The 72089-nt window shown below is 33.8% G+C and overlaps 1 protein-coding gene and 1 long non-coding RNA gene across 2 annotated transcripts; one reads left to right on the forward strand and one right to left on the reverse strand.

The window, feature by feature from the left end:
* The first annotated feature begins 27886 nt into the window (after positions 1 to 27886).
* LOC115879103 (piggyBac transposable element-derived protein 2-like) lies at positions 27887 to 28402 on the forward strand. Its single transcript, XM_030895749.1, has one exon. The coding sequence runs from the start codon at positions 27887 to 27889 to the stop codon at positions 28400 to 28402; it is 516 nt and encodes a 171-aa protein (XP_030751609.1).
* Positions 28403 to 35413: 7011 nt separating this feature from the next.
* On the reverse strand, positions 35414 to 37480 carry LOC115879389. The gene is made up of 2 exons (XR_004049706.1): positions 37386 to 37480; positions 35414 to 35772 (listed from the first exon to the last, which is right to left on the reverse strand). It is a non-coding gene; the product is annotated as an uncharacterized LOC115879389 (long non-coding RNA).
* Between the last annotated feature and the right edge of the window lie 34609 nt (positions 37481 to 72089).

Consider the following 72089-nt stretch of genomic DNA (forward strand, 5'->3'; position numbering starts at 1 on the left):
TGGCCAAAAATATTTTGTGACTATTTTTCGCATTGATATTTTCTAAAAAAATACTTGGAAGCACACATCAATTAAATTTTTAATAGTTGATAACAAAAAGTAACTTCAATTACCATGATATAGTCTCTCATCTATACAGGGTGAGTCTTAAATAAGTGCAATATTATTGGGGTTGGTAGATCTCGATAAAAGAGACATATTTTCTCTTTACCGTTTCTCAAATAAGTCCAAGTTCAAAATAACCCAGTTATTTTACTTTGAAAATTTCCAAAAGAAAATATTTTTTGTTTAAATTTTGGGAATCACTGTTGCCATATTATCCAAAAATTATGTTTTTAACTAAAATCTAAAAAAATACAATTTTTTTTATATTTTAAACACCCGTTTTTTTTCTCAAATTTGAACTTTCTACTTATGGCCAGTTTTAACCTAGTTACTCCCCTTTGCGGCGTGTAAATCGCAAGCGGAATGACGTTTCGCGTATGAATATTAAGTGTAGCGAATAAATATGGCGTTCTGAATACAGTCAAGTGCCCGTTTTGTTCGAGCCGCCATTGTTTAACCGTGTTTAAATCGTTTTTATATTGTTTTGACGCCATGTGGCTCGTCAGAATAGGCATTTCCGTTTAATATTTGAAATACATATTTGATTATTTATATTTCTTTGCAATTTTAATACGTTCGTTCTTTATCATGACACAAAGAAAACAAGGTATGATATTGCGCAGGTCGGTCACTACGTCACAAGTGATAAACGGCACTATTGGTCGGCAAGCTCCGCACGCCAATTTCAAATTGTCAAACAGATGACATATAATAAATGTTTCATAACTTTTCAAATGCCAAGCTCGATGATTTGAGATAATTTTTGGGGTTATGTCCTAATTCTTCCCTATTTTAGGTTTTTTTTATTAGTGGCAATTGAACAATTGAATATTTTTTCCTATGGTATATGACGTAACAGGTGATATGCGCAAACTGAACGAAATTGGAGCCGCTATCGATCCATACCTTGTTTTCTTTGTACCATGGATCATAATAAACATAAACAGGCAAAACTGGACTGAACACGCTTATACAGGGTGGTCCGAACTGTATTCCGGAAATCTCGGCAGCATATTCTACAGATCAAAATAAGTAAAAAAGTTCGTATAAATGTATGTCTTAAAATCCTTAGTTTCGGAGATACAGGGTGTAGAAGTTTCATTTTTATTTCGATTTTTTCCAAATAATTTCTGAAGTAACGTCAATATTTGGATGAAAATTAGTATCTGGGAGTTTTGTGACACGAAAAATTTGATTTTGATGTAAAAAAAAATATTAAGATTTTGACACCCTGTAGCTACGAAACAAAGCAGAATCGGACCTTTGTTGATATGAAAATTAAATCTTATTTTTACGTGAGGAATCATCCCACGAGATATATGACACATGTTTTTTGATACACCCTATATGTATAAGTGTATGGAGGGCCTTATAATGATGCATCAAAAATCAACATTTAAAGACCGACTTTTCGTCCCATTTAGCCCTTCAGGCCGGTGTCGTTCGTATACAGCGAAGAAGTATCGTAGTCGGCGGCGGCGTCGTCATTTGTCCTGCTAAATTCCTGCCGCAGTTGCCGTAATTATTTATCCCGGTCGCGACGTAACGACGTTTTTGTCGTCGTTTTAATTAAAATTAAACGGCGCGAGGCGATACGGCAACATTGCCCCGTTTGATTTATTCATACTCTTGCCGATTTAATAGCCGTACATAAGAAATTTGTGAAATATGAAATGTTTATTTCATTGTAATTGTTTATTTATGAAAGAATGAAGAATCCCAAGAACTAAACTATCTTCTGAATATACCGGGTGCGTCTCAAATCTGGGTCACCTCTATAACTTTTTTATTTTTTCAGTTAAAAAAACAAAATTTGGTATTTTAGTATACCGTTACTTTTGGGTCGGCATTTACATGTGTGGAAGTAAATCGCATAGGGATCTTATTAAGTCGGAGTGAGAGAAATGCGACAGACCGACGCGACGCGCGACGGTTTGCTGTTGCGGCGTTGCCGATACGCCTTTCCCTATCAAGTAAAGTAAAATGACGATCGCAAATCGCTTATTTTTAAAAGCCTATTTTTTCATGAGATAACTAGATAAAATCATTTTAACACATAACAAGCCATAACTCAAGAACCACTTTAGATATTGAAACTTTTTTTTCCAAGATCGGATATTTTGCAATATGTTTACATAAGAAAAATTCGATAAGGTTGTTTTTTTCCATTTAAAAATTGTAAACAATCCATCCATTTACTTTTAGAGCATAGCAATTTTCAGCAATCGCGTAATTTTTTTATTGATAAAGATTTTCACATACTGTCTACAAAGAAAATACAGCAGAAATATTAACAAAGTTCTTGAGAAAACTACAATCTATTATTTCTAATAGATTTCGAGATATCGATTTTGGAATTCAGAGTTCTAATAGCGCGACCACTATCGAACACCCACTCAATTCAAATTAGTTTTACCAAAAATGCAAGTGTTTCTAGCTTGCACATAAAAAAATTCAAGCTATAGGGAAAATTACAACGACTCGTTAATAAATAAACAAATTAAGTATCACGAGACGTAATTAAATCGTGAAGCTGAACGCATGACCTTTCCCTAGAACTTTAAGTACTGACAGAGGTATTGATTGGGTCGACCGGTCAACTGCGACAAATCTGCTATCCCTTCCACGTCTCTTAGCGATGTGCACAGTTTCTCGGTTTATTTCATACGTTTGGCAACGTTTTTACTGTTCTCTCTTTGTTCAGTACATTATAAACGCATTGTACTCTTCTTACATACGGAAATCTCGACCCAAGACTAACCTTTGCCAGCCCTTAGTATGACCGGAAATGACTATAACTTTTGATTTTTAAATGGCACCTCCGGTATTTTTTACTTTATTCGATAGAAAATAACAATCTGAATAGAATGACATATCGTATGTCAACTTTTGACACTTTCGCATATGGTTTATTTGAAATTATAACGTGCGGTTTGTAACGAAAATTTGACTCGAACTACACGGAAAAAAATCATTTCTATATTGAAGAACAATCATACACTTAAAATTTGACACTTTCTTTAAGGATAGTATTCTTTCCATGAGTACAACAAATATTTGGAACTATTTTACTTTTACACTTGCTTTTTAAATATAGTTATAGTCACTTTAAGTAATTTTGAATCTAAAAAAAAAGAATAAAATGACTTATATTTAAGAAAAACTTATATTACTATCAAGTGAATAAATCCTTTAGCAACGAAGAAACTATTATTAAATGAAGTATAAATGCTTTTATATAATAATAAGTAGTATTCTTAACTTTTTTAAAACTTTTACTTGAAATCGGTGTATTAAGACTTTAAATAAGTATATTATTCTCCGCGCGAGAATAACACCCCATTTCCAAGAGTTACTATTCTTATATTAAGTGACCATCCCAAACAGCAACAACGCAACAGTGCATTCCTGATTCCTATCTTCATTTCATTGGGTTTCTGTTTCTCTTCTGCGACACGAGACGCGCCGGGTACTTTATATAAAGTTTTTTTGTTATCGTTTGTGCTTGTGATATGTTAAAATGGAGGACCTTCTTCAGGCATGGGAGATGACGGATTTGATCCCAAAATTTCAAGGTAATTTTAGCAATAATCCTACATTATTTGATGACATTGGTTAGGGGGACTCCATTTTAATATGCATTATTTCTTATACCACTGGTGGTAAACTAAGTATGTACGCGTTTGGAATGATTCAATTATGTTTTAGCAATTTGTATTACTGTCTCTCGTTTTTAATTAGCGATGCCGCTGTCCAATATCTACCGATATTGGGAAATTACACAGTTTTATTGTATTTTCTTATTACGAAAAGCATATAATTTGGTAGGTGATGTTTAGCTAATCTAATTTAAAAAGTATTAACCATATTCGGGGTTATTCTGGTGATATTTCAAAATTCCATACCTATTGTAAATGAAAATTAAGAAAAGATTTTACCAAAACAAGAGTTTCTAACAAGATCGAACCCGAACCTCCGAAAGCATAGGGTACACGTTACCGAATTTTGTGAGAACTATATAGTTTTTCGATCCCGGTTAATATTCGTCCTAAGAAAAACTAGTTTATCCTAAAATCGGGTTTGCCCGGTAACATACATAAATATAATAGAGTTGGGACATGCTAAAAATTTCCCCCTAACCTCCAACCAATGTCATCAAATAATGTAGGATTATTGCTAAACTTTCCTTGAAATTTTGGGATTAAATCGTCATCTCCCATGCCTGAAGAAGGTCCTCCATTTTCACATATCACAAGCACGAACGATAACAAAAAAACTTTATAATTTTATAAACTACCTAGTCGGCGCGTCTAGTAACTAACCTAAAAGTAAGAAGAGGCTTTATTTTATAGTAGGTGATATTACACTTGAATAAAGTAATTATTACATGTACACAAAGAATTTCTATACTTAATGCAATGCTTTGTTAATTTACAAATAAGTATAAGTAGTACTCGAAACAAGATTTTATCTAGAATTGTCTGGAGTGTAGTTATAATCTTAATTTCAAGACTAGGTAAATCTTAAATAAAAGATACATTTTCTTAACTTCTAAGGATAAGGTTTTCTTGAAAAGAAGTATAACTAGATTTGCGGAATGGGGAAACTAGCATATCGTTGCTTCAAGATTAATAATCTTTTTTTAGCCAGTTTAGCTTTTTTTCCGTGTACCAAGTGTATAGTATCAAATTATTCGTAAAAAAATGCCTTTTCCAAATATGCTAATGAGCCGCCCTCGTTCCATTTGAACAAATTGAGATAAATTAAATATATAATTTATAGGTAATATCCAGCAATTTTACTTTTCCATTATTCCTTTTGCTCTTTTAGATCCGTATGTCAGATAATAAGTGGTTGGATATCTTCTCAAATGCCATTAACTAAATTAATACAACTAATATTTTTAAAGTAGAATATTACTGTCCTTTTTTCGTCTATTCCATCTTTCTAATGTTCCTTTTTGTTCTCTGTCTGGTCCGTTTGCTCCCCCTAGGCCTCGCCAGTCAAACTAATATGTATGCAAATGCGTTTTTTCTCCCTTTCTGTCCCAAAGCGCGCGTTGCACTTTGAGATGAGATCTGAAAAATTTAATATGACCGGGTCGCGAGCCCTTTCACTTCACTCATAGCACCAACACAAATGTAGAGACGGAAGCGGTAAATGAATGTCGTCTGTGTGTGTTTTTTCTTTTGGTGTTGCTGAAAAGTTATCAAAAAATCCGATATACTCCAAAATTTAGATATTTCTTTTAGTATTTTCTGTGGAATTCGAGTGATTTTTATATACCGGGTGTTTGGTTCGAAAAACGGGTGCTTTAACTTTTGATGTATTTTAAGGTTTAATAATATATTTTGTCGTAGTGGGCCGATTTTGATGGTTTTTAAAGGAATTTGTATCTAAATTATTTGACTTTTTAGTATCTCTTCCTAAATTAAAAATGAAAGTTTCTATCTATCAATTATACGAGGGAAAACAAAATGATGATATTTTAGTGAAAGTTTGAAACACCCTGTGGATTATGCTAACAAAGCAAGGAATTTAAAAATCATTATGTCATCTAGGTATGTCTTTTCTAGATAGTTTGTTTTTGATTCATCTCAATATAGCTTTATTTTTATTGGATATATTCGCGTTTAAATAAGGCAGTAAAGATTTACAGAAACGTTAGCATTGCTTTTGGGAAATCATAAACACTATGTTATAGGTCTGTTTACTAGGACCAAAACCAAAGGCATGGTTTTAAAGTAAAAAATACGAAAAAACGTTAGTGTCTTCTTCAAAAGCGAATATCTCAAAAAAGCTATTGATATGACTCGCGCAAGAAGGGTTCCGTACCATTCATTATCTATACAACATTAGACACTATATTATTAGAAACTTTTTTTCCGATTTAGCTGAAATTTTGAATGCGCGTATAAGTATAATTAAAAAAAAATGAAGAAACACATTACTAAAAGTTGTGGTAATCAATAATAAATATGTAAAAAGTAAAAATAAATATGTAAAAATTTGTAAAAATTAAAAAAAAAACGATTAAATAAAAGTCGCCTTGACTAGGATTCGAACCTGCCTTACTACGGCTCTAACGTCATATCAGCGTAAAGTCCTAACGCTTTAACCACGCGGCCACCAAGGACTTGAAAGATCCTATGTAAAATTCTTACTTAAAAGATAATGTTTAGTGAAAGTACTTTTTTATTTATAAACATTTATTCAATTCTGTTTTTAGTATTTGTTCTTATAGCGGCAATATACAGGGTGGCCCATCGAAAACGTTCCGCAAGGTATAACGGCCAGGATATTTTTTTTTTCAAAAAATCCAAAAACACGTCAATTTTGTTTCTGAGGGGGACAACTTTTGCCCCAAAAATGATTGCAAAATCTTCAACCCTCTATGCGGGGGTGTCATCCCCCAACTTTTTTCAAATGGGAAGGGAGGTCAAGTGGTACCGCAATGAAAAGGGCTTTTTATTCTCTATACTTTGACGCTTCGTTTTTGAAAATCGGTCGAGTCATTGAGAAAATATGAAGGATTGAAATTTGAAAAGTTTATTTAAACATTTATCAGAGTAAATAGGTACCCATACACCAGCGTTCTTTCCTGCAGGAATGTCTAATCCCGCTGGAAAGAACGCCAGTTAGTGGGTATATGCACGACACATGCACCTTCCGTCTTTCTTGTCAGGATCTACTGGCGTTCCAGCCCGACAAGATAAAACGTGTAAAAAATTTGTATTAGTGGTTTGGGGTCATTTCATTTGAGAGATGATATCCGTGTGTTCTCTCCTGTTAGGAAAGTCTGTTGTTAAAACGCCAGGTAGTTTTTTTAAGTCTTAAATCTTTATTAGCTAGTTAGTGTTTTACGAATTAATTACGATGAATTTTTGTATGTATGGACTAACTAATTTTAACAGTTCATCAAATGTTATTAGAATCCATTCTTAAATAATTTTGGAAATCGGTAGGCTCACTTGTCCGTAATTCTCGTAACAGATACATATTGCTGGACATTTTCCGTTTCTGAAGCCACTTCTTTGATCACATGCGGCGTTTCTGCTTTTTCTTAAACAAAACTTCAATTGCAATATTAAATACAGCAATTGCAATTATTCTTTAGGTTTCATCTTAATATTAATAGTTTAATAATAATAAAAAATAAATATTAATATTATTATTCAAAGCACACCACTTGTTTACTTGTATTGCACAACACAAATTTTATAAAAGTCAAATCTCACGATCCTTAGTAAAATGATCATCTAGCGGGAAAATTTTAATAATCGTGTCACATTTACAGTACAACAAACTAAATCCTTTAAAACTGCAACGAAAGGTATTTTGTGTTAGTGGGCTTTGCAAGGAATATAACTCCTTCAAAAAAGAACAGGCCAGTCTTACAGTAAAAACTGACAGGAAATTCAACAAGATTGCGTTTGTGTTAGTGGGATTCGACCTTCGTTCTTTCCTTTCAATTTTTTGACAAGAAAGAACGCATAAGGAAAGAATTACAGGAAAGAACGCTGGTGTATGAGTACCTAATGATAAGGATACATTCCTTCGACCAATTTGCTATTTTTTCTTATTATTTCTAGATGTTTACGCATTTTTTCACTTGCCACAAGGTTGAACGATCAGGTGCGGCAGTTGCTAGATAGCTGATCTGTGACTTGTGCGTTGAAGTTCTTCTCAATATCGTTAAACTGACCCAAAATAGAATTTCCAAAAATACCAGCCCACACGTTCAATTTCTGAGGGTTTTGTGTGGGCACCTCGTGAAAAACCCCTCAGCCCAGTACCGACAGTTATGCCGATTAACTACACCGTTCAAAAAGAAAGTACACTCATCCGAAAAACACACATTAAATAGGAAATTATTATCATTCGCCACTCGTTCACTCACAGTTTCACAAAATTGCAAGCGACGATCAAAATCGTCTTCGTTGAGTTCTTGTACCAACTGAATTTTGTACGGGTGGAACTTGTGTTTTTTTAATATCCTTTGGACACTGGTACGATTCAAGCCGGCTAATTTTCTTGTACTCAGCGTACTATCCATGGCAACTTGGCCCAATACGAATACCTCCATAGCTTCATTTACTACAGGGTTTTCACTCTGCCTCTTTTTATTCATAACGGAACCAGTTTCGCGAAATTTTGCTACTAACTCGCGAACAATTTTGCCATAAAGGTGTTTTTCAGGATGGCATTCATTGAATATCTGCGGAACCCGATTGCTACATTCATTATTTTTAAAATAAAGTTCGATTATTTCCACTTTTTCTGCAAGTGAGTACACCATAATTGTTAAAAAGTTTAACGATATTGAGAAGAACTTCAAAGCACAAGTCACAGAACAGCTATCTAGCAACTGCCGCACCTGATCGTTCAACCTTGTGGCAAGTGAAAAAATGCATAAACATCTAGAAATAATAAGAAAAAACAGCAAATTGGTCGAAGGAATGTATCCTTATCATTTAGTCTGATAAATGTTTAAATAAACTTTTCAAATTTCAATCCTTCATATTTTCTCAATGACTCGACCGATTTTCAAAAACGAAGCGGGAAAGTATAGAGAATAAAAAGCCCTTTTCAATGCGGTACCACTTGACCCCCCTTCCCATTTGAAAAAAGTTGGGGGATGACACCCCCGCTTAGAGGGTTGAAGATTTTGCAATCATTTTTGGGGCAAAAGTTGTCCCCCTCACAAACAAAATTGACGTGTTTTTGAATTTTCTGAAAAAAAATTACCTTGGCCGTTATGCCTTGCGGAACTTTTTCGATGGGCCACCCTGTAGATACATTATCTGTAAAAATTTCAACTATCTAGCTACAACGGTTCATAAGATTGACCTTTGTGACAGACGGACGGACGGACGGACAGCGAAGTCTTAGTAATAGGGTTCCCGTTTTTACCCTTTAGGTACGGAACCCTAAAAACAAGCTATCGCGGAACAAGACACCTAGATGATAGAATTATTTTTAAGTTACTTGCTTTGTAACGTACTCCACAGGGTGTTTCAAACTTTCACCAAAATATCAACGTTTTGTTTTCTTGCCTTTTGAAAATTAACTTTAAAATAATCTAAAAATAATCTATAAATCTTGAATAATTGTCTTATCATTGGATTTGAATAAATATGATGACAACTGTTATTTATTGAAATTTTCCTTTTTTTTGTATTCTACAATAAACAAAAAAACGTTGTCTTTTTGAGATGAGAGTTAATGTCCAGCCTATAATATGACATGACATGGCGAATCGATGCCAGAGAGAAAAACGGAAATTGTGAGAGAGGCAGAGACGCGCCGCGCATAAAATTAACCGGGAGCCGGTGTCTTATTGTCATTGCGACTAAATTGACTCATGAATCTCCGCCGAAGAACTTTTCACACGGTGGCACTATGCGTCGCGCAAAATTATGGCGTCAGCTTTGCACTCGCGTTCCGGCATTATTGCATTCCCTGTTACGTTAGTGCGACTATCCGCACATATATACGATTAGGGATGTTCCGATACTTACAATATATCGATACCTTTACCTGCAGTTATACCATGCTAACGAAATCAGAAGAAGGATTGAAATGGGCTGGTTTCCTCAACATGCGAAAGTTCTTGTGCCATCCGAAAATAGCTATACCAACGAGGCTAAGAACATTAAATTGTTATATGAATATGACCCCTGCTTCAATATGAATGGGAAACATGGACGCTAAAACAAGAAGATATCAAACGACTTAATGATTTTTAAATGTGGATTTATCGACGGATGCTGAGGATAAGTAAGTTGGACCTCCCGCACAACAAACTGTAAAGTTTTAAACAAAATGAAAACTCGTATACACCTAACAGGCACAATTAAAATAAAAAAACTTCCTACCTTGGACACATAATGCGGCACAATTAAAATAAAAAAACTTCCTACCTTGGACACATAATGCGGCACTCAGAATATGAAGAAATACTGCTCATAAGGAAAAATCGATGGAAAACGTAGCATAGAGAGGGAAAAAAAGTCATGGCTACGTAACATAAGAGATTGGACCCACACCGACGGAAACACCCTTATTCATCAAGTTCTGGATAGGGATTCATATCACATATTAATCGAAAACCTCAACAGAGAAGGCATCTAGAAGGAGGACCTGCAGTTGCTGTAAAGCAAATATAAGACAGCGCACATCACTAGCAAATAAATGCTACTGGCTCAACACAAGGATCTTGACAAGCCAAACAAAAATCTACCTGTCTCTCTCTCTTGTGGGGGTGTCTTCATTCCTACAAGAGGAATGTAGTGGTCAACTGATGTGTGTAGGTCGTCTCCATAATTCTCTGTCTTGTGCTTCATGTACCAGCGTGTACAGTATTTTATTGACTAAGAGTGGGTCCCGTGGGACCCTCCACTGCGGCCGCGAGGGCCTATTGTGGCTCAGTTTCTACAAGCTCTAATATACAAAGGGCGTTAAAGTTCACCCTCAAGACCCAGCCTTTTAACACAGCCGTTATGTTCGAGGGTGATATGTCTCCTAGGTCTGAAAGGTCTAGCATGGGTTTGCCAAACATCTCAAACCTGGACCTGCCCCCGGCGGGGCAGGTACAGATAACGTGCTTCATTGTTTTGTCATCTTCCATACAGAGTCGGCATTCGGCGTCTTCTAACCAGTCCCATCCTTTGTAGGTGAGATCTCAGCCGGTAGTGGCCCGTGTACACTGCAGTGAGCGTACGCGCTCCATTCCTACCGGCCTTTAGGAGTTCTCCTGTTCTATGTTTGGATGGCCCTGCTAGGATTTTCTTGGCATGTTCCATTCCGGAACTGTCATTCCAGTCCCGGAACGTCACACCCCCAACCCATTCACAGAGCCTGTCTCTTGCGAGATTTTTTGGAACGCTAAGTGTCGGTTCTGGGCCCACGAATGGCGAGCCTGCACCAATTTTGGCGAGGGAATCAGCACGTTCATTTCCCTCTAGGCCGACATGTCCCGGTATCCATATTAGCGACACTTTGTTCCTATCCTAATATATTGAGTAGTTTCTTACAATGAAGAATCGTCATAGACGTGCTTTCAGCGAGGCTTGATATCCGAAAATATGCATATAGTTGGCCCACGAATGGCGAGCCTGCACCAATTTTGGCGAGGTTCAATCAGCACGTTCATTTCCCTCTAGGCCGACATGTCCCGGTATCCATATTAGCGACACTTTGTTCCTGTCTCCTAATATATTGAGTAGTTTCTTACAATGAAGAATCGTTATAGACGTGCTTTCAGCGCGGCTTGACAATCCGAAAATATGCATATAGTTTTCCCGGTGTATTGCTGTTCTACCAGCAGTTGCACACAGGTTTCAATAGCATATAGCTCAGCTTGGAAAATTGTGGTGTGTTTTCCAAGACTGTGGTAGATCTCAGTCTTTGGACTGCTGCAGTAAATTCCTACGCCAGACCCTTTTTCGTTTTTGGATCCGTCCGTGTACCAACACATTTCCGCATGTAATAAACCGTTTCCCAGCTTATCCCATTCGTTTCTATTAGAACAGGACGTTGTAGGTGCGCGTCAAGAGTTGGACTGGTGGTGTGAGATCCGAAACCATTCCCAGAATCTCATCCGACTGTAGTTCGTCTACTAGCCGGTTTTGTAGGAACATGATTGTTCCTTGGCTTCCTCGTGCTATATTTAGAAACCTATATGTAGCCCATCTCGCCTCTCTTTCCAAAATAATTTGAAGAGGAGGTAGGTCGAGTAGGGTTTCCATAGCTTTTGACGGTGTGGAATGGAAGGCACCAGTCACCGCTAAGCATGCTTGTCGTTGTAGTTTCGACAATTTATTCATTGCCGTTGTTTGGTTGGCTTTCTGCCACCAGGCAACTGCACCATACGTGATAATAGGTCTGATGGCCGTCACGTATAGCCAGTACATATTTTTGAGGCTTAATCCCCAGTTTCTACCACAAATTCGGCGGCATGCCCATAGAGCATAGCAAGTCTTTTTTGATGTTTTTTCCAGATGAGAGGTCCAGCTAAGTTTTTTGTCCAGGTTTAATCCTAGATACTTAACCTCCTCCGCAAACGGAATTGTCTCACCAAGAAGAATGGGCGGTTTCAGTTTGTCTATTTTCCTTCTTCTGGTGAATGGTATGATCACGGTTTTCTGTAGGTTTACACTTAATTGTTCCAATGTGCACCAGCCGTGAATTGCATCTAGGACTTCCTGTATTTTTGAGGAGATGTCCTCCTCTTTGTGTCGTACAGTGGTGTGTACAGTGGTTTGCGGGTGAGTTTTGAACTAATGATTTATCCATAGGGAGGACGAGTGGTCTCTTGGTCTTTTTCCGTGACCTTGCCCTGTATAATGAGTCTTTCTATACAATCAGTATCCCTCCTCATAAAGTGACCGAAATATTTAAGATTTACGTGATTGTATAGAAGTTGAGAGACGTTCTGTAATATTCAGTTCTTGGATTATGAATTCATTGGTTCGTCGAGAAGTTCAGGGAAATCTGAAACAAAAATACACATACATTATTACGTTTTTGCTAAGTTCTGTGTGATAATTTAAGGTCTGATTTATTTTCACTAACAAACAAAACATCTTTCAAAGAAAACTTAGTTTTTATAAAGCAAGCGCCGCAAAATTATCGAGAACTTCCTCGGTTTAGTTGGTATTGGAACATTCCTAGTATAGGACGAACGTTGAAACTGCGAACTGGAACTATGAATCAGTCTGGCGCTGTCTCGCCAGACTCGAAACGGTCTCAGTCAAAATCGGTCTGTTTAATTTTCCACGATGTCGCAAGTAATTTGACTGGGCTTTGAAAAATACTAATTTGGGCATTATTCGATATTTCTCTGGCGTTTATATAAGCTATGAAACTGAAAATGTAGCCCTGGCACCACATCAGTTAACATAAAAATTCTAGAAGTTATCATATAATAATAGAGAAATAATAGAGAAATAATAAAAGTTAAAAGAGAAAAAAGGAGAGAATGTCATAGTCGATTATAGAAGTATTAATTCTATGATTATAGGTCTATTTTAAGTTAAATGCTTATCAAACAAGCATCGTTTTTTCGAGCTAATAACCCCCTGCGTGCGATGTAATGAATTATCCATAAACAGTATAAACAACAACTCAAGTTCAAACAAATTTATCTAACGAGGTGCTAGAATATTTAATTGAACGTCATTTTCACCTTCATTCTATCCATTACCTGTCCCTTCAACACCTTCGCTGGTCGATGTTACTTTTAATACACAGAAAGAACGAACTATTTACTTTGAATTTGGAATTGTGATGAATTTAATGTTACATGACAGGCCGTGGGTCCAGCGAATTTATATCTGGATCCAATTCCCAGCCGTTTGCCCCATTTATATAAGTGTACTCCATTTATGACCTATTATTTATTTTTGATTTATTTCAATAAAAATATTTACTTGCTTAAATAGAGCGACTCGTAAGCTACCTTGAATACAGTATTTGAGTGCCTAGTACAGGCATTATTGTCTAGTACACCCACTTGTTGACACACATTAGAAGTACATGACAGACATGGCAATAAAGATCGACCGAATGTGTTTTTTTTACCGAAGCCGGAACCGAAGCCGAACTTCAGTCTGTGGGTCACCTTCGGCCGAAGTCGAATGTTAACCGAAGGCTTAAATAACGGCCAAATGTGGCCGAAGCCAAATCAAAGCTGATTTAACGGTCGGTCTCGACATGATAATACAGAAAAATATTTATATTTTAGAAAATTATTTGACATAATATGTGCTTACCTATGTTTCAGATATAAGTAAATTTTAGTAAAATCTATATAAGCAAATACAAATCTGTAATCTCTCTAAAAAAATCAAAAGTATTGAAATATACCTTGTAAATTAATACTTATTTTTCATAAATAAACTAAATAAATCAATTATTTGCCATATCTAGCCTTTTTTCTTTCAGTGTAAATCTGTCGACAGGTAAATACTTCCAAATTCGCTTCTATCACGCGACTGCTTACCGCTTATCAGTCATAATCGCCACTTGTGCCCTTTTAAACCTATCTAATATTTTGGCGTCATAAATAACTTGACACGCGATCTGATGGCAACGAATTAAAATATACGAAAAAATACGAGCAATGTATTTAGGGCGGAATAAATTATGAAATAATATATTTTATTTATCCGTTCGTCGTAGTTGCTATTTTAATTAAAGTTTTTTGGAGATAAATTTGATATATTTGCAGGGGCGGCTTGTCCTATGAGGCAGATGAGGCAGTGCCTCACCAATACATTTGAAAAATTACACGTATTAATCGATACATCTTTAATCACAAAATTATATTTTTTTCTCTATTTGCATCAATAATAATTGTATTTTTTAACCGTCATTCTACAATAAATTACGTCGATGGTATTCCTTTAAACGCGCTTTCTTTCCCATATGCGACAAACTCGACGATGTATATCCATCTCATTTGTTCTTTACGAAGTATATGTGCAGAGGTTTGCCTCTCGCCTTTCCTTGTCTAGCGTATTGTGGTATATCGCACTGACGGAGCGACAGCGTTTACTGGAATCTTAACTCTATAGAATGAAAAGAAAAAGCATAGGCAAAACCTTTAATTGAACAGAGATAAAATGTATGGAGTAGTAGCGCGTAAAAAGACCGTATTGAGGCGAGCCTCAAATGTAAATTTGAACCTTAAAAGCTGTTCGTTAAAAATATGTATCACTTCCCGATCAGCCCGTGAGATTTTAGGCGACAGGCTGAAAATGCAGAATGACATTATTTGGGAATTTGGCTTAGTTTGAATCAGAGTTTGAATTAATTCTGCCGGTTATTACACTGTTTTGACCACGTTTTTTAATGTGAATTGCATGTTTAATTAGGTACTCTTTTTACTGATTATTGTACATATTAAGTAAATACCTAAAAAGTGGGCAGTGACTTATTGTTGATTGATATGATGATTTAGAGGGACCATGCATCATCAGAGGACTTCCCCAGGTAAAGTTTTTCGAATCATTTCTAGATAAATTGTGTATAGTCAAAAAGTAAAGCGACCTGTTACAGATTTCGTTTTGTTTTATTTTTATAGGATGGGTAGAAAAACAAAATTTTACCATACAGAGTAAAATATAAGAGAAAATATCCTGAGGTCGCTTTGATAAAAATTTGCTGTTGCAATAGCCCTGTGTAATAGGTACCGTATGATCGAGAAAAAACGGCGTCAGCGTTGGCTATGAAATGAAGATCGCTGTCATTTTATATGTAAATTTATATGGGAAATGTCATCGTGATTTCCCAGCCAACTGGACGCCGTTTTTTTCGATCATACGGTATAATACTGCGAATTATATTACATAAGGCTATTTCCACAACTGCTAAAAATTTAGAAATATCTTAAATACAAAAATGTGCGCTTTTTAAGTATGTAGGTATCTAAAATACTAAAAAAATATATATAGTGTGTATTGCATTTAAAAAAAACTGAGATATAGCATTATAATATTGCAATGTTGGCCGCGCCATAAAAAAATCCCTGTGAATGTGAATTTTTCTCGGATTTCTTCTTTTATCCTACCATACCTCGCTATATTATACGTACTAACGTACTTAAGCAATAATATATCAATAAATTAAATTCACTCCAGGTGTTTACCACTTTTTAAAAGATGAAATTTTTCAAATATGCATTATCATGGAAATCCCGCATATATAGTGCTTCAAATAAATCAATAGTGTGATGTATACTGAATTTTATGCTGAACCCAATTCTGTACAGAAAAATGGTAATACGATTGCAATTTTAAAGAAAATATTTTTTTAGGATATGTACTTTTTTTATATAGAACTTCTACGTACTAATGGCCACCCTATATACATACTAATAAAAATTCTCTTCTAATGTGCCCCACCATCTTCCAGTGCTACGAGCCGCCCCTGGATAAAAGACTTATAGAACTATTTACAAACGATTTATAACTAAGAATTTATTTTGAATTTTAGCGCTTCAACTGCACTTGTATATTTATAACTGCTCTCTCTAGGCCACAACCGCCGGCTTTTATACCTACAGCTAAAAGAACTCTAGAATAGTCCATAGATCGTTAGGTGCATAGAGAAGGTTTCGATTGTTCTCGTATGTACTACTCTATTCCAGTGGAACTCGTTTCTTCTCGAATCTTCGAATGAATGCTTTAATGCGATGTTAAGGTCATCCGAGGGCGGGCTATATAGTTAGGTTAGGTCGAGTCCACACCGGTCCGCAACAATAGGTTCAACTCAAGTTCATGTGAACTGTTATTATTTTATTAATCACAGTTTTTTATAATCAAAGGGTTATTAATCAAGATACAGCGGCGACTATTGACTAAAATAATACTTTATAGTTTTAAAACTAACAGTCAAGGAACTTCAGTTTAGTTAGTATATATTTAACATTTTGTAACAGGAATCATATCGTGATCCAACTGTGTTGTTTGTTTAGGCCATTTTATTTTTTGTTTTATCTTTTGTTTTGATACTAATGGAAACAATATCTTTACTCTAGAGAGGGGGCCAACTTGTAACGCATTCTTTTACAGCGTAGACAACACACCTAGTTTTTTTAAAGGTCCTATGTGTTCACCGAATTTAACTGCGATAATTTGCAATGTTGCCAAATTTTTCGTTGTTTAATATAGCTGAATTAAAACGAGATATTGCTTCTATCTCACCTTCTATCTACCAATTTAACAAAATTTCAGTATATTTTATAAAGTCCATCCAAACCTGGATTTTTAGTCTCGGCCGAGACCGAGACCAAGACCGAGACCGAGACACGATGCAATATTTATTCAATAGTTTAATATATGAAAAAACATCTAATAATAATGTAATAAAAACGATATTTTCGTGCAGAAACGGTTTTATTGTGATTTAATACTATAAAATTACTAATACTAATAAAATATATTATATTAGCCTATATACATAGACTAAAAAAGTTATTCTTCAGCATTGAATCCTTCCAAATTATGCAGTGTTTCATCATCTCTACTAATATACAAGAAAATCCTTAAGTGACTGACACAGTGACTCACTGATTTATCACGATCCTGCTCAAACCACTCAATGTAAGAAGCTTAATTTTGGCATACAGATTGATTCTAGTCTGTAGAGGTTCGATAAGAACGGATTTTTCGAAATTGTAGTTCGAAGGGGGTGAAACCACCCCTCAAATATTACAATATTTTTTATTTAAAAAAGGATCAAGTTTCCGAAAAAACACTTAAACACGTATATTTTATTTTGTTGTTTTACATATTTTAAGATTTTTTAAAAATTTATACGTGGTGTTCGATAAGGAGGAGTTTTTCGAATTTCAAATTCCAAGAGGGTGAAAACTAGTAGTGGGAACTATCGAATGAATACTATCGAAACATTCGATAGTTGCAATTCATTCGAATAATTCAATAGTTAGTAAGAAAACATTCGTTGAAAACTATTCGAATAAAAATTATCGAATAGATCCGTCATTTGCCTTGAAATATTGTATTCTAGTAATTCGGCAGCAAAAACCATAAAATTCATTCATTTATAAAATTCATTCATTTATAAAATTCATTCATTTATAAAATTCATTCATTTATGAAATTCATTTATTCGTCAGGATCGATTATAATAAAATATTAACTGAATTTTAGTTGTCGCCCGGCGACGTAGGTTTTTTTCCGAGAAAGCGGTCGGTGGCAATGCTATGAAAGAAGCCGGCATCTTTGATTTTTGCGGAGTCATATATAGATAAGGACACATTATTTTTTTTATTGAGGTGCTAGTATTTACACAGAAAATACATTATGAAGGGCGCTGTTGCCATATTTTTGTATTAGTTGATATTAGCAAAGAATATTATTGTGGCTTTAGTTAGTTAGGGATAGTATGTCTATATATTCTGCATTTTTTTATTAATATTCTGTTACACTGCAATAATACTTGTTATTTTGGATGTAGGAAAATTATTTTTAATGTTTTTAAGCAAAGACTGGTTTAATAAATAATAATAACAGGAATAATTTGTTATACCTATTAACAACAAAATTTAAAATCATTTAATATAAATATTTTTTTTAAGCAGTAGCAAAATATAAACAACAAATTAGATGTCAAAATTATTTATATTAGATCCTATTTAAAAATAATATAGTCTCTAAACTAATTTGTTATATTAACAACAAATTTTAAAATCATGAAATATAAACATTTATTAATTTTCTAAGCATGCAGTGTAATGGAAGGAAAATATAAATAAAAAATTAGAAATCAAAATTATTTATATTAGGTGCTTTATATTACTATTTAAAAATTATATTTACTTTTACTGTCATTTACTTTAAAAAATAAATGAAATATTTTTTCTTCGCAAAAAACTACATGTAAGAGAATTAGCATAAACAAAATATAAACATCGTTAACTTTTTTTTTGAATTGAAACGTGTAAAACTTTCATTTTAATTTTCTCACCCCATAGTTTGAGTTCGATAACCATTTACTTAAATATGATTATACAACCACATTACTTAAATATGATTATTAAGTTCAACTAATTCATATTATTAAAACATCTAAAATACAAATATGTATTTTTAAAATTAATTGTAAGTTCATCTCATCTCTCTTAAAAATTGCTACTTCTCAAAATTTCCCATTAAAAAATAGACCATATACCATATAAGATGAAATAATTGAAAGATCGGACTACGGAAAACCACACAAATTATCGGAAAAATTTTGACCACCTGCACATGCACACAATCGTCAATAAATAAAATTAAAAAAGAACTACTATTTTAGTATTTTAACTATTTTAATAAACGCAAAAATAGCACAGTATTTATACGGCGAAGTTATAAAAATTTGGAAGAACCAATAATGCACTGACGCATACAAAATCCAAACGAATACTAAATTTCATTTATCAAAAGCATTCGATAGTCGTGGCTCAACGATAACCATTTAGTCGCACGGCGAGGTTGTCACATATGCTTTAGTTTACAAATGAATGAATGATTTTATTCGAATAAAACCATTCGATAGTTGAAATCATTCATTCATTAACCATTCGATAGTCTAATTCATTCGATAGTTCCCATCGCTAGTGAAAACGCCTCTTAAATATTACAATATTTGTTATTTAAAAAACGGTTAGTCTTTCGGGAAAACGCTTGGACACGCATAATTTATTTTGTTTTTTTACATATTTTGAAATTTTTTAAAAAATCATACAGGGTGTTCCAAAAAGTTGGGTAATTGATTAACCACTATTCTGCTTAAACTGCTAGACGTAAAAAGCTTATTTTTGGTAAACGGATTTTTCGAAAGTCAAATTCCAACGAGATGAAACTATCCCTCAAATATTACGTACCAAATATAATAATATCGCCATATTGTTTTTTCTCATGCTGACATAAATGTGAGAAAATTCTATCCAGTTTGTATGTTAATGGAAATTCTTGCTTTGTTTTATCATCACCATTACAAATGATTAATTCGACGCGAACGAAGTCGCGGGTACACGCTAGTTTCAGTATATTTTAACTAAGGAAGAATGAAGAAATAAAAAAAAGTACTATGGTATAAAGCAATAATATACTTACTACTTTCTCAGACCCCTATTACATTATTCAATGTCCTTTTTATGACAGCCAGCCCATCCTTCGGGAGCTTTAATCAGGAGGAAAGATTGTTTCCCTCCAAACTTGTCACTTTATGGCGGCCGTAGGTCAGGTGATAAAAACCGCGCCAGACGCCATCTATCAATCGGACCGTGTTTTACGACGGAATACGGCACTGTTTTACAGGTCCGGACCGTCCCGGAAAATTTCCTAAGGGCATATAAAACAGAGAATATGTGTATTTTTGGAGGTAGGAAAATGACTGTTCTAGTATCGGAACGCGCCTTTACACCTTTACACTGTTCGTGAATAAGGAACGAGTCGTTTGGGAAATGTGACGGAGCCGGGAGAAATAAAAATGTACCTAAAACTTGTAGTAAACTCTTTAATTGTGTCGAGTAAATATTTTTTTCAGGAGTATAAGGCAGCAGCCAAAATTTATTTTTTTCCATAGCAACTGTTAAAATTGTCTTATATCTATCAAAAATAGTAGATAAAATAGTACTTTAACCGCAAGGGTAGATTAAATGATGGTGATACGCCGGTGACGTCGCTTTCCTATTAAAAGCGACGTCGTTGGATCCGAGTCGGTAAATCCAAAGATCTGTCGACGTACAAAATAACAACGTACCATTTTTATTAATTTCCCAACGTCGTTCCCATGTTGGCTTGCACGACGTACATATACTTGAACTAGCCCGACGCGACGTCTACCCGTTGTCCGAATAGGATACGTCTCACTGATAATCCTTAAAGTAACGTCCAATTATATTTTGTTGTATTTTATGTTCATATTTATAACCTAATTTACGTATCATCAAGTAGCATTTGCGGCCTAATGAACATCATGAACATAACCTAATAAACAGTTTTTGTAAACAAACTTAATTTTTTTATTGTGCCTAAAAAAACACTAAAAAGGCATTTAGACATTCATCTACATTTTACAGAAAGCTAATAAATAAAATAATAATAGTAGTAGTAATGTCTTGCCTCCACCCACGAATGTTTTTTATCCGGAAGAGATGCTACATTACACTGGTGCATCTTAATTTAATTTTTTAGCTTAGGAAACCAGCAGACCCCATCCTCCTCCCACATGTGAGGTACTGGTTCCAATTCTTTTAAATTTTGTATATATACTATCTTAAAAAAGTGGCTGCCCTTTTTTTTAAGGAGAAAACAAAAACTAAAATATAGTTGCACAAATCCACAAATCACTGATACGCAAAGTGAGGTTACGTGGCGTACGTTGGAATTATATACGTCATAATACGCCGGTCGTCCGGTTTGATGACTTCGGTCGTGTGAGACGACTAATATTGGAGACCCGGTCGGAATTGGTATATTGGTAGTTCATATTAAGTCGGACACAGGAATCCGCCATTCTTAACAAGTATCCGATTGTCAGCCATTTTAAAATCGTTTTTTGTTTTTAAAATTTATATTCGCATTCCGATTTCTAGTAGAATAATATTGATAAGGTTGAGTTTGGGGGGAACCACAGTACAGTTTTATGATTAAACCAGCTAGAAAATAAAAAAAATGTATTTTGCGAGTTACTTTTTTATAGATATTTTTATTTCATAAATCTACCTAATTTTGAAGGCGCTCGTTGTTTTCCGGAGTATTTTAATCAAATATATCAAAAAAGTGACATCCGTTGACAAAACTGATGTCTGGATTAATGATTCAGAATTATTATAATATGAAATTAGGTAGGCACTTATAGTTATATTCGAGGAGCGATTATGAATCCATTTGTAATTAGGTAGTTTGGTTAGGTTTTTAAGTATTCTTGGTAGCGAATATGAAACCAAACGTAACGTAAGTGCTTAGCGACGAATTTTAAGTAGGTACTAGTCAGTACTAGGCCCTATTTTGTTTCTTCTTTTTATTAACGACATTGCTAACATAAACATCAGTGGCAAAATATGTCTTTTTGCGGACGACACTAGCTTCACTTGGAGCAACAAGGACATCACGGCACTTCATAGGATTATATCAAATGACTTAATCACCATTAAATCTTGGTGCGATTCGAACCTCCTGAGTCTCAACATTTCTAAAACTAAGGCTTTGTCGTATAAAAACTCGTTGCAGCCTTTTGTACTTGACAACACCACCATTGACGTCGTAAAATCCGTAAAATTCTTAGGGCTTGTTGTGGACAATTCTCTGAAATGGGACATACATATCGAAGCTTTGTCGAAAAAATTGAGCTCTGCCTGTTTTGCATTAAGGTCTGTTTCTAAGGAGCTTAACTTGTCAGTGGCTAGAACTGTTTATTATGCACTTTTTGAGTCGCACCTCAGGTATGCCCTTCCATTCTGGGGTACGTGTTGTGCGGCTCAATTTGACCGCATTTTCAAGCTCCAGAAGAGAGCTGTTCGATATTCACTGGGACTAAACAGCAGAACTCATTGCCGGGGCTTTTTTAGAGAATTAAAAATATTGACTCTTCCTTCCTTATTTATATTTGAATCCGTTTGCCTAATACGTAAACATGTATCAGCTTCTCAAGAAAGGCCATCTCACACTTATCCACTCAGGAACGCGGAGCAAGATCTTTATCTACCTACCCCACGCTCAGAGTTAGTTAAAAGTTCAATATTATACAACTCGAAAAAAATGCACAATCACCTGCCATTTGAAATCAAATCCATAACATCATTTTTTTCATTTCGCAAAGCATTGAACTCTTATTTACTAGACAAGGCTTTCTACGCCGTAAATGAATTATATTTGAATTGAAAATCGAATTTGATCTTGAAAACACTGGCCTAATGTTTGCTATTGCTATATTTACTAATGACATCGAAATTAATTTATTTAGAGGTCATTGATATTTTGCTATAAACTGGCTAACTATTTTTGAATATTATTTTAATTTTTTTGTTCTTTGACATTGTAAACATTTATAAATGTTTATTTTAACAATAAGACTGACAATATTATTTATATAATGTTTTGTATTATCTTTTGTTTGTTTGTTTGTGTACCTTGTTTTTTTCTACTTTGTTTGTTAGTTTACCTTTGTCTACAAATTGAAAAATTTTTTGACAATAAAGGCATTTATTTATTTATTTATTTATTTATTTAAGTAACTAAAATCCAACGTAATATGACGTTGGTAATTGGTAGAATTACATTCCCTATTAGGTCAGATACCGACGTCGAGGCGACCCGAATCTGTATTCCCCATTTAGGTGCAAATAAGGGTCGTCAGGCGGTCGAACCGACGTTGGTATCCGACGTAGGGTTTATTGGACGCGACGTATACCCGACGATAGATAACGTCCAAATGCTACTTGGGATCTGTTGGTAATTTACTTATTTCTTTACTCATTTATGGCTCTAATTCAATCAGCAATCGACACGAAAGAGAATTAAAAAATATTGACTCAAAAATGAAAACTAAAGAGACAGCTTTATTTATTTGTCAAATTACATAGAAACCAACGCCAACCCAGCACAATATTTTTTCTACTCGTAATAAATTCCTTGAAATAATAATTTCTGAATATTTTTTAAAACGTAACTCGCTATGGAAAAAAATATTGTTTTATACACAACGATAAAATTGCATTATCGTCTCCCGAAATTAATTAAAAAAAATGAGACATCGAATTTGACAATGACAAAATCATATTTTTGGTGGTATTTTAATTATAGCTTCCTTTAGAGCGCATTATAAATTTTTAGTAACTCGGAGGTAGATTTTTGCAAATATCTTTTAGATGCCGATTCCAAATAACACGAAATTTTAGACGAAAGTACAACTTTAACGCCTCTTCATAAAAGTCTAATTCAATTTTTGCATAAAATCATCTGGGAAGATAATATTTGACCTTTTCAAAATTCACATGGTCTTTCCTATGTCCCGTGTTTCGATGCACCACACGGTATATTGATACAGCATAGTCAAAACCTAAATAAAACTCCAAAGTCATCGTCCTTCACGAGCGAGATAACCGACCAGAAAAATAATTAAAAAATTTGTCAGATCCTATCGAAACAATTAAGCAAGAATTTGTTCTTATTAGAAGTCGATTTCGGCCCCATTTCAATTTACATAGTTACTCACTGCTATCTCAATCGGGCTGTAAAGAGCCGTGTAAAATTTCATTAACTTTTTTGGCGCGCCTCGGACGGCTTCGAATGGGAGGCAGGTGATGGGGCGAGAAATCGAGATTTGGAGATAGAGATGAGGCAAAAAAATGAACGACGTCAAACAAATTATACGGAATGAATAAATGTATATTTCATATCAATTAAACTTTTAGTTACTTAATAGAGGGCGCGATTTTTAAATTCATTGTTGCCAACCATGGACATATTCCTAATATGTCTATTTGACCATATTTTAATCTTACCGTTTTTGAAATATTTATGTTTTTGTCAAAATACAGTAACATTTTTAATGCTTGATTTCTCTGGGCGCGTTTAAGTTTTTAAAACCAAAATTGTACTGAAGTTTTTCTATTTACTAAATTTTGTGTTGCCAGTTGCCATAATAAAAATTATACTACCTTATACAGGGTGTCTAAAAAATTGATTTTAAATAATTACTAGCTTAAACCGTAATAACTTCTTTAATTTAAATGAAACGCTCAATATATGTTACAAGAATCAGATGCACAATTTCATTGTCTATCAAATTGTATTACACCATTTTTTACCTATCTCTTCAAGTTTTCGTAGAAAATGCATTTTCTTATAATTTAGATCTCATCTATACTAATATATAAAATCCTTAAGTGACTGACATACTGATTAATCACGATCCTGCTCAAACCACTCAACGTAAGAAGCTCAATTTTGGCATACAGGTTGATTCTAGGGTGTAGAGGTTCGATAAGAAGGGATTTTTCGAAATTCCAGTTCGAAGGGGGTGAAACCACCCCTCAAATATTACAATATTTTTTATTTATAAAACGGTCAAGTTTCCGAAAAAACGCTTAAACACGTATATTTTATTTTGTTTTTTACATATTTTAAGATTTTTTAAAAATGTATACAGGGTGTTTGGAAAAATCTGGTCATTGCGCGGGTTTTCATATAATGCCGTTAAGGGGTATAACTCGTTACCAACAGAATTGTTGAATTTGGGTGAGAATGCGTTTAAGCATAAATACAGAGAGCATCTTTTAATGCATTCGTAATTTTTCATATTTTTCTTTTTTTTATACTTTGCTTTTGCATTGTACATTTGAAACTTTTTTTATGGCAATTTGTAAAACATTATATTTAATTATTAAGTTTGCATGTTCTGGTTAAGTTGAGTAGCTATTGTAGCTAGACTACGCCAGACTTGCAATTTTGTTACCATCTTATGTATATTTTTTTGTAAAATAAAGGCAATTTATTATTATTATTATCGATTAATCGCGATCCTGCTTAAAGCGCTTGACGTAAAAAGCTGATTTTTGGAAACAGTTTGACTTTAGGGTGTAGAGGTTCGATAAAAAGGGATTTTTCGAAACTCGAATTCTAAGGGGGTGAAACTACACCTCAAATATATTTTTTTTTTAAACCGATGAGTATTCCGGAAAAATTCTTATACACGTATATTTTATTTTGTTGTTTTACATATTTTAAGATTTTTTTATAAATTTATACAGGGTGTTTCATAAAATATGACCATTGAGTAGGTAATCACGATTCTGCGTAAACTGCTTGATGTTTAAAGCTGGCTATTTTTGGCAAACGGATGGACTGTGGAGTGTAGAGGTTCGATAAGGAGGGATTTCCCGAATCTCAAATTCCAAGAGAGTGAAAACGCCCCTCAAATATTACAATATTTGTTATTTGAAAAACGGTTAGTCTTTCGGTAAAACGCTTGGACAAGCATAATTTATTTGTTTTTTTTACATATTTTGAAACTTTTTGAAAAATCATACAGGGTGTTCCAAAAAGTTGGGTAATTTCTTAACCACGATTCTGCTGAAACTGCTTGACGTAAAAAGCTTATTTTTGGCAAACGGATTTTTCGAAAGTCAAATTCCAACGAGATGAAACTACCCCTCAAATATTACCAAGTTATATAATAATATTGCCATATTGTTTTTTCTCATGCTGACATAAATGTGAGAAAATTTTATCCAGTTTGTATTCTAATGGAAATTCTTGCGTTGCTTTATCATCACCATTACAAATGATTAATTCGACGCGAACGAAGTCGCGGGTACACGCTAGTTTATCAATATACCCATGGAATATTGACATTTTTTTAAAGCAACAAATGTACAAAATGTACAGGTGCTAAAAATAATAGTATTTTAAGCCCATTTGTTTACAAAAATAAAACTATTTAAATCTTTGCAAAAGAGTATTATCAGTTAAATATACCCCCATTATTTGCGCCTAAAAATTAGTTAATGACATACTTAATTGTTTTAGGTAATAAAAAATTATCCTAAAAATAAATGGTGGATTTGAATCAGAACTATAATAATAAGTTATGAAAATGAACGTCTCCGTTGTTATAAAAAATAAGCATTCGTCAAAAAATTAAATAAAATTTTTAAGGTGTTACTTTTTACCAGACTGTCTAATGCACATACAAAATTTAGTTTTTCAGTATTTGGAGCAATTATTTAATCAACGCGAACAGTCAATTAATGTAGTCTGAATACTAGGATCATATTAATTGGTCGTCTTTTACAAATATTTAAACAGTTCTTTTTTTTAATGAAACTAGCGAATTATGTATCGACAGTATTAGTATCTGTATTCTTTGAAAATGTGTTATATCTTTAAAAATAATCTTAAATGTCAATATTCCATGGGTATAGTGATAAATGAGGTCTAAATTATAAGAAAATGCATTATCTACGATAACTTGGAGAGATAGGTTTAGAATGTATAAAACAATTTGATAGACAATTAAATTGTGCATCTGATTCTCGTAAAATATACAGGGTGTTCTATTTAAATTAAAGAAGTTATTGCCGTTTAAAACTAGTAATTATTTAAAATACATTTTTAGACGCTCTGTATAAGGTAGTATAATTTTTATTATTGCAACACAAAATTTACTAAATAGAAAAACGTCAATACAATGTTCGGTTTTAAAAACTTAAACACGTCTAGAGAAATGAAGCATTAAAATTGTTACTCTATTTTGACAAAAACCTAAATATTTCAAAAACGGCAAGATTAAACTGCGGTAAACCTTAATCAAATTTACCTTTATTTTAATCGTAGAAACTAAAAATGTAACGTAGAAATCTCATCGTAGAATCTAAAAAAATACAACTTTGATATTTTTTTATTTATTTTGGATACTCTTGTATCTTGTAAAAATATTTTTAAATTGTAGCTGTAATAGTCCTTGAACGAAACCAAAACTTACAATTTGTAAAAATCTAATCGTTTAGCTACAATACTCCGTGTCGTACGTGGTGAACAATCCTGTATAAAGAACATTGACTTAACCCATTAACGCCTAGCGTCACCGTGTGGTCACAAGGGTAAGGCTCCCTATATTTGACGCCTGCCCCCAATCTTCTACTTCTATCGGATATGTGGCGCCATGAGTCTCTTTAGAATGGTTCTAATAAGCATCAGAGGAGTTACAGTTATACTTTGTGTGTGATTTATGACCCTGAGATAGTTTTCCGTTTAGTAATTTTTGTTGTTCTACAAAACTGCCATGGAACCAAGGTTTGAGTAAGTATAACTTTTGATATTTTCAAAATATGGCGTTTATATTTGTCAGTATGTGAGAGAAGACATACAATCAGGTATTAATTGTGCCGGTTGGAGTTTTTAGGTTATATCTTTTCAGATACAGGTGCATATATTAAGTTGTTACCATATGGTAACGCTAAGCGCATGTACTACCTGTTTTTTGCTCAAATAACGGTTTTGTTTTTAGGAGAGGTTTTACACTTCAAGAGGCTTTAGAAATATTTATTGAACCACCCGATGCCGGCGTCCTGACTGATGTGGACTCGGGAGATGAAGATGGGGGTGGATTTGTGGACAACCTATCTGGCGGACAACTTCGAGCTCAAGCTGAAGTAAAACTTCTGGACAATAATAGAATTGGTGGATGCACTTCTGATGATCAAACACTTTCGCAAGAGAGTGCTCTGTCACAGCGAGATTGACCTGTATTGCACAACATCATGCCACAAGTAAATGTTTCAGCTAAGTTAGAAGAATTCCAATGGATCCAGGGCGATTTGGAGCCAAGTCGCCAAAGTTTTCCAGATGGTAATCATTTGCAGTATCAAAACTTGTCTCCGGTAGAGTTATTTGAGATGTTCATTGATGACGAAGTTCTGTCTATGTTGATTGAGGAAACCTTTAGATATGCCTTGTTCAAAAACTGCCCTGATCCACGTGTGACTACTGAAGAGATGAAATGCTACATTGGAATACTCATTCTTACCGGGTATAACGATTTACCAGGAAAGAGGTTTAATTGGGACTCGGACAGCGATATGAGAAACGAACTCGTATACAATTCAATGCGTAGAGATCGTTTCTTGCAAATTTCCCGATTTATTAATTTTGCTGATGATAACCATCCAGATTTATCAGACAAAATTTGGAAAATGTGTCCCCTAATCGGCAAAATAAAAAGTAAATTTTTGGTTCCTTTTAAACCTGAAGAGCACTTATGCTATGACATAATGTAATATGATAAAATATTTCGGAAAGCATAGCTGTAAGCAATTCATAAGGGGTAAGCCTGTGCGCTTTGGCTACAAAATGTGGTGCCTCAATACCAGTACTGGGTACCTTGTTAACTTTGAAATATACCAAGGAAACAATCCCCGCCGTTCTCCGGAATACGAGAAACTATTCGGAAAAGCGTCAGCTCCAATGGTAACAATGCTGGACGAAATTGGAAGAATAAAGGGTATTCAACCATACAAGCTTTTTTTGACAATCTTTTTACGGGTACCAATTTATTGAAATACCTAAGAAATCATGGGTATCACGGTACCGGCACAGTGCGAGAAAATAGACTCCCTAAAGGAAAAAAAAACATTTGAGAAACAACATAGAGGCACTTCTGAGTCAGCTCTTGATAAGGGTAACGGAATTTTAGTTGTTCGCTGGGTCGATATTGGTGTTGTCACCCTAGCTTTAACATGTTTTGGTTTGAAATCAATGGGAACCGTTCGTCGCTATGCAAGTGCCGAAAAACGAATAATACAAGTTTCTCGGCCAAGTGTTATTGGTATTTACAATTCTCAGATGGGGGGAACGGACCTTATGGACTAAAACTTATCAAGGTACCGCATTGGTGTAAGAGGAAAAAAGTGGTGGTGGTGTTTGTTTACATGGATTCTGGATGCATCTATGCGGAATGCTTGGCAAATTCACAAGAAAACCAAAGGAACTCTACCACAACTGAAGTTCAGAAGAGAAGTTGTCAAATATTATTTGACAACGTTTGGTACGCAGCCAAAAGGTCCGGGTAGAGTTTCCACATCTTCGAGTTCAGTTAGTTTGAATAGAGTATCCGACAATCTTCGTTACGACAAACGAGATTATCTGGTTGCTCGAGTTCCACAAGAAAAACGACGACTATGTGCTGGGAAGGGTTGTTCCACAGTCGGTAGAACGATGTGTAAAAAGTGCAATGTCGGACTCTGTATTGTCTGTTTTTTCATATTCCATACTCTATAGGTGTTACCTGACCATAAAATAATGTATTTATAATAAATTTAAATAAACATGTATGTAAAAATTTTCCTTCATAATATTTCCAAAACTGGGTAGGCAAACCGCCTAGTGTTACCATATGGTCACATAGTTTTTTTCGAAAAGTCTGAGAAAAAATGAAACTTTTTCTCTACAGTGTGTCTTAATTAACTCCTAAGGTAACTAAAATGAGTATAATGGCCATTTTTTCGAACAAAAATTAAATCAGGCGTTAAAGGGTTAACAGACAGGACACAATGTTTTAACAAGCAAACAGAGCAATCTCTTGACATTATATTTTCATGTCACGACGCGACGCCTCGGCAAACTTATCGAACCTTCCCCATATCGAAAACAACCTTAATATCATCCATACTTTACAACCGATTTTCCATATTGTCTACAAAACTTGCTCGGCACAGAAAGCCGGTGTAAATTTCCAGCGCGGCGAAAAACTTTTCAACTAAGATAAAAGTTCCTCCTCCGACCCATTACCGGCACATCAGACGCCCTTAATGGCGGCAAAAGATGGAGGGGGCGCATCTTTTTATTAAGGATGCTGCGTGCATCCCGGCACACTGCAGCCGCGGCCCCTAAATCATATTTCGCCGAGGGTATGTGGAGTAATCGCGCTCCTAACTTGGCAGACGCTACTTTCCGGAGATTCTTTTGCGGTGGAGGGTTGCGATTATGAAAGTTTCGTACATCAAACGGGCGTAGTGGAGGAGTACTATCGTGTGTTTCTTGAGGAGACGTTAAGTGGGTTGCATAAGGTTTAGATTTTTTTTTATCTAGAGCACAGTCAAGCACCCTTTAAAAACTGGCACTAGGACACGTGCTTAAGGTTTTTACGATTATCAAGTTGTTTATTAAATGTTTAATTATTCAGTAGTTTTGTCTAAATTTACTACAGTTTTTATTTTTAGTAGTTCTACACCTGTATGTATTTATTTTAGTAGATATTACTACACCTGTAGTTTAATAGAGTCACTCCTGCATACTGCAATGGATAACAAAGCAATTTGATGAAGCAATGCTGATTTAGGAAAGTCGCTGCTTGGAGAGGGATGTAATTGAGGAACACAGGAAGATTATTTTATGTAATTTGTGGATGTAATAAACGGAACACCCGGTATATTACTTAATGGTTTTTTTATTTTTTATGCTAGCTACCGTAGTTGAACTCATCTAAAAAGTTTTATTAGCTTGGATAATAAATTGTAATACAAATTAGACCTTCTGAATATATCAAAATATTTACTTTTTAGTTTTATTTTTAGTATTTTCACAAATTATACTTCCACTTCTTAACACTTTTAGAAAAATTATATAATAAACTAGCGTGTACCCGCGACTTCGTTCGCGTCGAATTAATTATTTGTAATGGTGATGATAAAGCAAAGCAAGCATTTCCATTAACATACAAACTGGATAAAATTTTGTCACATTTATGTCAGCATGAGAAAAAACAATATGGCGATATTATTATATAACTTGGTAATATTTGAGGGGTAGTTTCATCTCGTTGGAATTTGACTTTCGAAAAATCCGTTTGCCAAAAATAAGCTTTTTACGTCAAGCAGTTCAAGTAGAATAGTGGTTAATCAATTACCCAACTTTTTGGAACACCCTGTATAATTTTTTAGAAAATTTCAAAATATGTAAAAAACAAAATAAATTATACGTGTCCAAGCGTTTTCCCGAAAGACTAACCGTTTTTTAAATAACAAATATTGCATTATTTGAGGGGCGTTTTTACCCTCTTGGAATTAGATTTGAGAAACCCCTCCTTATCGATCACAGTCTATCCGTTTGCCAAAATTGTTTAAACGTCAAGCAGTTTAAGCAGAATCGTCTTTACTTAATGGTAATATTTTAAGAAACACCCTGTATAAATTAATTAAAAAATCTTAAAATATGTAAAACAACAAAATAAAATATACGTGTTTAATGGTTTTTTCCGAAAAACTCACCGGTTTTTGAATAAAAAATATTCTAATATTTGAGGGGTGGTTTCACCCCCTTAGAATTCGAGTTTCGAAAAATCCTTTCTTATCGAATACCCTTTTATCAATCCGTTTTCCAAAAATCAGCTTTTTACGTCAAGCGCTTGAAGCAGGATCGTAATTAATCAATGACCAGATTTTTCGAAACACCTGTCACATTTTTAAAAAATCTTAAATATGTAAAAAAACAAAATAAAATATACGTGTTTAAGCGTTTTCTCGGAAACTTGACCGTTTTTTAAATAAAAAATATTGAAATACTTGAGGGGTGGTTTCACCCCCTTGGAACTGGAATTTCGAAAAATCCCTTCTTATCGAACCTCTACACCCTAGAATCAACCTGTATGCCAAAATTGAGCTTCTTACGTTGAGTGGTTTGAGCAGAATCAGTGAGTCAGTCACTTAAGGATTTTATATATTAGTATAGATTTTCATACAGGTACTCGATCGCTATTAAACCCGTGTATTTGTTTATGCTGGTTGTTTGCGATATTCTCCGATCTGACAGCACAGGCAAAGAATCCACCAAGCCTATGGACTCAGAGACTTTAAATAAACTGACATTATTTAAGCTTTATACTATTTTTATAACAAATTTTAGCTGTTCCAGTCTCTTAGTCATTACCCTACTTTTTCTTATCCTTTTTACCTCCCCTCAACCCTCCATACCCACACCACTACGTCTAGTCGTTTAGAGTACACAGCTTTGAAATTTCGAAATGTCAGTGCCGTAGTAGTGGAGTTACGGACCATTAAAGACACTCATAAAATTAGTATAAATTACGGCCGAACGTTGGAATTCGGATGCCAGAAATCTCAGACCGTGAAAGGATCGTGGCTTTTTTGCCGGTGGCGAAAAACCCTCCCCTTTCCCCGTTTGTGTTTCCCCCACTGGAGCCAGACTTCCGGAAAAGTCCGACGTTTGCAATTAAAAATCCTCCAAAAGATTCTTGTTGCTCTAATTTCCATTTTTTCCCTCGGGGATTTGTCTCCATGGAAAGCCTGTTTTGAATTATATATTCTAGGGAATTTGTAATGCTTTTAAGAGGACGCGTGCTCTAGTTCTTTTCGTACGAGTATGTTAAACTACTTTGCAAGTTGATTAAAGTAAAATGCATAATTTATTCTACATATTCATTAATTATAAATTACGTATATTTTTATTCAAAAGGACTTTTAGTTAGAAGATTCTGAAAGACTCTAAGATACATATTAAATATTTTTTTGTAACTATAATCCACTGCTGGACGTAGCCCTTCCTTGTTTGCTTCCATAACTCCCTATCTTGAGCTATTTGCATCCAGTTATTGTGGATACGCCTTAAGTGGTAATGCCATATGGTTGGTTTGGTTTGGTTTGGACATTGAAAAGTTTGGTTCTCGTTGAAAATGTATTTCAATTGTCCATAGGTGGCCCAAGTCAGCCCTATTCGTCTGTATCTAACAATAATAGGTCTCTGATATTCACGAATCTCTAGTTGCCACCAATCAAGCGTTTAAATTTAAATTCACTGCACCATTAAACGAAACTTTAAAGTACATCTATAATTAACTGATTTGGAAAATGATTATTTACGAGAAGAAATCTTGAGTGTCTTTTGTGATTCTGGACAGTTGCAGATTTCAAGAAGTTCTAAAAATTCATCGATGAGTCACTATATGCATTTACCAAAAATCTCATAATTCTGAACTATGTAATATTACAATTTTGCTTCAGAATGGTTACTCTGCGAAGTCTCTCGACAATATAAAGCTAACAGCAAGACCGAGTCATTGGTGCAGCAGTCTATGACAGATACTCTTTCTCTTGACGATTCCATATTTGGAAGAAACATTAAAAAATATCAGGCTACTACCTCCAAGCAATATAACATTAAAACAAGTGTCTTGACAAACAAAGCATATTTGAAGTGAAACTTCTTCTTACTTCCGTCTCTCTGCCTGTCCGTCTGTCCGTCTGAGGGCTCTATTCGAGTACCTCTATCCACGTGCCGAGTTTGGTTCTAATCCACCGATAAATAAGAAAAATCCTGATGATTTCGTCCATTTACAGGCATCGGTTCGAAACGTCGAGGGCGTCATCTTGTAGCATGTCGGCAATGATGCCGAAATCGACCCACATTTTTCTTCAATATCAAATCCTTAGTCCAACCCTGATTAAGATATAAACGAAACGTCGCGCTTCGTATCCAACTTTGCAGGGTGGGACCGTATGCACCGTCGCACAGTGGGGCCGATTGCCATTTTTGCGGCCAGAACCTTATAAAACAGAAGTTGCTTTTTCAAAAAGTTTTGATGACCATAGAATACAGAAAAGACCGAAATATTATATTATGCACAGAAAAAAATGTTGGATGCAGATCTGTAACCAGTGAAGGGCAGTAATGTCGAAGGTTTAGTTCTACCGTGTATAATAATTGCAATTTGTAGGGCCCGAATAAAACGTAAAATTTCTACAAGTACAATACTACTTGACTATTTCTAGCTATATTTTGCAAAAAAAAACTTTTTCACTGATGCATACTAAATTAATTAATAAATTAGTATAATATAAAAAATAAAATATGCTATTTAACCTTGAGTTTTGTTGTGTGTTGAGTTGTGAAAAAAAATACAAGCTGGTGAAACTCCTAAAGTGATTACAATCCACATACTCGAATTTTATCCCCCGAACAAGAAAAAGCATTTTTGGAAAAAAGGGAAATTCGCAAGTTGATATTTTTTTAAAGTTTTTAATTATCTTGTTTTTAATATTGTATTTTTTTATAGGCGCATTAGTTTTTTTAGACCGCTGTTTGGAAAAATCTACAATTGTGACTAGGTTAGAATTATTCTTAGAAAAAATTCTATAGAATAGGTATAACTTTTGAAGATTGTTGTCTGAACCAGTTTTTTCACATATTGTAAATAAAAGTTGGCATTCATTTTTTAGCAATTATTATTGTTTGAATGCATCCAAATCATATCTTAACCTTTTGTCAGATTCTAGGAGCTAAAATTTTATTTGCTTCAGATGAAAAATCAATATACTATACACGTTACATTTGTCCCTCCTCTATGTTACAACTGTACCACCGCGGGGTACAATTGTAACACATGTCATCACACCACTGTTGCCTTTTTTAAGACTACATAGGTGAATATACCTTCGATTTCTTATGTGCATTTTGATGATAAATGTCTAGGCTATCTAAAGATAATAAGTACACTTCGCGAAATTTCTCATTCTATTTTTGAAAAATAAATTTCTAAAAACTGTTACAACTGTACCCGCTCTCCCCTACTTTGAGTAATAGATACTATACATAGACTTAGAATAAAATATAGACTGAGCATCTCATTCATAAATAGCTGGAAGATGCGGACAGACAACGTCTTGTTATTGTTGTGTTATTGTTTTTGGCTCTAACGAGTGCGACACGAGCGATAGATAGGCTGTCTCCGTCGTAACGGTCGTTTCCTGACGGCTCTGCCGCCCAACGCAACACTGTCTTTTGTTTCTTCAGTGCACCTGCACTCTCCGTATCATAGGCGGGTATTTTTTTATTTTAATGAAGCTATAATTCAATTAAAAATATATCGTATTTAAACTTTTTATATTATTAAGATTTAGGATAAAGAAAATAGTTTAATATAAAGCAAAGTTTAGGACTTAGAAAAAAAAATACGTCTTAGAGTCTAAAAACGATAAAAATAATAAAGTACGTGTTATAGAAGAAATTTTAATAATCGAAATTATTTAATTTTTGAAATTGATGATAAATTATTAATTTAATAAAATATTAATTTTAGTCAAACATTTACAACTCTAATATTAATCAAAACAGGATCTATTCTATAGATATAATAGAACAGAAAGAGAAAAAACTTTATAATTGTTTAATTTTTTTTTCCGGTAAAAGTGATGTCTTATTATGTAAATTAGAAAAAACAGGAATCTGTTCCATTAAAGCAAGCTTTTAGGAAGTGAATAAAATGAAAACTACATTTATTTAACTCGTTACTGTCTTTATTATAGAGTAAGTATAATAATGGTAATGGTGACTATACTTTATTCAATGGAAATATGCACCAAATTCAAACAAATATAAAAGGCATGAGTATAAACAGTATTACTACAGTAATATTGAACATTGGTTCAAAAATATTACATTAATATAATACAATATTACTGTAGGTATTACTGTCAACGTGCAAGCTTGTTTGAAGCTTGATGTATTTGTATGCGCTTGGTACATCTTGGCGTTGGAAAATGTATAGAAAATTATTAAGAAAAACTAGTACGTAATGGGGGATATCTTGATATACAGAGTGGTCGGAATTGTATTCAGGAAACTTTGGCAGCATAATCTGCAAATAAAATCAGTAAAAAAAATAGTATAAATTTATGTCCTAAAATGCTTCGTTTCAGAGATACAGAGTGTAGAAATTTCATTTTTATTTCGCTTTTTTCCAAATAATTTATGAAGAATGTATTGATTAATTCGTTTCCAAATATCTTGAGAACTATACTTGTGGCGAGTGTCAACAAGAGACCTTATTAAGTAAAAAACGTTGGAAATGTAAATTTTTCTCAGTAGTTTTATATAGATACAGACAAAAAGTATTACTCTTCAAATAACTTAAAAAATATGTAGGTGGCGCCCCCTATTAGTAAAAGTCAAATTGACATCTAAATCTAATTTTTCATGTCAAAAAACTCCCAAACGCCAATTTTCGTCCAAATATTGACGTCACTTCAGAAATTATTTGGAAAAAAATCGAAATAAAAATGAAACTTCTACACCCTGTATCTCCGAAACGAAGCATTTTAAAAACTTACAAGTTCATTTTTTTAGAAAGCCAATGCAACATTTCTGAGTTTCAAATAAAGATAAAAAACAGTAAAACATATAATAATAATATGTAAATTATTTTCTTGGATACATACATATATGGCAAATAATAACAGATTGTTTTATTAAAGATTTACGTTTTGGTTAATTCTAAAACTATCTTCAGATTATATGTGATATTACTTAAGTGATATTACATTATAAAAGAAAAAATGAAAATTATACCTTATAATCGAAAAAAAACGGCGTCAGCGATGGCTATGAAATGAAGATCGCTGTCATTTTATATGTAAAATTATATGGAGTATGTATCGATGGTTTTTTCCAAGCCAACTGGACGCCGTTTTTTTCGATCATACGGTATTACAAATTAATAATAGATTAACAGTCGAGAAAAAAAAAGAAAAAACTCTAGGTAAGTACTGGATAAATTTTAAAATGGCATATTTATTTTATCTTTGTTTAATATAAAAAAAACGAAATATCTACCTGGTTTACATAACCCTGTATAATTTGTGAAATAATAATGGACAAAAATGCAAGCGGTAAGAAAAATATTTACAAAAAATATGTACTTGTTTACATTTCTGGACCATTGTTCGTCATTTTTGTTATCATAATGGTGACCCTATCATAAAAACGTAGTTATTTCTATACCTGATGTGAAACTATAGGGAAAAAGTAATGTTTGTAAAATATTTTAGTCTTGAAAAAAAATAAGGAATGTTTGGTATTTTAAAATGTTTGGTAGCTTGTAATTTTTTCGACTTTCTCGATTGTTTATAGTTTATAATAAGCCTTAAAAATTGTTGTTTCATAATGGAATATCATTCTGGAATTCCTGTATGTTATTTTAGATTCTAAGGATGGTTTTAGAATAAAAAGAAACACATTTTTCATAAAAAAAAGCATTAAATTAACCAATGCCCAAGAAAATAATGTGTCTACTTCTTATGTACTTAATAATGTATCTACTCGTTATATTAATAACGAGGTTAGTAAGAACCTTTACGTAAATGATAAATATAAAAAATACAGATTTTCCAGGGTTTATAATTTACTAAATTATTATCTAAATAAGCGCCTTTCTACAACGCCACTGACGCCAAAATAGTAAATTTGACTTACCTGTGGAATGTTGTTCCAGGACTTAAATAGTCCAATTTCTTACAAATTTGGCACTGACGAACCATGTTTTATAGTTTTTAAATAAAAGGTAATCAAAATACTAAGAAAATCGAATCCAAAAAAATACAAAATCAAAACATCCAATAAAAACAATAAAATAGCCATGGCGAAACTGTGACAACAAGGTTTTACGACACGTGCTTTACTCTACTATGGCTCTACTACGAGAGAATAAAGAATGAACAGGCGACCCGGCGATTGATGGGTGTTGCCAAATTGTAAAGAATTTGTCATTTTTAAATAGTCTCCGACTTATAATTTAGTAGTATAGGGACTATTTAATACATCTTTCTACTATTAAACACTACTTTATTAAAATACAGTTTTAATATCTCAATATATGTGTATAACAACAAAAAATATTAATAATATTTTAGACGTGACAACATAGGCTGGAGGCGAAAGACTCAGACGGCCGAGGTCAGCTGCACCCAGGAGTAAACATGTTTACAAAAATTAATATTGGACCGCGCTTAAATGTAAATAGTGTAGTCTATATTTTATTCTAAGTCTATGATACTATAGGTCTTTATGATTTATTTAGATTAAGTTCGTGTGATTTTAATAAAATCTGATACTCATGAATCGCCTGTAATCAAGCACATAGTTAGGAGGTCCAAGAGTCCTAGACCCTTCAGTCCCACCCCACCTCAAATCTACAAATTTTGTGGGTTTCATACTATAACTTATTATTTGCTTAGATGGAACACAGCTCCAACATTATTATTATTTATAAGATTTTTTTTTCATAAACGTGGGACTAAGAACATCATCATTTAGTACAATAAGAGTACTCATCATTTGTGTCAAATAAACCTAGTTTGAATAAATTGCTTACAATAAAAGAGAAGTTTTGGATTTTTGTCCTCTAGAGCCATATGTTCGAAGCACTGTGTGGCGACTTAACTTATTAAAATATCCGCACGTAAATTCAAACTATGATATGTACTAAAATAATGAAACGATTTTAAAAATTTAAGCATTTAAACAAATTATTTTTTAAACACATTACATTACGCTAAATTTAAAACCTTTTAGTTGCTCCAATGCAAAAATAGAAGGAGAAAAAAAAATTCCGGCACCCAAAACCACCCTTCCCCCGAAATGGTTATTAAAATTTTTGAAACCCCCTCATCATCCGAAATTAATTTTTAGATGCTTGCCTGTAATAGGTACTCGAAAAATCTAGTCCATACTTTCTTGATTACGTGCCGAGTACTCATTTTGAGACATGTGAGACCACGATTGAAAATAATTATTTTTTTACTTCTTCAAAACTAGAATCCAAAAACAATATTTATTTTTTTATCAAAGTTGTTGGTTACATACGGATAAAAAAAATATATCAAACAGACCGATAAACAGACAGACAGACACACAGACATGCCACAAGACAACAATATTCAAAATGGTTTGCAAGGCAAAAGTGTAAAAATTTTGTCATCCGGGTATTTTTTCTCACATTATATTGATGAGCTAATATGCTGGGTATACACGTACGTAAACTATAATATAATTAACTAAAATTTTGAAGATTGACTACCTAGAAATTCAATTAAGCAAAAACTGTTAAATTCTATATATTTTTGATTGATTCATATATCTTTGAAGGTTTTGGCCAACGATTCTTCAATCAGCCCCACCGTGCGCCGCCGTCGCGTCGCTCACATAGCCTACCCACCAAATTTGACGTTTCTTACGTCAGAACTAACTGTCAAAGTGAGATGTGTCGTACACGGTCAAGTTGACTTTGGTCCAATCTATGGACATAGTAAATTTCATTTAAATTGGACGACTTTTTGATTTGATTCATTAATGATGGGACATAACAAAAGAAAGAATGCATCTACCGGGAGCCTTGGGAGTGCGGTGAGTTATATATTGGAAAGACAAAACGTTCTCTAAATGTACGACTTTTCGAATAAATTAAAAAGCAAAGAGAAAGAATGAAATCAGGTATTGCAGACCATTTGTCGTCCAAGCACCACAACATAAAATGATCCCGCATTGATTCATGAAACCCACCAATGCGAGTATTCTCAGTGGATAACCTCACTCTTTATTGCACCCAACATTTCCTTGAGAATGCTCTGCTCTAGTATACCTATAAACTCAATAGTTTCAGAATTTAGATTATGTTACATTTTATAATGGTCAGTGATACATCTGCCAATTGTCTACCACATTCAAAGAAAGATTCGAAAAGATTTATTTTAGCTATGAAATATTCAAAAACATTTGTGTTTACTGAAAGAACACACAGTCTGGACATTGTTATAACTATACTATTTATTATTGCTTCTAGTACAACAGAATTTACCCCAATAAGAGACCGCAAAGCAAACGAATTCCACTTTGGACCAGACACGTCTTCGCAAATTCGAACATGGTCTGCGACCTTCTTATCTGCCCCCCTTCCGCGCCACTGGATTCATTCAATCCTCGCCGACGTCAGTTTTATCTCTGCGAAACCGAATCTCCTTCTAACTCGCTCTCTGTAAAACAATTAGCAAACATCTGTCGGAAACTAAGTGGTTTCCAAACACTCGCCGTTCGCGCAACGCCTTCCGAGAAAGATGTGCCACGTTGTGTTTGTTTTTGTCGATCGAAATTTACCTGGTTTTCTGACTGCTGCTACCGTCGGAAATATTTGTGCCAAATCAACACACAGAACGGAATCACCGATCGCTTCGAAAAACGTATTGAGTATTTATGGGTATTATACAGGGTAAGGACGAAACTGACTTGAATAAGGAAACACTTTGCAATATCCCACCGAAAAAAAACGAAAATTATTTAACAGTGATTTTTCCTATCGCTAATTATACGATCAAACGAACTTACCTGAAGTGAAGTTCGATCGTAATTATATGAGGCGTCCAGTCCGAATGTATTATCTTGATTTTTCTATACGTAGTACCGTCCCTGCGTGCACGATTTTAAAGCTATAAGCTAAATTCCCTCCCGTTGCTAGTCTAGGTGGCGGCGCCGGCCCTGGCGCGGCGGTCGGTATTCATTTTTCAAAGATTTCAATTTTTCATTAATTCAAGCGACCATGGGGCAAAACGGGAAGGGTGGGAAGATAATACATTCGGACTGGACGCCTCATATAATTACGATCGAACTTCACTTCAGGTAAGTTCGTTTGATCGTATAATTATATTCGCGTCCAGTCCGAATGTATTATCTTGATTTTTCTATACGTAGATGTTTAAAGAACTGATGGTTGCAAATTAATGAATGCGGTGCAGAAAGCATTTTTTTGAGACAAAAATAGCTGAAATTATAAATATGTTTATTGAATGCAACCAAAATGAAACCAATTTAACGGCTATCAATACACGGATTTATTAAATTGTGACAATTTAACATATACATATATGCATACTAAGCAGAGACAGAAACCCATAAGATGGCACTTTCATAAAGGATTCTGCCAAAATTGTTCAATTATACTTTATAAACCAGTTAACTCATCGTGTCGATAGAAATCCCTGTCTCAATGTAGAACTGCGTGGATAACTCGACTATAGTGAGGTTTAACCGATATATATTTTTTAAGGTGTTTCTAACCCATTGCTTAATATTTAAAAGACCTTACTTTTTAAGCCATTAATATTAAACATTTGAATGTTAGACTTTGGTAGTAAGAAATTAAGATTCTCAATATATATAATTTATTTTCCAAAATGCTTTAATTACGTCGATGAATTAAACCAGAGTCATCATATAGATTAGATTTCGATCAATACATTGGTATGGATATTGTGGACATTGATATAAAGTAGACACAGATATTGATCTGTATCAATTTTATACCAGAAGTTTTATTATTATTTGTATTATTTTTTTTTTTTTATAATTCAGTTTCTTTTATGATATGCATATATAATTATATACTGACTAAAAACAAACTGACATCTGTCTTTCTAGATTCTAGAAAGAAAGATTCTAGATAAGAAAGTAGAACTGTTAGGGAACATTTATGGTAAAATTTTAATGCAGTAAACCTTAGACACATCATATCTTACAAAAGCCTCTTTCAACGAGAAACCATCCAGAGATATTTAAGAAAAAATTGAAAGTCTGTGAAAGTTTACATTAATGTTATTATAATCATCTCTTTTATCTAATTCTAATATTCCGTTATTTACGTCCACTTCGTTTTTCTCTAAAAATAAATATTATACAATACTTACAAATTGTTCCTTGTGTTCTACCTAGCTGTAGAACACCGTATATTACATAGTAATATCTAAAAAGAGTAGAGAATAAACAAAATGGCTTCATCGATCTACGACGAAGATATCGGAGAGCTGCGATCCGCACTGCACCGTGCACGAAAGACGAATGAATACCGACCGCCGCGCCAGGGCCGGCGCCGCCACCTAGACTAGCAACGGGAAGGAATTTAGCTTATAGCTTTAAAATTGTGCACGCAGGGACGGTACTACGTATAGAAAAATCAAGATAATACATTCGGACTGGACGCGAATATAATTATGTATCTGGACCCTGAAAACTGTGAACAGAAGGTTTTCGAAATGTGGACCTACAGAAGAATGCTACGAATTACATATATACAGAACATCGGGATCAACCTCTCAGTTCTAAAGCAGCTGAAAGTCGCCACAAGACTTTCCACCAAAATAAACAAGTTATAGAGAAGAAACTTTAGGTACTTTGGATACATTTCGAGAAGAACAGATGGACTGTAAAAACTCATCATCGAAGGAAAGATTAATGGCAAACGACAAAAAAGATGGTCTCCAATGTGCTGGATGGACCAAACTAAAGAAATTTTTGGCCAGGGTCTAGATATGGCAATAATAATACTTAAGTGGGGATTGTCCACTCACAATACCCGCATAAGTTGTATAAGTGTTTGCCATATTATTTAAAATTCCATACTTGAATGGCGAAAGATATTTATTGCTAGATATGAATTTAGTTTCTTAAAATTTACCCTTTTCCAATGGGGTTCTGAATAGAAATAACCGAATACTTCCGGTTTCACCGAAAATAACTGCAACATTAGATTTTTAAATGGCACTCTTGGTATTTTTTTACTTTATTCGATAGAAAATGACACACTGAATAGAATGACTTATCATATTATGTCAACTTTTGACATTTTCGCATATGGTTTATTTGAAATTGTAACATGCGGTTCATAACGACAATTTGACTCGAAGTACCAAATGTGTGGTATCAAATTATTCGTAAAAAAATGTCTTTTCCAAATATGCTAATAAGCCACCCTCGTTCCATTTGAAAAAATTGAGATATGATTAAAAATACGATTTGGGCATCTTTTAACTGGCCAGGACAAGACCCTAAAAAAATTAGACGATCAAATCTATTCTTCTAAGGCTCCTTGATTAAAAATTAGTGTTTTTAACACAGCCTTCTAGATTGAAATTTAAAATACAATTTGTTTTTGAGCGAATATGTCAAAAGTTGACATATGATATCATTCTATCCAGATTGTAATTTTCTATCGAATAAAGTAAAAAAGTACCGAGGGTGTCAGGAGGGGTGAAACAGGAAGTGACCGAAAACAATTGAATACCTCAATCCATCCTAATTTATGTCATATACTAACATACCAAATCTCGTTTTTTTATATGACAAAATAAAAAAGTTGTAGGGGTGAACCAGTTTTGAGACGTACCCGGTATAAGCATTGCCTGGAAACTTATATAGTGAAATTTTGATAAAATAATTTAGTACTCACTAAAAACACGGTATGTCGCTAGTGGCAGGAAATATAATTTTTAGAGGTTACTAGTTTATTTGGTTGCCTGTGATATGCATATACAGGGTGTTTCCTAATTAATCTAAAAAATAAAAAATCGTTAGAAAACGGCTTAAGGCGGGCTCTTAATAAGTATATTTATATTTTTCTCGGCAACCGTTTGATGAACAAGAAAAACTCAAAAAGGATGGCCAGTCAAGAAAAAAATATATTTTCTTTAAAAAAGCAGTAGTGTACCATTTATTTTAAGCAAAATATCGATTTTTTTAGTTTTAAGAACACATGAGGAATCACACTACAATTTTTTAGACTAATTAGAAAACACCCTGTATATTGTCAACTTGACAATGATTGTTGATAAATCAAAAAATACCTTTTCTGCGAAAAAAGCCGGATTTTCGCAGGAAAAATTTTGGTTTTTATTGAATTTGGGTCTGCGTCTGCAAATACCTGGTATGTTTTTTAATATTCTATCTATCTAAATTTTAAATATCATAGTCAGAAATAGTTTTATTATTTATTAACTGTAAAAATGGTATACTTATAAGTTTTATCAAATATTTTGATTTACTTTCTACCTTGTAGTCAAAATTTATATTTAATAAACTGTAAAATATATATTTTATATATTCTTATGTTTTATTAAAATTACTCTGATATACTAAGATATCAGTGTAACTTTAAAACTAAATCCTTTGAAATCAAATATAAAAATAAAAAATATTTACAGCAGAAAAGGCGAAGGCGCTGGGTTAAACGTAGTCTCTACTAAGAACACGGAGGGGCGCTTTGACCCAAAATTTTACTATTAAGTTTCATATCTATCTTAATAGAAGATTATTTTCTTTTATTTATGGGTATAACTCAAAACATATATTTATTGGCCTGTCTTTAGCAAGCTTTCCGTGAGTTTTCAGTTTTAACTCCATACACGTTTACTATGTATGAAGTTAGTGAACTAATAAAACTTATATGGTGCCGTTCCGAATTTCCGATAGCTTATCAATAATCCAGAGCTTCATTACAAGATAGTTGTATTTCATTAGAGGCCATGACATGTCTCTTTGAATAGTAATTGAACGATCTGTGCATATTAGAGGGTGTGGTAACATCACGGAATCCTAGTTAATATCGAGTCAAAGGAGGAGACGTCGATACTGGGTTTACTTTGGTGGAGATTATTAATAGACGAACACGGAGGGCAAAGCGAAAAATATAGTCGTTAGAGGTGAAGGAATATGTAGGTCGTGTGTACTTTGTACTCAATTTAAATACATCAAAGTGTATAAAAATCTGTTCAAAATAAAAAAGGAGTTTTATTGAATTTCCTATTGTAATGTAAGGTGATAATAAAAAAAAACCAATATTGTTATTAATTATGTCTAATAATTACTATTATATAATGGAAAAGAAATTTCTTGCAGTTTTTAGGTATATAATAAAATTATATATAAGAGTTTCTTGCCTTGAACTGCTAATATAGAAATTAGTTCCACGCTGTGTTCGACATAATGTGGATCAACCTGCTCTCACTACCGGTTTCAGGGCCCTACCCATAGACAAACTAACAAAAGCAAGACTTTTCAAAGGATTGAGGAAGTCGAATTATTGTTTTTGCGCTGGCCAGTTGAGTCAGAAATCATCGCGCAGTCGCACTCGTCAAACCTAACCTAAATAAAACGAAAAACGTTTTTGCCTTGAACCATCCTTGAACGAACTGTTGAATTCCTGATTTTGCGTTTTGTTTGGTTATTACTATTATTTTATTAGCGTACAAAACGAAAACAAATAATTTAATACATTTTACATTTATGAAGAACATAATAATTACTGTGATTATACATATTATTGTGGTTACATCGCTAACGTAGACAAAACGAAGGTCCTACAAATTGACTGTAAGTTATAAGAATCTTTATCTTTTTAATCTTTTTATGATTTGAATTTTTGTGCTTTATATTTTATAATAGACTCGAAATGTTAATATTTTTGAAAATTCTTGTGAAAATGTGAAGTTTATGTTTTATATTTGAAAAAGTTGTATATTTTTAAGATGTTTCTTGTTGTTCCTATTATTAATATTATAATATACATAATAATTTTTTTGTACCTTTTGAAGAATAATGCTTTTATTTCGTTTACCATAACTGTTGTTTTTTTATCATCTTTTTTGTTATTTTAATAAGAGGAATACGTTTTCGTTTATTTAACTTTTGTTTTTATATCTGTTATGTCCAGAAATTATTGTTTATTTTACCGATGGAAATAAATTTATTTGATTTTAATAAACGCTTTTTAATTAAACATCCTTGTCTAAAAGGCTACTACAAAATACACAATCCATAAGTAAACCGCCCTCGTCTAAAAGGCCAGTTGACGCAAGCGCGGTAATAAACTCTTATCAAACTTGTTACCGTTTTGCAGTACAGCGTTGACGCGTCTTGCTTTTGTTAGTTTGTCTATGGCCCTACCCCATCATCAGGTGAGCTTGGGTCGTTTCCACAATATGTCGAGCACAGCGCAGAGTATATAAACACGACTTGTCGTAAAGTAGCGGTAAGATATTAAGTCCCGTATCGCGAGATAGCGGCCTGCGTGCAATGGTTGTACTTTCGTACCACCGAGGCACAACTATAGTAAATAAAGGCTTTTTTCGGCTAGCCCAAATTATATAATGGAAAATAAATTTCTTGCAGTTTTTTTAGGTATATAATAAAAGGTATATATATAAAAGGTAAGGTATATAGTAAGAATCAACCTACAAAATGATAGAAAATTTCTAGACACTCAAATGAATTTTCAAAGAATTATGTTTTCTCGAATTTTAAATTACACCATTTATTAAAAATCATTTTTACTTAATATAAAAATAAAATAAAACCTTCTTAAGGTCAGCTGCTCTCATAAATCTGTCATAATGCCAAGGCTCTCGTAAGACCAACTGAACCAGGCAATGGTTAAGGATGCAGGCGGATTTTCTTATATCCTAAAACTTGTCAATATTTTTTTGTCGACATATTAAATTAAATTAACAAAAAAATTAAAATTTACTACGTCACAGTATGTTCAATTAGTAAGGCTACTAGCCAGTGATGGTTTTTATTAGAATCTATTAAGCGTGTAAAAAGATATGTCGTCTCGAAAAGTATCACAAATTACAGTCAGTGTACAGGGTGTCCCATTTTGGTTGAAATCATACGGTATCTCCGTTATTAGTGAAGATAGAAGGGTGCGGTTTGCACAAACCTGTCTCACTTTTTTGACAAACGGAAGATGCCGTAAACAAAATTTTCATAGATTTCATAAATAAAATTTTGCAATTTGTGACACCTCCTGTATCTCTGTTATTGTTAAAGCTATCGAGAAGGTGAAAACTGTTTATTGTAGAACTTTTTACGTAGAATACAGTGCCATAGTCTGTTTTTCAACCAAAAAAATATTTTTGAAAATATGAACTAAAGTTATGTTTTTTTAAATGGAATACCCTGTATATTTATAAATTAAATGATCTGGCTTGCCATAAGCTTCTCAAAAATATATATCACTCTATATTTATTTTCACTATTTACTGCAATATTTAAAAGTTTTTATTAAAATATCATATTTATTAGTAGGCCATGATTGATAATAAAAGAAACTAAAGAATTATTAAAAGTATACTGCTATCTGCCTCTTGTTTTATTTTGGGAACTGCTAATAAATTCTTTATATATTAGGGAAACTTAACTCTCTACCGCTATTTGTAAATCTTGGAATACGTGTATACGTAAGAATAATCTATCGTATCGGAAATTTTAGATATTTACGTGAAATATACTTTCAGCAAGATGGGAAACATTCCCCCTCATAACTATGGAAATATTAGAATACTGTTAAATTATTATTTTTCAAATCAATAAATTGGAATCAATGAACGCATATTGATAGCCTCCTCGATTCCCGGATTTCGCCGTTCTCGATTTCTGATTTTGGGGATTTTTGAAATACGAAATATATCGTGGGCACTACAACAATGTCGAACACCTGAAAAATGCTTTAATAACTCAAGATTTAGATATTTGCAAACCCATCCCGTTATAAAAAAAGAAAAATATATTCACAGTTTCGGTGGTAACAGTTATTTCAAAAGTAAAATATATCAATCCCAAATAAATTTTAATATGTGTATGACTATTTTAGTAAATACCATTTTGATTTTTTGTTATTTATCACGGCCTACTAATAAGAAAATGATATATTTTAAATATTGCAGTAAATAGTGAAAATAAATATAGAGTGATATATATTTTTGAGAAGCTCATAGCAAGACAGATCATATGATTTATAAATATACAGGGTGTTCCATTTGAAAAAACATAACTTCAGTTCATATTTTCAAAAATATTTTTTTGGTAGAAAAACAGACTACGCCACTGTATTCTACGTAAAAAGTTCTACAATAAGCAGTTTTTGCCTTCTCGATACCTTTAACAATAACAGAGATACAGGGGGTGTCCCAAATTGTAAAATTTTCGAAAAGACCTTGTAGCTCAGAAATGAAGAGGGCTATGAAAATTTTGTTTGCAGCATCTTCCGTTTGACGAAAAAGTGGGACAGGTTTGTGCAAAACGCACCCTTCTATCTTCACTAATAACGGAGATACCCTATGATTTCAACTAAAATGGGACACACTGTACTATAGTGTCTTGTTTGAAACAATATTACGAAATTGCACAGGAAAATGGACATAAATATAAGGACCTAAAATCTGTTCGACTAACAGAATAACAAGCAAAAATTTATGGCTACCGTAAAGTCAACACACACGCTTTTCCACTTCACAGTTTCGCCTTACCGCTGCACCGGAAAACTTGCCTGATCGGTAAAATTCCGCATCCTCTCGAATTTCACGCCTATAACGTTAATTTATGGGCCCTTGCTTTAAGTGTCGACCGAAATACATGCCGGTGTATCTGTTTAGTCTCGAGTGTTTCGAGTACCTTGTACCTCATCTTAGCGCCATACGTGTTAAATTGGATACGGCGTGAAGTGGCCCAAGCTCGTTGGCGTGACTTAAATAAGGTTTTTTTTCTTCTACTTAATATTTGAGATATAGTCGATCTGGTAGTTTTAAGTTTGTCTTTGTAGGAGTTTTTGGGAGATGGACTGACAACTCCGTCTTCTTCTCCTCTCGTCTCCATCTTTTTGGAGATCTTTCCGGTTTTCTCTTACCCATGAGTTTCCCTTCAAGATCTGTAGCCTGTTTTCTTCCATGCGTTTTACATGTACGAACCATTGCCTTTTTCTTTGCTTACCCCATCTCACTACGTCATGTATTCCACATTGTTGTCTGGTATTTGGGTTTCTAATTCTGTCTCTTCTAGTCTTCCCCATTATGGTTCGAACCTAAGAACTATAATGGGTTCATATCAGCAACCCTTAACATGCTTTTGGTTTTGCTTGTTTTGTTGCCCTTGGATTTCTATGCCACATGTCGTTATTGGTCTGATGCAGGTCTTATAATTTCATTCCCTCGACGCGAGGACTGTCTACGTATTTCTACGTGCTTCTTCCTCTTTCGTTTTTATGATTCATTTTCGTACTGTATAGGCCAGAGTCCGTTTTTTTCTCCCCCTTTCAGGCTATTCATCATAGTTTCTGCTGGAAAAGGAATGCTCATAGCTATATAGAACTGATGTCTTAACCCAGACCATCTTGGACATTCGAACAAGGTATGTTGAGCATCATCTATCTCGTTACAGTATTTACAATGGTTTGTTGGTGATTTTGTCCAATTAAGTGTGGCTGAAACGACGTTCGGTCATCCTGCTGTTAAAACAAAACAGTTGATTTTAATATATACAAAAACCAGCTGTTATGTTTTAACAGCAGGATTACGGGAGGTCGTTACAGCCACCCTAAGGCTCGGTGTTTTCAGTTATAGATAAATAGCTTTTATCTAACAAATAACTATCTAAAAGATAAACAATCTAGAACCTGCTATCTATAGGATATAACATTTGGGTACTTTCATACAAAATAATCCAAAAGATAACAATTTGGAGGACGGGCCGCCTACGGACCTGTACGGACCGTTAGACACTCCGTAGAGAAAGTGTTGCCAATATAAGATATCTGAAATTGAGATGGTTATATATGAAAAGTCTATGCAACAGACAGAGACAAAAATTCGGAATTTCAAATCGTTAGATTAAAAAGCGAGGTTATTATTCAGTTGTTAAAAGATCGTCAAAATGAAAATAAAAACAATAAAATTCAACTAAAATATATTTTGTGTTCAACTCTGACCAGTTCTATTATGGTATACGTTAATTAATTTTACCTTTATGGAAAAAGGGAATCAGTTTCAACAGTAGTGAAATAGATCTGTTGATGGAATGCGATTTATAAGAAATTAAAACAAGAAAAAAAGTATGTGTAAGTACTTAATTTATAATTTAATTATATGATATTACTGTTATATTTATTATATTAACATTTTAGTACAATAAATTGATAATAGAAAATATGGAAGAAACTGGTGAAGTGCAAGCAGATCGAGATTTATAGATAAATCCTAAAACCACAATCTGGTAAAAAATAGCATAAGGCTGTTAGTAATAACAAATATGTATTGTTGTAGGGCTTCTCATAATAAAGAAATAGGTATGATAGCATCGATGATAGTAATTAAGGTGAGTTTTTATTTTATAAAATAGATAAATGTACTTATATTATTTTTCTTTAGAAAAGCACGATTGAGAATAAGTATATAACCCCAAGGACCAGTACTGCAGTTTTATCTCCTCATTTATTGGTATACTAGTTGAAGCCTGGCGCATCCGCCACGACAGCGACATCAGGAAAAAAAGATACTTATTATTTTTTTTTAATTAAATGAAAAACAAAAAATTCGGCGACGACAGTTTTTAGAAGAGCCAATTAGCTATCTTTTAGTAAAAAGCAACTTTCTAGAGCAAGTCGTTACTTCAGTGGTTCAGTAGAGACGACAAAGATAAACATTAGTCTTTTGTCTTGATTAATAATAAATTAAGAGCACCTATAATAAATGTTATATTAACACATATGTACAAATTTTTTAATCAAAAATAATAAATATAAAACAATTTTGTCATATTACTTTTATTTTTAAGAACTCAAAGTGATGGAACAAATTGGAACTTCAAAAAAAACCAGGAAAAATATTGTGTAAACAAAGTTGATATTAATAAACCTTTTAACCGTAAAAAAGTTGAACTAACTGGTATTCAAAGGAAGTGTTTTAAAAAGGTTTAGCTAGAGAGTTACTTAAAAAACAGCATGAAGAAGAGATGTGTAAAGTATAAGATACATAAAAGTGCAAGAAATTAAATTAAAATTGTAACACAAAAGAAATAAAAGCAAATAAAAGCAAATGTGAATTGAATAACAGGTTTTCTAAGGTTCCTGTTGTAATATTAATGAATTAAGATATGCAAATTTAAAATGAAATAAATAGTTTGATTTAAAAAGTTTTATTTATTTTTTACCTACTTTAGAGCTTCATTAAGTACATAATGGTTTTTAATTGAAGGGATTTAAGTAAAATAATTTATAAATTGCCGTTGAGTTATATTTTTACTCGCTAATTGTACATATTTCATCACTATTATCCTGACTTAATGCATTCTCTTCGTTCTGATGCTCTAACAGAGGCTCCTTTTATTTTGTAACACTCCTTATAAAGTCCGGCACTAGCAACAATAGTTTTTTGCACCATTTCAATGTGTTTATTAGTGTTTATACCTCATACGTTCTTAAATGATTATAGTCTACATACTCAGAATAGGTGAGTCTTTTCGAAATAATCTAAAATCGAATTTATTGAAATAAACGAAATCTACAATAGTAACAATGTCTTAGGTTATGTTAAACAATTTTATTAAATTAAATCAAAATCTCCTCATGTGTCAAATTTTTATCCGACAAATAAAGCGATATTTGGCAGTTCAGGTCCCAAATAGGATATCTGACGGATAAGGTTATTTTATCTAATAGATATTGGTATCTACAGGTGAAGATACACTTTTTTCTGCTATCCATCAAATAAAATATATCTGCCGGATTATAACGCGCTATCTATACCTGAAAACACCGGGGGTTAATAGATAACTTTTCAAACTTTTCAATCTAGCATCACCATATGGTCTCTCTACCCATTCTCTAATATTAGGAATTATAAACTATACGTCCACCTTCCATACTTGCCGTTGATCCATTCTTCTTTTCATTTTATCCATAGTTTATTTCTAGCTTCAGTTTTCAAAGTTCCTTGGAAGGTTTCAACTCGTTCTTGAGCCAAGAGATGCATTGGGGTATAGCCGTTATAACGCGAACAGCCTCTGCAGAAATGGTTCTGTAGGAACTGCTGACTCTTATAGTCGCTGTACGCTGTATACTGTTCATTTTCTGTCTATATTTATTATTTTCCATTGTCTTGTTGGTCAGAAGTTCGAAGTGAACGACTCCCACTAGAACCCTTCTCTTAGAAGCTCTTGGTCCAGCGGCATTTGGAAGTAGACGCGACAGTACAGCTAATGTTTTGCTTGCTTTGGTATTTGCTCTTTTCCGATAGTTTCTATCTAAAATAAGTTGTACGCATCATTCGATAGCGTAGATTTCTGCTTGAAGGATGCTGGAGTGTGGCCATTGGTTGGGAGTATTTAGTTTTTGGCCCAAAGTTGTACATTCCAATGATATGAGTTGGAGGAGTGGATATCTCAGTTTTAACATCTGACGTAGAAGTATATTTTAAATTCTACCTCTTTATTAAATTACCACCTTTCTTTAATTGAGGATAAATTATTTAAGCTTTTTTTATCTTGCGTATCGATTTAAACTGTGTTCCACCAAATTTTAACATAAAAATAAGCTATAGAAAATACACTGTAACTTGAGGCCATCTTTATAATAATAATAATAATAATAATAATAATAACGTTTATTAAACATTTTTCTTGAAATTAAAACAGATATAAAATATTACAGTACAATACAACATAATATGCTACTATATCTAATACACATTATCTAAGTACAATTTAACTAAGACTAAATCTAAATTTTAAGAATCGAAATAAACGTTAAAAGAATTACCACAAAGTAATAGAATTACTTGTATGTGGAAAGGAATACAATTTAATTATGACAATATATAATGTTCACTTGCACTTATGAAAATTTATTTTGTATATTTTAAGTTAACTAGGTCATTAAATATATCTCTACCTCGATCAACCAATTTGCATACCCAGAGTAACTTTTAACATCCTTTAGGAAGGTTGGTAAGATGTTATGTAATCGAGGTGCAAAAAACTTTGAAGATCTTTGTCCAACAGTTTTAGAGCATAAACTAGGATAAAACGCCTTATGTCTAGTTTCATATTCATGGTCAGCATGTTCAATAGATATTTTCCCCTGATAAATGAATTTTAAAACATCTAGGCAGTATAGCTAACGTATATCCAATAGATGCGCCGTTTGAAGAGAATGTTTTCTTTTTATTGTAAATAATTTTTATGAACCATTTTTGAACAGAATTCAAGCTCTTTAAATGACATTCAGCCGCACCACCCCACCCTAGAATTCCATATGTCAAATGAGATTGTACAAGGGATGAGTACAGGATTCTAAGCTGTTTGACGTCCAAAAAACTTTTCAAATAATTAAATTTCGGCAACAATCCTCGCAATTTTTTAGTTACATTATTAATATGAATATTCCATTTAAGATGTTTGTCGATTGTAACCCCTAAATATTTTATAAAATCACATTCCGGTATTACATTATTATTGGTTATTTGTAATCTGTCCCAATCTGGTTCATTATTTTTATAAATAGAGAAGGATATATATTTGGTTTTGTCATAGTTTAATGTTAATTTGTTTTTGATAAACCAGGTATTAATTGTCTGAAAGTCTTCCTCTGCTAATCTTTTCAAATTCGACCAAGAGTTAGATTTATAAAATATCGCTGTATCGTCTGCGTAGCTAAAAATTTCTGCTTTTGTATTAATTGTAAGTAGATCATTAATATAAATAACAAATAATAACGGACCCAACACAGTGCCTTGTGGTACACCATGCTCAATCCTTCCTGGCTTGCTATTAATATCTCCCAAATTAACATATTGTGATCTGTTCTTAAGGTAACTTTTTAAAATACTAAGGCTGTTTCCTCGTATTCCATATCTCTCTAATTTGTCTAAAAGTATTTTGTGATTTACCGTATCAAATGCTTTAGCGAGATCTACGAATATACAGAGGCTTCGATGTCCCGAGTCTAGAGCATCATAGATTGATGATGTCAATGCATGAACGGCATCCTGTGTTGATTTGCCTTCTAAAAAACCAAATTGATTTTTTGATATTATGTTAAATTTTAGAAAGAATTTTAACAAGCGTTTTTTTATAACTGTTTCAAAAATTTTAGAAAAAACTGATAATATAGATATCGGTCTATAATTGCCTATATGCTCCTTATCACCCCCTTTATATAATGGTTTAATTACACCTACTTTAAGACAGTCCGGAAAACAACCACTTTCGATACAATAATTTATCAAAAACGTTAAAGGCTTTGATATATCTCCCGAAATTATTTTAATAATATCCGAGCTAATATTGTCAAACCAGGAGCTTTTTATTTTTCAGATTTTTTATTATGTTTATTATTTCGTCTTCGCAAGTTTGACGTAAATACAGACTGTTTTCAGACGGTTTATATCACAGGTATTATTTGTTGAAGATATTTTAACCGCTAGTTTTTCTGCGACAGTACAATAATGATCATTTAACGCATTAGCTATCTTTAATTTATCAGTATATACGTGACCTTCTTCGGTTTTAATTGTATTTATATCTTTATTTTTTGTGTTTTACCACATATTTTATTTATACACTTCCATAGAGAAGAAGATGTCTCTTTGTTTTGTTAAATTCTCTTTTATGTAATTTTCTTTGCAGTTGTTATTAGTGACCCTAATTTTATTCTTATAATTATTATAGTTGTCTTTAATTCTTGATTTGTCGGATGTAGTTTTAATTTATTATATAATTTATTCTTTATATTTATTGACTTAAGAAGCCCAGAAGTCATCCACTCTTTTATAAAATGAGTGTTTTTAGACCTTTTAATTTCAACTTTTTTATTATTTTTGTCGATATACAATGTTAATTTTCGCATAAAAATCTGAAAAGCTTTGTTTGAATTATTTTCTGTATATATATCATTCCAGGATTCCTTCCGGAGATCTTCTTTTAATAATGTGTAATTGGTATAGTATTTAGATTTACATAGGTTATTTTTCGGTTTGTTTACTTCTATAGGTAGAGATATAGCAATTGGATAGTGATCTGTTATATCATGTTCAAAAATAAAAGATTTTATTCTCCTTGATATTTCCGTTGAACATTTTACAAAGAAATGATCAATGCATGTACCGGATCTTGGTCTAGTTATCTTATTAATGTATGAGTTGAAGTTAAAAGATGCCATTATATTTTTATAGTGTTCTACATAATCTTTTTCATCAACTAAATTAATATTTATATCACCAACTAAAATGTGTGAGTGTAACTTCTTTTTTTGAGAAAGATACCTCTCAAGGCTTGTAATAAAATCTAATTCGTTAAACTAGGAGACTTATAAATAGCAGATATACAAATATTTTCGATGTTTTTATATTTAATAATTAATTCTAATATCTTTGTATTACCTAAAGAAACTATAGAATGTTTATAATTAAATTCCGATTTTATATAAACAACAACTCCGTCATTTTTATTCAATTGACCTTCATTATAAATTAGGTCATAATTTTTATTTGGAATGGACTATTAGAAATATCATATTGTTTATAAGTTTCCGTAAGAATAATTACGTCAAATTCTAGGCTGAGCGTCTCCAAAAATATTCTAAAATTATCAAAATTTTTCCCTAAACTGCTAATATTACAATGTATACATTTAAAGTCGTTTTTTAGATTATTTGAATATCTAGATCTAAAATTATTAAAATCACTAATTGTTTCTGTCTCTATATCCTTAACTTGAAAATCTCTTATGTATGAGTCCATTTTTATCACTAAAACACACTTCTAACACTAGATATCTTTAACTAGAATGTTACCTCTTCACGCACATTTGTCATTTTTTCACTAGATGGATCTTCTGATTACTATACTAAGGTTTCGGGTGGCTCCTAGTTGCCGGTCTTTGTACCTTACTGGATGATTGTAGAGATGCTGTATTACTATTTGAACCCCTTCGCGCTTCCGCACTGGATGTCCTTGAAACAACGGTGAATTCAATTGTATTGTTTGGCCTGGATAAGGGATGGTTTGATTCTAGCTTGTTGCGCTCGATACCACTAGATTGAACTGGTAGATCGAATACAGGTGTACCCGGGGCACTCAAGGAAGGTCTTGATGGAACGTCAGTAAATACTTCGTTGTCTGAGTCGTTTTCTTTATGCCCTCTCTCCACTAGCTGTTCGTAGCTAAAACTCTCGTTGCCGATTATAAGGGTTTCTTTCTTTACGTACGCTCTCAAACCTTTCTTCTTAGCCTCTTTTAAGTTCTCATTCAATACTTTATTCACCACTCTCTCTTTTTTGGAAAGATCGTGGTTTATAAAAATCTGTTTACCCTTCAATTTATAAGCGTTTTTGAGTATTAAAACTTTTTTTAAATATGTGTTAAGTTCTATACGCAAAGGCTTGTTTGAGTCGTTACCTAGATAATATATATTATTTATGTCACTTAAATATACATCTATTCCTAAAAGAGTTTTTAATTGCTCTATTACCCAGGCAGCTAGCTCAATGTCTTTTAAATTTCGATTGTTCCGTAGGCCAAAGATTATTAGATTATTCTTTCTAGCTAGTTTTTCTATTATTTGAACCCTGCTTTCCAAGTCGTTGAGTTTACTTTCTAATACAGTAATGTTCTCTTTTAAAGTTTCTGTTTGTATCGCTAAATCTTCTCTGACTGATTTAATATCTTCTCTTAGCTCTTGTTTGCTGTTTTGTATCAAGAATTTTATCTCTTCGAATTGTTTGAACATTACCGTATCAACCATTATTTAAGAAAATATCAGGATATATCCTAGTCAAAAAGAATGTTTTTTGCACTTGGCAACGTCGAGCCGCTGTAGTCCAAAAACTGGGTCAAATATGTATTATTATATAGGTCTCGTCTCCATAAATAAGTACAATGTAGTTCCCTTTTCTCCGTGCGGCGACCACACATTTTAAAGCCTAAACAAACAAATTTCAACATGCCCCTCGCTTCCCTGCTCCCTTACCTCATTACATGCCCTTGCATCATTTCTTATTTAGTCTTTTTTTGTGTGCGGTACGACCCACATCGAATATCGCGTAAAAGATATCGATCGGCTCTCGCTCCGTAGAGCCAGGGTTTACAGAATAAAATATAAGTTCGGTCACTTAGCATCGGCACTTTGAAAATCGCGTATCAAAAGCCAGAAGCCGCCTCGTCCGATACGCCGGATTTCGATGAAAACAGGAGTGGAAGCCGGGGTAAATAGAAGCCGCATTTTTACCGATCGCAAGGTGCGACAAGGTGCAGGGGAACGTGGGGTATTTCAAAAATACCTAATGAGCGGAGTGTTTTAGATTATCTTAAACGGATGGATAAGCGATTAAAGTTATTAGAAAATAAAAACATGCGTAAAAGAAAAAGATTAGTGACAAGTTTGGAAGAGGAAAGTGTAACAAGTTTTGAGAGGCAGGCGAATAGTAGTGATTATTCGCAAGATTCTGAGGACGAGATTAGAAGCAGTGTTTGAGATGTTAGAAATAAAGGTAAATAAACATATAACATATACATATACAATACCTGAATAGTAGGGGGAAATTTCTTCTAAGCTTGGGTATATAGGTATTGTGGGTGAATACCTTAGTGAATGCTTATATTATCTAGATTTTTCCACTTATGCTTATATTACACTAATATGGCAGAGTACGTTGGTGGTTACTCTAGCTTGGTTTATAGGACATTAAATTTATTCACGTTAATTGTAGCGGAGTACAGTGGTGGTTACTCTAGCTTGATGTGTAGGTATTGTTGGTGAATACCTCAGTGAATGCTTATATTACCTAGTTTTTTCCCACTTATTACATTAATACAGCAGAGTACGTTGGTGGTTACTCTAGCTTGGCATATATGAATTATTGATGAATACTTATCGCATGGCTGTCTTATTATACTAATATGGCAGATTACGTTGGTGGTTACTCTAGCTTGGTTTATAGGACATCAAATTTATTCACGTTAATTGTAGCGGAGTACAGTGGTGGTCTACTCTAGCTTGGTGGGTAGGTATTGTTGGTGAATACCTCAGTGAATGCTTATATTATCTAGTTTTTCCCACTTTTTACAGTAATACAGCAGAGTACGTTGGTGGTTACTCTAGCTTGGTTTATAGGACATTAAATTTATTCACGTTAATTGTAGCGGAGTACAGTGGTGGTTACTCTAGCTTGGTGGGTATGTATTGTTGGTGAATACCTCAGTGAATGCTTATATTATCTAGTTTTTCCCACTTTTTACAGTAATACAGCAGAGTACGTTGGTGGTTACTCTAGCTTGAGTATATATGTATTATTGGTGAATATTTATCGCATGGCTGTCTTACTACAATAATATGGCAGAGTACGTTGGTGGTTACTCTAGCTTGGTTTATAGGACATTAAATTTATTCACGTTAATTGTAGCGGAGTACAGTGGTGGTTACTCTAGCTTGGTGTGTAGGTATTGTTGGCGAATACCTCAGTGAATGCTTATATTACCTAGTTTTTTCCCACTTATTACATTAATACAGCAGAGTACGTTGGTGGTTACTCTAGCTTGGTATATATGTATTATTGGTGAATACTTATCGCATGGCTGTCTTGCTTTTATTTTCAAAGTTGGTAGTCCCATAAGGGCACGTTGGTGGTTGTCCTTATGGAGTGACGTTTTGCTAAGCTAGCTGTATAAGATTTTAAACTCCTTAAGCATGAGTTAGCCCCAATATGTGTTTACATATCATGATATTTTCTTATAGGTGAAAGCGCTAGTACACTTATTGAAAAAGGTATTGGAAAGAGCCTACCTAAACCTTTCTAGGAAGGTTTATTAGCGGTTTTAGGAGATAAGGTAGACGGGAAAAATACCACGACACCACCGATTGAACCGGAAATTGCAGAAAGATACATACACATCGCAAAAACCGGCCTTGAAGAACCCGTTCTTAACCTATTAATGGAAAAGTACCCCTCTCCAGAGAATGCCACCTCTTTAGGACCACCACAGTTAAATTTAATGGGGAAACAGGCCATACATGATAATGTGGAGTGCAGAGATGAAATTGGCTAAAATTCAATCAAGATTAGCAGCCAGTTTGTCGGCTATAGGCCAAGTAATGGCAAAAATTTTAGAGGAAAAGGGAAAGGGGGGAGAAAGGAATATAAAGCATTATATAGAGACCCTAAACGACACAGAACGTTTTATAACTGGTGTTATCCATTCCAAGTCAATATCGAGGAGGGAACTAGTGTCTTTCGATTTAAATAAAAATTGGAAAACCACTCTAACGGAATCCCCTTTGGATACCTGGTTATTTGGTGAGGATTTGGAAGGAAGATTAAAGGCAGGCAAAGAGTTGTCCGCCTTTAACTGTCATCCAGTCAGTTAAAGACTGTCAGAAGTACTCCAGGAAGAATCGTATCAAATGCAGCCAGATCTCGGTCCACGCCGCATTTAAACTTCAAAAGTCTGCCTCAACATCAGCAGGGAGGGAAACGGGACAGACTCATGTTCGAGAAACTTCCTACAACCGCCCACGTCAAAGGCGGACCTGGAACCGAATACAACACTTCGGCGTAAGGTCGCGTTCTCAGGGAAGATGTATAGGGATAATAGATGTATTATGGCATGGTTGCAAGGTTTTAAAATTCCGTTTGTGACGAGACCATCACATAACATAATCTCAGGTAGACATAAATGGTCGGTGCAACAACATAAGACAATTGAGGGCAACGTTCGGAGATTGCTTAGTATAGGGGCTATTTCTAAGGCACAGCCATGTAAAAATCAGTTTATTACAGAGATATTCACGTTTCAGTTGTTTATTTAGATGATTTTTAATTACTAGGAGATTCTTATGATGCATGTTTAGCAAATGTATTAGAAACAATTGGACTACTCGAATATGGGGTTTATTGTAAACTATAAAAAGAGTATTATCTCCACAAAAAATTGTGACGTTTTTGGGGTTTAAATTAAACTCTATGGATATGACTATTTCTGTTCAAGAGGAAAAAATCACAAAAATAATTTTGCATTTAAAAAAGTTTTTAAGATGGAAGAAATGCACTACAAGGGAGTTTGTAAGGCTAACAGGGAAGTTGATATCCATATGTCCAGCCATAAGTACGGTTATTTATATACCAAATTGTTTCGAGAGAGAAAAAAATTTAGCGTTAAAGAGTAATAAAGGAAATTATAACGGAACTATGAAAATTTCTAAGAAGTTATGTGTTGATACCGATTGGTGGATTCGAAACATACCTATTAGCAAAAACTTATTATCATATAGTAAATACTCTATGGAAATATTCTCTGACGCATCAGATATTGGATGGGGTGTTTGTTGCAATAACATAAGTTCTCAAGGTCTCTGGCCTACCTACGAATGAGAAGAACACATAAATTTTAGGGAGTTACAAGCTGTTTATTTTGGCTTGAAAGGCTTTGCTAATGACTTATCTAACGTTTCTAGCTTGTGCAAGGTAGACAGTGTTGTCTACCCTATATGCCAGTGCAGTAGTGTTACTGCACTGGCATATACCTATATTACATAGAACATAATGTGTTCAATTTCCAAGTTAAACAATATCCCTCGAATAATTTGGCAATGGTGTGAGGAAAGGAGATTATTTATCGTAGCCTCTTATATTAGATCTCAAGAGAATAAGGAAGCTGACAGGGCTTCCAGGGAATTTAAGGTCGAGACAGAATGGAGTTTAGCGAGCTGGGCATTTGGGAAATTGGTCACTATAAGTGGGGTTTACCGGAAATAGATTTGTTTGCTACGCATATAAATGCTAAATGCAAGAAATACATATCGTGGCACAGGGACCCAGATATGTACGCCATTGATGCCTTTACAACAAACTGGGAAACATTTTATTTTTTGCTTTCCCTCCATTTTCAATGGTCCCAAAGGCTCTGCAAAAAGAAAAAAAATTATTTCTGATCAGGCAGAAGGTATAATGGTTGTACCCAACTGGGTTTCGCAACCTTGGTATTCGGTTTTAAGGGCGATGTTAATAGATGAGCCGATTATTTTTTTAAATTAATAAATATTTACTTCTTTTAGCGGATCTCCCCACCCGTTAGCCAACATCTTTCTCTGACGGGAGGTCCGGCTATCAGGCAAGCCTTGCTCTTAGGGAATGTTCCAGAAGAAGCGCTGGAAATTTGCATGTCTTCAATAACAAGTAACACCTTAAAACAGTCTAACTCAGGGCTTAAATAATGGTGGGAATTTTGTAGCGTTAAGAACTTAGATCCCTTCTCGGTTTCGGGTTCCAACGTTCTAATATTTTGACTCAACTCTTTAACGAAGGCGCATCTTTTAGCTCATTAAGTTCTTATAGAGCAGCCATAGCACAGATAGCGGGCCCAGACCTCTTACAAGATTTTCGTATGCAAAGGTTTTTTAAGGGAATATATATGTTGAGACCTAATAAGCCCAAGTCCGAAAATACCTGGGATCCTACGTACGTAGTACTTAATTATTTAAAAATAAAAAATAATTATGAGTTAACCTTGGAGGGGCTTACGCATAAATTAGTGACATTACTGGCCTTAGCATCGGGTCAACGTTTACAAACACTATCGCTTATTGATATAAGGGAAATTTTTCGGAAGTTAGGGGAAATACATATAAAAATTAGCGCAAGATTAAAAACATTCGGTAGAAATAAGCCGCAACCCTTTTTACGCTTACCTTATTTCAAGAAAGACGCTAATTTATGCGTAGCTAGCACGTTAGTAGAGTATCTAAAACGAACAGAGAGCATTAGAGGAAGTATAACTTCTGTTTTCGTAACAATCAAGAAACCGCATAAGAAAACATCCACTCAAACCTTGGGGAGCTGGATTAAAATTGTCCTAAATAAGAGTAGGATTGATACGGATCATTTTACCGCTCATAGTACACGGCATGCTGTAACTTCAGCAGCTGCCAGGAAAGGGTTAAATTTTGATACCATCAGACTCGCTGCTGTTGGTCTAAAAATTCTAGAATGCTCGCTACTGTTTACAATAGATCCTTGATGGATAATGAGAATAGTTTTGCTGAGAAATTAATCTTTATATATTTTCAATATAGAAATGGGAGAAAAGATTATGTTGTTGTTATTACTTTAAAATCTACATTGTACTTATTTATGGAGACGAGACCTATATAATCACAAGATTAAACGAACTTACCTGAAGTGAAGTTCAATCTTGATTATATGAAGGTCTCTGTCGAAATAAAATAAGTTCCCTCCCACCCTCAACCTCAATTTACAACAACATAATAAGTATCTTTAAAATTGACTAAATAAGAAATGATGCAAGGGCATGTAATGAGGTAAGGGAGCAGGGAAGCGAGGGGCATGTTGAAATTTGTTTGTTTAGGCTTTAAAATGTGTGGTCGCCGCACGGAGAAAAGGGAACTACATTGTACTTATTTATTTCGACGAGACCTTCATATAATCAAGATTGAACTTCACTTCAGGTAAGTTCGTTTAATCTTGTGATTATAATGGACGTGTGATGGTTCAAAGTCCAAAAGGTATTGAACGCGGCGTGGCTTTTTATACCAAAATTTTACTTTTAAGGATATTTGACGGTTATAGATAAGCACTTTTATATTTAAGGGTTAAAGGCTTACTTTTGTAGACTATCTTCGACAATTTTTTCTAATTTTCTTCAACTAGGAACACTAAAAAACTTAAAATTTTACACTGCGATTAAACTTTAATTCTGCTTCACTTCGTGCCAACGTTGCCAGTTATGATACTACCAATCAACGATATTAGTCTGTAATATAAGTAACGAGCAATTCATCTATGGTACATTAGCAAAACGATACTGCATGTTTTCCAAATCAGATAAAAAGAAGTTGGCATTTTTTTAGTCAGACTATTAATTTCCAACAATGTTTCAAACTCTTTAACGCGACAAAAATCTAAAAGTAACGAAAGGTAAGAGCGCGCGAGATTTAAATAAATGTTTGTACGGTAAACTGGTTAACACGCCCATTGAGAGAAATTTGAACATATTTTCGGTCCGGTGCCGGCCCGCCGACGTCATCACGTCATAAGTCAACGTCACGCATCGAACCGGGGAAATTTATCAAATTTAAGTGCGAGCCCGGGTCCTTGTTTCGAGATTTATATCGAAGAAAAAACGTTTAACTAAATTGATATCGTCGAAACGGTAATGAAAGTAAGATGGATGGTGGCCGCACTTTGTTTCAACTTAAGGTTGAAAGCAAGAGCAAAATAGTGTTAGTAAAGAACGTTTTTGTCTGGGACAAAATCGTTTTTCTCTGTAATAAAAGCATTGTTCCGATCAAAAAAAATGTTTTGTTTGCATTTAACATACATACTGCCATTACTCGCTGACGAGTATTTGACACGCATCAGAAGATGGTCACGCAAGGCGTTTTCTTTCATGAGCTTTTCTGTGACTGAAAAACCCGATACGGGATGTTATCTGTCTACCGCACTCTGGACATTCAAAAATCTCATTATTTTGTTGCCTCTTTACTTTTTGGTTGTCACTGTTAACTGAGTTTACAATTCTTCTCCATTCCGTTCTATTGTGAGCTGCTTCATCCCACTCATTCTGCTTGTTAATCCCCTTTAAGTTTTCGTGGAAAATATCCTTGTACCTTTTGAGTTGTCCACCCGGCCTCCTCTTACCGTCTACAAGCTCACCGCAAAGCAGAGATTGTTGTATGCGGTTTTCTTGCCTTCTGCATACGTGACCAGCCCATGATCTTAAGCGGGACTTTGTAATCATGATTTCAAAACTCTCGCAGTTAGCTTTTTCAAGGACCGATACGTTTGAGACATGATGGAACCATTTGATTCTTAAGAGTTGTCTAAGATGTCTCTGTTGCAACTTGTTTAATGCGTTTATGTGTCGGCGGTACGGCACCCAGGTTTCGCTTCCATATAACATGGTATTATTATTGCTCGGTACACTGCAAGTTTCGTTTTTGTGCTTAAGTTATGATTGTAGAAAACCCTGTCTTTTAATTTCCAGAATGCTCTTGAGGTGCTACTAATCTTGTGCTGAATTTCAGAGTCGATATTGGCCCTTTCCGAAATCAAACTGCCGAGGTAATTGAATTCCGCTACATGTTCCAATAGTTCTTCTCCGATCCTTATAGCATTGCTGTGATCCTCCGGGGGAGTGCACATGATATTAGTTTTATCGATGTTCAGTTTAAGTCCCAAAGCCTCGTATGCCCATGTATATGTGTTCAACATTTCTTGCAGTTCCTGTAACGTATTTGCAACTAGAGCACATCAGTCATCAGCGTATTGAAGTTCTGTGATGAATTTTTGACGTGTTTTTGTACGAGTCTTTTTATGTTGAACAGACTGCCGTCGTATCTGTATCTAATGCTCAAACCTCTCTACTGCAGTTTGCTGTCCACTATAATGGAGAGCGCTGCCATGAATATATTGAATAGGAGAGGCGCTAAGACACATCCCTGCCTAACTCCTGTATTTGTTAGGAATGGATCGCTCAGTGATCCATGATGTGACACTCTGGACTTGTTGTTATGGAGGCTTTCACACACTGTAAGAAATTTGTTGGGTACTCCGAACTTTTTCATAATTGCCCAAAGCGCATCTCTGTTCACAGAGTCAAAGGCTTTTGTTAGATCGATGACTGCAACATAAAGTTTAGACTGCTGCTCTTTTACTTTTTCCTGTAGTTGACGGATGGAAAATATGGAATCGACGGTGCTAAGACACATCCATGCTAAGACATTATTTAATAAAACGTACAACGTACGGCTTTGGATGCCGATTGTCGTGTGTATGAAGAATACAGTCAACGTGTGTTCAGTACAATACGATATACTGAAAGAGAAAAGACTATAAAATACGGGAGAAAAATGAGAAGTTTATTACCTACCCACTTAATCCGGATCGGTCGACAATAGAATTTGTGATATTTACAACATTTTGTAATTAATTGATTATCGGTCCTATTATGTAACTGAGGATGTACGTAACTACGTAATAGAGCATATTTTTTGGTTAGTTTATTTAATAAAGCGTACACACGGCTTTGGTTGCTGATTCTCGTGTGTCAACGTGTTCAGTACAAAACGTACTAAAAGCGCAAATTCTGTTGTCGAACGCTGTAATCAGTATAAGATTATGTATTAAATAGGCCTAAGGCCTGAGTTTGTTAGGAAGGGATCGCTCAGTGATCCATGACACTCTTGACTTGTTGTTGTTATGGTGGCTTTTACACAACATTTCTTGCAATTGCTGTTGTATCGAGCCTGACATGGGGTGCAAGGGGTATTGAAGCGGGAGTATTTAAATATGCACTGCAGCAGATAAAGAACAGATCGCGACTAAAATGTTCTACCAAATCAGCCTGTCTGTGATTGAAAAAGTCTAAATCTGTGTTAAACCTTGTAACTGCTTGTATTATTGTTTCTTCCTTTGAAGTTTCATTTGCTTAAAATTACTTGCACTTACAAAAGTGCCAGACTGGCAAATGTCTTGCGGCATGTCAAAGACCGAAAGACCAACACCAAGATTGGATCCTGCATGAACAAGGCCATGGTTACTATTAGACTGTAAGACTAAGACCCAGACCATGAGAGTCTTTATATGGTCCTTCATTCTCTCATGTGTGGTCTATAGTACTGATAATTCAAATTATGATAAATATGAGAAAAAACTTAAACACATTTGAACAGATATTCTGAATAGATTTACCAAAACATGTTCTTCATTTCTAAAGAATAAATATATGTAATTCCATCTTTATATTTTAGTTTAAAGAATATTTATAGTTATTTTCAACTAAATCCTGTATATTGAACCTCTTTTATCACTTTTACCATGTTTATACAGGTTTTTAAAATTTGGAATTTAAAAAAAATTGGAATTTTTTTAGTTTTTAGTTAAAAACCATAATATCTTGACAATATGGCAACTTAGGTAGTAGACTAAATTTACCAGAAAAAGTCCAATGGTTCTCAGAATTTAAGCTAAAAATGATTTTTTTGGAAATTTCCAAAGTAAAATTACTCGGTTATTTTGGACTTGCCAGAAAAACAGTAAAGAGAATATATATGTTTCTTTATCGAGATGTACCTGCGCAAATATTTTCAGATGCCCTGAAAATATTTGCGCTTATTTAAGACTCACCCTGTATATCCAATTTTAATACCCCTGAAACTAATTTAATCAATGATCAAAAAAGAACCATGTACTTTCTTGATCATTCTTTAATGGAAATGCATAAACGAAGAACAACATAAAGTATGATTATTTTAGGATATGTTTAAAAATCATATTTTTTCTTAATGTTCTTTATTAAATAGTTTGATACGCTGCATTCCATTTCCAACAAGCGCATCTTCGAAAACTCAAAACAGGCATTCCTGCACTAATTATAACACATAATTATGTAATTTGTCATTGGGAAGTAACATAGGCGTAACATATTCTTTTTTTTTGGAATTATTAATCTTAAAAACAAAATATTCCGTATGTATGAGTGAACGCAAGTTAGATTTAGAACTATTGAATATATTGTATTTATATAAAAAAAATATTGAACTATTAAATATTAAAAGCTGTCATTAATTATTTGTCTTGCTGTATGATTCTTAAAATGTTGCATTTTTTGGTAGATTTTAACTTGGTGCAAATTCTACATAGAAAATCTTTAAAACATAGTTATTCAAGTAATTAAAACAAGAAAGACAGTATTTGTTTGATGTAAATTTACATTTTTCAATATTAAGTACTAATACTACACCGACAAATGCCTGTAATAATTTCAAACAATAATATTGAAAAAATTAGTTAAGGAATTACTGGTTGAATTTTTTCCGTGTATTATATATGTAAAAACCCGCAAGGAATGTAAGATTCTTGATGCTGTGTCTTGTTCTTGGTTTTGCGTAAGTCTTGGACTAATCAGTCTTGGTTTCGCCTTATGTGCAAGACTAAGACCGCAAAACCAAGACCAGGATAGTTAGTAAATAATTTTTCGATTCCGAATTATGTTATTATGAATTATTGATACGAAACAAATAAACATGTGACACAGGGTGAATCTCATATAAGCGCAAATATTTTTAGGGTAGTATATTTCGACCCCAGAAACGCGTCTATGAGTTTTTTTGCTATTTTTTTTAATATAGAATTTTTTAAAAAAATGTTTGGTTTGTATATCTAGGGTACTTTCGTTTTGGACAATAAGATTTCTCTGTTTATACTATTTTTGTGAGCAGTTTTTTTATCAAATGATATATTATTTTCTACAACCTCAAATAAAATATATTTATTCATGATGTGTATAGGCATAATAGCTTACAAACTAAATCAATTTAAATGAAAAAAAAATACATTTAAATATATGTTCCTTCGTGTTTCATAAATCTCGTCACCTCTAAAAAACACAGCCAGCTAAAATTATACACCGCAAAACAAAAAAAAAAGATAATTTAATGTTCTTTAAGTCTGAAAATAGCGCCAAAGTCACGCCACTGCCCGTGCCGGCCCGGGCGCATTTTTTAAATCGGATGTTCCACATCCTCTCTCCGGCCTCTGACACTCCTGACAGCTCCAGAAAATATGTTCTCGCGCTTGTATCCTATTAAAGGAAACAAATTTTTCTAATTTACGTGTCACAAGTGATGCGGCTGCCTGGCCACGTGTTTACCAGAGGGGGTTTGCCTGATATATGCGAGTTATTATCGTTATATTATACCGTTTCTTGCTGGAACTCTAATCCTGACTTTCAAAATAAACAAATATATTAGAAAAGGAAATGAGGGTTGGAGGTAGGGATGATTTTTATTCTGTCAAAATTATCCTCCTTAAGTCCCCTCAAAAAAAAATATATTTTTTTACGATCATTCAAAAAGTAGCTATTTTATGCACTATCTACTGTATTAAAAATCAATTACACTAATGCAAAAAACACCTTTACATCATTAATGAGGAGCTTAATTAACCAAAGAGAAATAATTACTAAATCTATACTAATATACAGGGTGTCCCAGAAATAAGTGCAAATATTTTAACTGTTAGTATAATTCAACCCCAGAAACACGCCTGAAGTTTTTTTCGCGAAAAAAAAAATTAAAATTCGAAATTTTTTGAAATTTTTTTGGATTTTTTTTAGTATTTAGTTAAAAAACATAATTTCTTGATAATATGGCAACATGGTATTAGATTAAATTTACAAGAAAGAAAATCCAGAAAAGATCCAGTGGTCCTCAAAATTTTAGTAAAAAATTATTTTTTCGGAAATTTTCAAAGTAAAATAACTCCGTTATTTTGGACTTATTTGAAAAACGATAAAAAGAAAATATGTTTCTTTTATCGAGATCTACCACCCCTTAAAATATTTGCGCTTATTTCTGGGACACCCTGTATAAAATCCTTAAGTGACTGACTCACAGATTAATCACGATCCTGCTCAAACCACTCAACGTAAGAAGCTCAATTTTGGCATACAGGTTGATTCTCGGGTGTAAAGGTTCGATAAGAAGGGATTTTTCGAAATTCCAGTTCCAAGGGGGTGAAACTACCCCTCAAATATTACAATATTTTTTATTTAAAAACGGTCAAGTTTCCGAAAAAAACGCTTAAACACGTATATTTTATTTTGTTTTTTACATATTTTAAGATTTTTTAAAAATGTATACAGGGTGTTTCGAAAAATCTGGTCATTGATTAATCACGATCCTGCTTAAAGCGCTTGACGTAAAAAGCTGATTTTCGGAAAACGGATTGACTTAGGATGTAGAGGTTCGATAAGAAGGGATCTTTCGAATTTCCCACCCCTCAAATATTAGAATATTTTTGATTTAAAAACCGGTGAGTTTTTCGGAAAAACTCTTAAACACTTATATTTTATTTTATTTTGTTGTTTTACATATTTTAAGATTTTTCAAAATTTATAAAGGGTGTTTCATAAAATATGACCAATGAGTAATCACGATTCTGCTTAAACTGCTTGACGTTCAAAGCTGATTTTTGGCAAACGGATTGACTGTGGGGTGTAGAGGTTCGATAAGGAGGGGTTTCTCGAATCTCAAATTCCAAGAGGGTGAAAACGCCCCTCAAATATTACAATATTTGTTATTTAAAAAACGGTTAGTCTTTCGGGAAAACGCTTGGACACGCATAATTTATTTTGTTTTTTACATATTTTGAATTTTTTTAAAAAAATCATACAGGGTGTTTCAAAAAATTGGGTAATTGATTAACTGCCAAAATATAATAATATCGCCATATTGTTTTTTCTCATGCTGACATACATGTGAGAAAATGTTATCCAGTTTGTATGTTAATGGAAATTCTTGCTTTATCATCACCATTACAAATGATTAATTCGCCGCGAACGAAGTCGTGGGTACACGCTAGTTTTTGTATAAATTTGTCAAATCCTGGAAAGGTAAACCAAGTACTAGTACTAGACACATCGCAGCAACATTCCGGAAAAGAGTTTTAAATGAAGAACAAGAACCCGAGGCCTCCACGAGGCAGAAATGAAAATAAAATTCAAAAGACTACTGGAAATGAAGTTTGTCCATCGATAACTTTAGTGAATTTTTCAAACTGCGACATTAAAATTAAAATGAACTCAAAAAAAGTTATTAAAAAAATAAAAATAATATTCGTTTATAGTGTCATTGTTAGTGGTAATTGTTAGTGGTAAAACCGCCAATATACCGAAATCTCTTCTTTACGGTGAGCTTGTAGAGGGTTAGAGGAAACCGGGTGGAAAACTCAAAAGATACAAAGATATTTTCCATGAAAACTTAAAGGGAATAAGTATGCAGCATCAGTGGGAGGAATTGGTAACTCAGTTAACAACGACAATCAATAAGTAAAGAGGCAACAAAGTAATGAAGTTTTTGAATGTCCGAAGTGCGGAAGAGAGATAACATCACGCATCGAGCTTTTCAGTCACAGAAAAGCTCATGAAAGAAAAAGCCTTGCGTAACCATCTTCTGATGCGTATCAAATACTCGTCAGCGAGTAATGGCAGTAGTAAGTAGTAGTAGTTAGTGTTAATATTATTCTGCCAATTACTGTAAATACTTTTTAATAAACATTTAACAAGAATTTCAATTCGATCGTAGAAAAAATGTTGGGTGCAACATGTGCAAAAAGCATATTTGTTGCACTCACTTGTCATTCCCCAGCTCTCTTTGACGCCGTTTTTTTCCATCACACGGTATATAAGGTATATTTTATGATACGGTATGAACTAACTAATATTTGTTGTTACTGAAATTTGGGTATTGCTTTAAACAAACTGCAGTATTTCAATACTACAAAAAATATGTGTATGTTATTTGTTTAAATTTTAGTATAATTAAATTTTTAATTATAATTTATTATTTATTATTACATTACATCTTATATGCACATTTCATCTGTGATTTTTTTAAGCCTTTAATGCTGTGCGTTACATAATAAATTGAATAAATTACTCTAAATCTAATGAATATTTTATAAAACATCCATGAATATGCAATGAACACATACGCGAACTTTATAACAAAAAATATGTTTTAAAATATACGTGAAAAATTTTAAATATAATACTAAAATTAATTCTTTATAAATCAAATATTCAGTTTCATTAGTTGATTTTTTTGGTATGCTATACATGGAATGGAAATAACTAGAATCGGCATCATCATCATTTTAAGCTTATTCAACCATTTCCAATTATTGTGTAGCCTCCCTCGAATATTTAGATACTCTCTTTGCAGGTGGGTTGTGATGTCTATTATTGACTATGCGGATACCCAAGTTATCCCTGCTAATTTCATAATATCATGATCCCATCTCAGGTTCGGTTTTCTAGGTCTGTTAATTTCTCGAGGATACGTCCTTCTTGCCAAGTTTCTTGCCCATTGCCACTTGAGGGATTTTACTTTTACTTGTTACTCTTACTGAAATAAATATTCTTAAAGGGATAAAAAACAAATCTGCAAGGTCTTTAAAAGAAAGACCCATGATTATTTATGGAGCAGTTGCCTGGTACACAAAACTAGAACAACAAGGCTCTCTCTCTCTCTGTCTTTATTCCTACAAGAGGAATTAGTGGTCAGGTGATGTGTGAGGTTTGTCTCCATGATTCCCTGTCTTGTGCTTCATGTACAAGCGTGTGCAGTGGCTTGTGGGTGATCTTTGATAGCTGGTCTATCCATCGGGAGGGCGAGCGGCCTCTTGGTCTTCTTCCCGGAACTTTGCCCTGTATAATGAGCTATCCATGCAGTCAGTATCCCTCCTCATAACGTGACCGAAATATTTAAGTATACGTGGCTGTATAGAAGTTGCGAGGCGTTCTCTGATGTTCAGTTCTTGGATTATGGATTCATTGGTTCGCCGGGCAGTCCAGAGAATTCTGAGCATTCGTCGCCAACAGTACATCTCAGTTGTGTCAATTTTTTTCATTTCTGACTGTCTCATCGTCCAGGACTCGGAGCCATACATTAATATAGGAAATATTAGGCAGTGAACAAGCCTTTTTTTTAAGTGTTTAGATATGTTTTTGTCTGGCCATATCTTTGAGAGCACTGCCACTCTTGTCATTTCACATCTTCTCTCATCCCTTCTAACGATCCCGTGTATATATATATATATATATATATATATATATATATATATATATATATATATATATATATATATATATATATATATATATATTGAATAACTGAGGAGACAGTATGCACCCCTGCCTAACACCACAGGTAGGCTGGAAGTCTTCCGAAGTAACGCCATTGATGGTAATTCTACTTTTGGTATTTACATAGAGATTCTGGATCAATGAAATCAAATGAAGAGGCACGCCCATTTCTTTAAGAACCATCCATAGTTTTGACCATTTGACTTTGTCAAAAGCTTTTCGATAGTCTATGAAAGAAATATAGAGCGGATTGTTAAATTCTCGGGCCTAATGGCAAGGCTAAACCTGTACAAAGTCCAGAGACTGGCATGCGTTTGCATCAGAGGAGCTGTCCAACAGCAGCAATGGACGTCATTCTAGATCTAACACCACTGCATATTGTCATCGGTAGATATGCCAATGCGACAATAATTAGAATGGTCACTAACGGAATCAGTACTGGGAGAATGGTCAGATCAGGGGTTTGGAACACCCTCAAAAAGGAAATACCACTACAGCAACTCCCAGTGGATGATATGCCGAGAATGTACAACTTTGAGAAACATCTCAATGTAGTATTGAGCAATAAAAAGGATTGAAAGGGAGAAATGTCTGCTCAGCAGTTAAAAGACCATACCATAACTTGGTATACTGATGCTTTCAAAATCAATGCGTGAACAGGGATCGGAGTATTTGGGTCGAGAACTAAATACTCCGAAACAATGGGTACCTATCCTAGCATCCTACTAGCAGAAATCTACGCTATCGAAAGATGCGTACAACTTATCTCAGATAGGAACTATCGGAAACAAGAAATAGCCAACTTATGTGATAGTCAAGCAGCGTTAAAAGCGATCAACTCAGTATCAATCAATTCGAAATTGCTTAAAGAATG

Source organism: Sitophilus oryzae, unplaced genomic scaffold (genome assembly GCF_002938485.1).
Source record: "Sitophilus oryzae breed Bouriz unplaced genomic scaffold, Soryzae_2.0 scaffold_1576_pilon_pilon, whole genome shotgun sequence".
NCBI classification, from domain to species: Eukaryota; Metazoa; Arthropoda; class Insecta; order Coleoptera; family Curculionidae; genus Sitophilus; species Sitophilus oryzae.

What these genes read in the sequence shown, in the direction of transcription:
- LOC115879103 (XM_030895749.1), top strand. Translation starts at nt 27,887, where the DNA reads ATGCCACAAGTAAATGTTTCAGCTAAGTTAGAAGAATTCCAATGGATC.